General features: G+C 47.5%; 1 protein-coding gene across 1 annotated transcript; it reads left to right on the top strand.

Annotated features, from left to right (window-relative positions):
* The first annotated feature begins 38,816 nt into the window (after positions 1–38,816).
* LCMT1 (leucine carboxyl methyltransferase 1) lies at positions 38,817–66,394 on the top strand. The gene is made up of 11 exons (XM_066576545.1): positions 38,817–38,957; positions 41,852–41,943; positions 44,124–44,245; positions 46,735–46,811; positions 48,534–48,595; positions 53,972–54,074; positions 55,159–55,279; positions 56,019–56,120; positions 63,120–63,211; positions 64,702–64,799; positions 65,945–66,394. The coding sequence occupies exons 1-11, from the start codon at positions 38,875–38,877 to the stop codon at positions 65,965–65,967; spliced, it is 975 nt and encodes a 324-aa protein (XP_066432642.1). The 5' UTR covers positions 38,817–38,874; the 3' UTR covers positions 65,968–66,394.
* Positions 66,395–72,089: the final 5,695 nt, after the last annotated feature.

The following is a 72,089-nucleotide window of genomic DNA, read 5'->3' as shown; positions in this document are numbered from 1 at the left end:
AGAGCACGCCGGGCAGCAATCCTCCTAGGAGGATGGCGGTATGCCTTCAGCTGTCACTCTACCCCCCAGCAAGCTGGGTACTCATTGCACCGACCTCGGAAGGACAGAAGGCTGAGTCGACCCTGAGCCACTGACGTACACGGAGATTGAACCCGCACATCTCAGGTTGTGAAGCGAGAGCTTAGCACTGCGTACTGCTGCCCTAATGCTCTGCGCCACACGAGGCCCACGATGTAACAAGGTGCCGGTTTACATCTATAATCCTGGTCCAGTGTCTAGCTTGGAAACGAGATGCCATATAGACAGGCGTGGAGGCTCTGGTAGCCTGCTGTACCGCCTCTAGCTTGGATACAAGATGTGCTACGGTGTGGTGGGGCATGGATGCTGTAGTGCTAAGTTGGGCCACCTCTTGCTTGGATTCAGGATGTGATACGGGCGGGCATGGAATCCCTAGTGCCCTGCTGGGACACCTCCAGCTTTCGTATAAGATGTGATACGGGGGTGGGAGAAGGGGAAGGGAGCTGCAGCAGCCTGTTTCACCGCTGCTTCAGCTTGGATACGAGATGTGATACCGGGGGGGCATGGATGCTCTAGTGCTAAGCGGGGCCACCTTTTGCTTGGATGCAAGATGTCATACGGGCTGGCATGGACTCTCTAGTGCCCTGTTGCTCCAGCTTTCATAAAAGATGTGATACGGTTGGGCACGGAGGCTCCAGTTCACTGCTGTACCACCTCTGACAGATGAGCCGTCATCAGCTCCCTTCCGACAATGCTTTCAGTTTTCAGGCCCCTGGGGTTCAGCTGCAGCGCCACCCCCCGCACTGTCTTCTAATGCCAATTTGGAGCCGTTACCCTGGGCCCGGGCCTATGGCTGCTTTGAGATGCCCATAATGAATCGCCTTGCGGGTGGTGCTACACTAACCGTAAAGCTACAGTGTCAGTCAATCACAGCGCTTGCTTAGTGACGCACGCTAAGGAGCTGGTGGAATAAGCAGATAGGCAGGTGACAAAGCCACTGTTTTTCCAATGGCAATCTCCTAATGGTTAATTTCGGTTGGCTCTTTCGGGGTTTTCAGCACGCGGAGCTAACATTTCAGCACGAATTTTGCGTTCTGTTGTGGTAAGTAAAATGCGCGCGTCTCCCTGAGGGCAAAGACTCTGCGGTTGGCGGCATAGAGATAGTGCTCAGGTTTACAGTCACGATTGGGCGGTACTACGGGTCGACCGCCACAACGGCAAGGGGGTGCGGCAGTGGAGCTGTGAGGCCCGGCGAGCCAAGCCAGGTGAGGGTCAGCGTCACCCATAGCCACCTACATTTTTGGTGGTAACAGCGTGGTGGGCAGTGCAACGTTCGGGGTTCTTGGTAAAAACGCGCCTTGGCGACATGTGCTGCAGAATGTAAGAGGCCTGTAATGATTTTCTGCGGTCTTCTGTATGTGCAAACTGTTTGGGTTAAATGTACGTCCACGGGAGTGCGGTAGGGAAATTGCAGTGTGTAACGGAACTATGTTGTGCGGTGATGATTTGAGTTTTGTCGCTTTTGAATTCTTCTCTAATTAGAGTAAAAGGCTGTGAAATGAGCGGTTAATTTATTACAGAGCCCAGAGAGGGGTGGGTGTAGTAGGAAGCCTAGGCCACTAAGGTAAAAGTAGAGCACGCCGGGCAGCAATCCTCCTAGGAGGATGGCGGTATGCCTTCAGCTGTCACTCTACCCCCCAGCAAGCTGGGTACTCATTGCACCGACCTCGGAAGGACAGAAGGCTGAGTCGACCCTGAGCCACTGACGTACACGGGGATTGAATCCGCACATCTCAGGTCGTGAAGCGAGAGCTTAGCACTGCGTACTGCTGCCCTAATGCTCTGCGCCACACGAGGCCCACGATGTAACAAGGTGCCGGTTTACATCTATAATCCTGGTCCAGTGTCTAGCTTGGAAACGAGATGCCATATAGACAGGCGTGGAGGCTCTGGTAGCCTGCTGTACCGCCTCTAGCTTGGATACAAGATGTGCTACGGTGTGGTGGGGCATGGATGCTGTAGTGCTAAGTTGGGCCACCTCTTGCTTGGATTCAGGATGTGATACGGGCGGGCATGGAATCCCTAGTGCCCTGCTGGGACACCTCCAGCTTTCGTATAAGATGTGATACGGGGGTGGGAGAAGGGAAAGGGAGCTGCAGCAGCCTGTTTCACCGCTGCTTCAGCTTGGATACGAGATGTGATACCGGGGGGGCATGGATGCTCTAGTGCTAAGCGGGGCCACCTTTTGCTTGGATGCAAGATGTCATACGGGCTGGCATGGACTCTCTAGTGCCCTGTTGCTCCAGCTTTCATAAAAGATGTGATACGGTTGGGCACGGAGGCTCCAGTTCACTGCTGTACCACCTCTGACAGATGAGCCGTCATCAGCTCCCTTCCGACAATGCTTTCAGTTTTCAGGCCCCTGGGGTTCAGCTGCAGCGCCACCCCCCGCACTGTCTTCTAATGCCAATTTGGAGCCGTTACCCTGGGCCCGGGCCTATGGCTGCTTTGAGATGCCCATAATGAATCGCCTTGCGGGTGGTGCTACACTAACCGTAAAGCTACAGTGTCAGTCAATCACAGCGCTTGCTTAGTGACGCACGCTAAGGAGCCGGTGGAATAAGCAGATAGGCAGGTGACAAAGCCACTGTTTTTCCAATGGCAATCTCCTAATGGTTAATTTCGGTTGGCTCTTTCGGGGTTTTCAGCACGCGAAGCTAACATTTCGGCACGAATTTTGCGTTCTGTTGTGGTAAGTAAAATGCGCGCGTCTCCCTGAGGGCAAAGACTCTGCGGTTGGCGGCATAGAGATAGTGCTCAGGTTTACAGTCACGATTGGGCGGTACTACGGGTCGACCGCCACAACGGCAAGGGGGTGCGGCAGTGGAGCTGTGAGGCCCGGCGAGCCAAGCCAGGTGATATTCAGCGTCACCCATAGCCACCTACATTTTTGGTGGTAACAGCGTGGTGGGCAGTGCAACGTTCGGGGTTCTTGGTAAAAACGCGCCTTGGCGACATGTGCTGCAGAATGTAAGAGGCCTGTAATGATTTTCTGCGGTCTTCTGTATGTGCAAACTGTTTGGGTTAAATGTACGTCCACGGGAGTGCGGTAGGGAAATTGCAGTGTGTAACGGAACTATGTTGTGCGGTGATGATTTGAGTTTTGTCGCTTTTGAATTCTTCTCTAATTAGAGTAAAAGGCTGTGAAATGAGCGGTTAATTTATTACAGAGCCCAGAGAGGGGTGGGTGTAGTAGGAAGCCTAGGCCACTAAGGTAAAAGTAGAGCACGCCGGGCAGCAATCCTCCTAGGAGGATGGCGGTATGCCTTCAGCTGTCACTCTACCCCCCAGCAAGCTGGGTACTCATTGCACCGACCTCGGAAGGACAGAAGGCTGAGTCGACCCTGAGCCACTGACGTACACGGAGATTGAACCCGCACATCTCAGGTCGTGAAGCGAGAGCTTAGCACTGCGTACTGCTGCCCTAATGCTCTGCGCCACACGAGGCCCACGATGTAACAAGGTGCCGGTTTACATCTATAATCCTGGTCCAGTGTCTAGCTTGGAAACGAGATGCCATATAGACAGGCGTGGAGGCTCTGGTAGCCTGCTGTACCGCCTCTAGCTTGGATACAAGATGTGCTACGGTGTGGTGGGGCATGGATGCTGTAGTGCTAAGTTGGGCCACCTCTTGCTTGGATTCAGGATGTGATACGGGCGGGCATGGAATCCCTAGTGTCCTGCTGGGACACCTCCAGCTTTCGTATAAGATGTGATACGGGGGTGGGAGAAGGGGAAGGGAGCTGCAGCAGCCTGTTTCACCGCTGCTTCAGCTTGGATACGAGATGTGATACCGGGGGGGCATGGATGCTCTAGTGCTAAGCGGGGCCACCTTTTGCTTGGATGCAAGATGTCATACGGGCTGGCATGGACTCTCTAGTGCCCTGTTGCTCCAGCTTTCATAAAAGATGTGATACGGTTGGGCACGGAGGCTCCAGTTCACTGCTGTACCACCTCTGACAGATGAGCCGTCATCAGCTCCCTTCCGACAATGCTTTCAGTTTTCAGGCCCCTGGGGTTCAGCTGCAGCGCCACCGGCCGCACTGTCTTCTAATGCCAATTTGGAGCCGTTACCCTGGGCCCGGGCCTATGGCTGCTTTGAGATGCCCATAATGAATCGCCTTGCGGGTGGTGCTACACTAACCGTAAAGCTACAGTGTCAGTCAATCACAGCGCTTGCTTAGTGACGCACGCTAAGGAGCCGGTGGAATAAGCAGATAGGCAGGTGACAAAGCCACTGTTTTTCCAATGGCAATCTCCTAATGGTTAATTTCGGTTGGCTCTTTCGGGGTTTTCAGCACGCGGAGCTAACATTTCAGCACGAATTTTGCGATCTGTTGTGGTAAGTAAAATGCGCGCGTCTCCCTGAGGGCAAAGACTCTGCGGTTGGCGGCATAGAGATAGTGCTCAGGTTTACAGTCACGATTGGGCGGTACTACGGGTCGACCGCCACAACGGCAAGGGGGTGCGGCAGTGGAGCTGTGAGGCCCGGCGAGCCAAGCCAGGTGAGGGTCAGCGTCACCCATAGCCACCTACATTTTTGGTGGCTAACAGCGTGGTGGGCAGTGCAACGTTCGGGGTTCCGGGTAAAAACGCGCCTTGGCGACATGTGCTGCAGAATGTAAGAGGCCTGTAATGATTTTCTGCGGTCTTCTGTATGTGCAAACTGTTTGGGTTAAATGTACGTCCACGGGAGTGCGGTAGGGAAATTGCAGTGTGTAACGGAACTATGTTGTGCGGTGATGATTTGAGTTTTGTCGCTTTTGAATTCTTCTCTAATTAGAGTAAAAGGCTGTGAAATGAGCGGTTAATTTATTACAGAGCCCAGAGAGGGGTGGGTGTAGTAGGAAGCCTAGGCCACTAAGGTAAAAGTAGAGCACGCCGGGCAGCAATCCTCCTAGGAGGATGGCGGTATGCCTTCAGCTGTCACTCTACCCCCCAGCAAGCTGGGTACTCATTGCACCGACCTCGGAAGGACAGAAGGCTGAGTCGACCCTGAGCCACTGACGTACACGGGGATTGAACCCGCACATCTCAGGTCGTGAAGCGAGAGCTTAGCACTGCGTACTGCTGCCCTAATGCTCTGCGCCACACGAGGCCCACGATGTAACAAGGTGCCGGTTTACATCTATAATCCTGGTCCAGTGTCTAGCTTGGAAACGAGATGCCATATAGACAGGCGTGGAGGCTCTGGTAGCCTGCTGTACCGCCTCTAGCTTGGATACAAGATGTGCTACGGTGTGGTGGGGCATGGATGCTGTAGTGCTAAGTTGGGCCACCTCTTGCTTGGATTCAGGATGTGATACGGGCGGGCATGGAATCCCTAGTGCCCTGCTGGGACACCTCCAGCTTTCGTATAAGATGTGATACGGGGGTGGGAGAAGGGGAAGGGAGCTGCAGCAGCCTGTTTCACCGCTGCTTTAGCTTGGATACGAGATGTGATACCGGGGGGGGCATGGATGCTCTAGTGCTAAGCGGGGCCACCTTTTGCTTGGATGCAAGATGTCATACGGGCTGGCATGGACTCTCTAGTGCCCTGTTGCTCCAGCTTTCATAAAAGATGTGATACGGTTGGGCACGGAGGCTCCAGTTCACTGCTGTACCACCTCTGACAGATGAGCCGTCATCAGCTCCCTTCCGACAATGCTTTCAGTTTTCAGGCCCCTGGGGTTCAGCTGCAGCGCCACCCCCCGCACTGTCTTCTAATGCCAATTTGGAGCCGTTACCCTGGGCCCGGGCCTATGGCTGCTTTGAGATGCCCATAATGAATCGCCTTGCGGGTGGTGCTACACTAACCGTAAAGCTACAGTGTCAGTCAATCACAGCGCTTGCTTAGTGACGCACGCTAAGGAGCTGGTGGAATAAGCAGATAGGCAGGTGACAAAGCCACTGTTTTTCCAATGGCAATCTCCTAATGGTTAATTTCGGTTGGCTCTTTCGGGGTTTTCAGCACGCGGAGCTAACATTTCAGCACGAATTTTGCGTTCTGTTGTGGTAAGTAAAATGCGCGCGTCTCCCTGAGGGCAAAGACTCTGCGGTTGGCGGCATAGAGATAGTGCTCAGGTTTACAGTCACGATTGGGCGGTACTACGGGTCGACCGCCACAACGGCAAGGGGGTGCGGCAGTGGAGCTGTGAGGCCCGGCGAGCCAAGCCAGGTGAGGGTCAGCGTCACCCATAGCCACCTACATTTTTGGTGGCTAACAGCGTGGTGGGCAGTGCAACGTTCGGGGTTCCGGGTAAAAATGCGCCTTGGCGACATGTGCTGCAGAATGTAAGAGGCCTGTAATGATTTTCTGCGGTCTTCTGTATGTGCAAACTGTTTGGGTTAAATGTACGTCCACGGGAGTGCGGTAGGGAAATTGCAGTGTGTAACGGAACTATGTTGTGCGGTGATGATTTGAGTTTTGTCGCTTTTGAATTCTTCTCTAATTAGAGTAAAAGGCTGTGAAATGAGCGGTTAATTTATTACAGAGCCCAGAGAGGGGTGGGTGTAGTAGGAAGCCTAGGCCACTAAGGTAAAAGTAGAGCACGCCGGGCAGCAATCCTCCTAGGAGGATGGCGGTATGCCTTCAGCTGTCACTCTACCCCCCAGCAAGCTGGGTACTCATTGCACCGACCTCAGAAGGACAGAAGGCTGAGTCGACCCTGAGCCACTGACGTACACGGGGATTGAACCCGCACATCTCAGGTCGTGAAGCGAGAGCTTAGCACTGCGTACTGCTGCCCTAATGCTCTGCGCCACACGAGGCCCACGATGTAACAAGGTGCCGGTTTACATCTATAATCCTGGTCCAGTGTCTAGCTTGGAAACGAGATGCCATATAGACAGGCGTGGAGGCTCTGGTAGCCTGCTGTACCGCCTCTAGCTTGGATACAAGATGTGCTACGGTGTGGTGAGGCATGGATGCTGTAGTGCTAAGTTGGGCCACCTCTTGCTTGGATTCAGGATGTGATACGGGCGGGCATGGAATCCCTAGTGCCCTGCTGGGACACCTCCAGCTTTCGTATAAGATGTGATACGGGGGTGGGAGAAGGGGAAGGGAGCTGCAGCAGCCTGTTTCACCGCTGCTTTAGCTTGGATACGAGATGTGATACCGGGGGGGCATGGATGCTCTAGTGCTAAGCGGGGCCACCTTTTGCTTGGATGCAAGATGTCATACGGGCTGGCATGGACTCTCTAGTGCCCTGTTGCTCCAGCTTTCATAAAAGATGTGATACGGTTGGGCACGGAGGCTCCAGTTCACTGCTGTACCACCTCTGACAGATGAGCCGTCATCAGCTCCCTTCCGACAATGCTTTCAGTTTTCAGGCCCCTGGGGTTCAGCTGCAGCGCCACCCCCCGCACTGTCTTCTAATGCCAATTTGGAGCCGTTACCCTGGGCCCGGGCCTATGGCTGCTTTGAGATGCCCATAATGAATCGCCTTGCGGGTGGTGCTACACTAACCGTAAAGCTACAGTGTCAGTCAATCACAGCGCTTGCTTAGTGACGCACGCTAAGGAGCCGGTGGAATAAGCAGATAGGCAGGTGACAAAGCCACTGTTTTTCCAATGGCAATCTCCTAATGGTTAATTTCGGTTGGCTCTTTCGGGGTTTTCAGCACGCGGAGCTAACATTTCGGCACGAATTTTGCGTTCTGTTGTGGTAAGTAAAATGCGCGCGTCTCCCTGAGGGCAAAGACTCTGCGGTTGGCGGCATAGAGATAGTGCTCAGGTTTACAGTCACGATTGGGCGGTACTACGGGTCGACCGCCACAACGGCAAGGGGGTGCGGCAGTGGAGCTGTGAGGCCCGGCGAGCCAAGCCAGGTGAGGGTCAGCGTCACCCATAGCCACCTACATTTTTGGTGGTAACAGCGTGGTGGGCAGTGCAACGTTTGGGGTTCTTGGTAAAAACGCGCCTTGGCGACATGTGCTGCAGAATGTAAGAGGCCTGTAATGATTTTCTGCGGTCTTCTGTATGTGCAAACTGTTTGGGTTAAATGTACGTCCACGGGAGTGTGGCAGGGAAATTGCAGTGTGTAACGGAACTATGTTGTGCGGTGATGATTTGAGTTTTGTCGCTTTTGAATTCTTCTCTAATTAGAGTAAAAGGCTGTGAAATGAGCGGTTAATTTATTACAGAGCCCAGAGAGGGGTGGGTGTAGTAGGAAGCCTAGGCCACTAAGGTAAAAGTAGAGCACGCCGGGCAGCAATCCTCCTAGGAGGATGGCGGTATGCCTTCAGCTGTCACTCTACCCCCCAGCAAGCTGGGTACTCATTGCACCGACCTCGGAAGGACAGAAGGCTGAGTCGACCCTGAGCCACTGACGTACACGGGGATTGAACCCGCACATCTCAGGTCGTGAAGCGAGAGCTTAGCACTGCGTACTGCTGCCCTAATGCTCTGCGCCACACGAGGCCCACGATGTAACAAGGTGCCGGTTTACATCTATAATCCTGGTCCAGTGTCTAGCTTGGAAACGAGATGCCATATAGACAGGCGTGGAGGCTCTGGTAGCCTGCTGTACCGCCTCTAGCTTGGATACAAGATGTGCTACGGTGTGGTGGGGCATGGATGCTGTAGTGCTAAGTTGGGCCACCTCTTGCTTGGATTCAGGATGTGATACGGGCGGGCATGGAATCCCTAGTGCCCTGCTGGGACACCTCCAGCTTTCGTATAAGATGTGATACGGGGGTGGGAGAAGGGGAAGGGAGCTGCAGCAGCCTGTTTCACCGCTGCTTTAGCTTGGATACGAGATGTGATACCGGGGGGGCATGGATGCTCTAGTGCTAAGCGGGGCCACCTTTTGCTTGGATGCAAGATGTCATACGGGCTGGCATGGACTCTCTAGTGCCCTGTTGCTCCAGCTTTCATAAAAGATGTGATACGGTTGGGCACGGAGGCTCCAGTTCACTGCTGTACCACCTCTGACAGATGAGCCGTCATCAGCTCCCTTCCGACAATGCTTTCAGTTTTCAGGCCCCTGGGGTTCAGCTGCAGCGCCACCCCCCGCACTGTCTTCTAATGCCAATTTGGAGCCGTTACCCTGGGCCCGGGCCTATGGCTGCTTTGAGATGCCCATAATGAATCGCCTTGCGGGTGGTGCTACACTAACCGTAAAGCTACAGTGTCAGTCAATCACAGCGCTTGCTTAGTGACGCACGCTAAGGAGCTGGTGGAATAAGCAGATAGGCAGGTGACAAAGCCACTGTTTTTCCAATGGCAATCTCCTAATGGTTAATTTCGGTTGGCTCTTTCGGGGTTTTCAGCACGCGGAGCTAACATTTCAGCACGAATTTTGCGTTCTGTTGTGGTAAGTAAAATGCGCGCGTCTCCCTGAGGGCAAAGACTCTGCGGTTGGCGGCATAGAGATAGTGCTCAGGTTTACAGTCACGATTGGGCGGTACTACGGGTCGACCGCCACAACGGCAAGGGGGTGCGGCAGTGGAGCTGTGAGGCCCGGCGAGCCAAGCCAGGTGAGGGTCAGCGTCACCCATAGCCACCTACATTTTTGGTGGCTAACAGCGTGGTGGGCAGTGCAACGTTCGGGGTTCCGGGTAAAAACGCGCCTTGGCGACATGTGCTGCAGAATGTAAGAGGCCTGTAATGATTTTCTGCGGTCTTCTGTATGTGCAAACTGTTTGGGTTAAATGTACGTCCACGGGAGTGCGGTAGGGAAATTGCAGTGTGTAACGGAACTATGTTGTGCGGTGATGATTTGAGTTTTGTCGCTTTTGAATTCTTCTCTAATTAGAGTAAAAGGCTGTGAAATGAGCGGTTAATTTATTACAGAGCCCAGAGAGGGGTGGGTGTAGTAGGAAGCCTAGGCCACTAAGGTAAAAGTAGAGCACGCCGGGCAGCAATCCTCCTAGGAGGATGGCGGTATGCCTTCAGCTGTCACTCTACCCCCCAGCAAGCTGGGTACTCATTGCACCGACCTCGGAAGGACAGAAGGCTGAGTCGACCCTGAGCCACTGACGTACACGGGGATTGAACCCGCACATCTCAGGTCGTGAAGCGAGAGCTTAGCACTGCGTACTGCTGCCCTAATGCTCTGCGCCACACGAGGCCCACGATGTAACAAGGTGCCGGTTTACATCTATAATCCTGGTCCAGTGTCTAGCTTGGAAACGAGATGCCATATAGACAGGCGTGGAGGCTCTGGTAGCCTGCTGTACCGCCTCTAGCTTGGATACAAGATGTGCTACGGTGTGGTGGGGCATGGATGCTGTAGTGCTAAGTTGGGCCACCTCTTGCTTGGATTCAGGATGTGATACGGGCGGGCATGGAATCCCTAGTGCCCTGCTGGGACACCTCCAGCTTTCGTATAAGATGTGATACGGGGGTGGGAGAAGGGGAAGGGAGCTGCAGCAGCCTGTTTCACCGCTGCTTTAGCTTGGATACGAGATGTGATACCGGGGGGGCATGGATGCTCTAGTGCTAAGCGGGGCCACCTTTTGCTTGTATGCAAGATGTCATACGGGCTGGCATGGACTCTCTAGTGCCCTGTTGCTCCAGCTTTCATAAAAGATGTGATACGGGTGGGCACGGAGGCTCCAGTTCACTGCTGTACCACCTCTGACAGATGAGCCGTCATCAGCTCCCTTCCGACAATGCTTTCAGTTTTCAGGCCCCTGGGGTTCAGCTGCAGCGCCACCCCCCGCACTGTCTTCTAATGCCAATTTGGAGCCGTTACCCTGGGCCCGGGCCTATGGCTGCTTTGAGATGCCCATAATGAATCGCCTTGCGGGTGGTGCTACACTAACCGTAAAGCTACAGTGTCAGTCAATCACAGCGCTTGCTTAGTGACGCACGCTAAGGAGCTGGTGGAATAAGCAGATAGGCAGGTGACAAAGCCACTGTTTTTCCAATGGCAATCTCCTAATGGTTAATTTCGGTTGGCTCTTTCGGGGTTTTCAGCACGCGGAGCTAACATTTCAGCACGAATTTTGCGTTCTGTTGTGGTAAGTAAAATGCGCGCGTCTCCCTGAGGGCAAAGACTCTGCGGTTGGCGGCATAGAGATAGTGCTCAGGTTTACAGTCACGATTGGGCGGTACTACGGGTCGACCGCCACAACGGCAAGGGGGTGCGGCAGTGGAGCTGTGAGGCCCGGCGAGCCAAGCCAGGTGAGGGTCAGCGTCACCCATAGCCACCTACATTTTTGGTGGCTAACAGCGTGGTGGGCAGTGCAACGTTCGGGGTTCCGGGTAAAAACGCGCCTTGGCGACATGTGCTGCAGAATGTAAGAGGCCTGTAATGATTTTCTGCGGTCTTCTGTATGTGCAAACTGTTTGGGTTAAATGTACGTCCACGGGAGTGCGGTAGGGAAATTGCAGTGTGTAACGGAACTATGTTGTGCGGTGATGATTTGAGTTTTGTCGCTTTTGAATTCTTCTCTAATTAGAGTAAAAGGCTGTGAAATGAGCGGTTAATTTATTACAGAGCCCAGAGAGGGGTGGGTGTAGTAGGAAGCCTAGGCCACTAAGGTAAAAGTAGAGCACGCCGGGCAGCAATCCTCCTAGGAGGATGGCGGTATGCCTTCAGCTGTCACTCTACCCCCCAGCAAGCTGGGTACTCATTGCACCGACCTCGGAAGGACAGAAGGCTGAGTCGACCCTGAGCCACTGACGTACACGGGGATTGAACCCGCACATCTCAGGTCGTGAAGCGAGAGCTTAGCACTGCGTACTGCTGCCCTAATGCTCTGCGCCACACGAGGCCCACGATGTAACAAGGTGCCGGTTTACATCTATAATCCTGGTCCAGTGTCTAGCTTGGAAACGAGATGCCATATAGACAGGCGTGGAGGCTCTGGTAGCCTGCTGTACCGCCTCTAGCTTGGATACAAGATGTGCTACGGTGTGGTGGGGCATGGATGCTGTAGTGCTAAGTTGGGCCACCTCTTGCTTGGATTCAGGATGTGATACGGGCGGGCATGGAATCCCTAGTGCCCTGCTGGGACACCTCCAGCTTTCGTATAAGATGTGATACGGGGGTGGGAGAAGGGGAAGGGAGCTGCAGCAGCCTGTTTCACCGCTGCTTTAGCTTGGATACGAGATGTGATACCGGGGGGGCATGGATGCTCTAGTGCTAAGCGGGGCCACCTTTTGCTTGGATGCAAGATGTCATACGGGCTGGCATGGACTCTCTAGTGCCCTGTTGCTCCAGCTTTCATAAAAGATGTGATACGGGTGGGCACGGAGGCTCCAGTTCACTGCTGTACCACCTCTGACAGATGAGCCGTCATCAGCTCCCTTCCGACAATGCTTTCAGTTTTCAGGCCCCTGGGGTTCAGCTGCAGCGCCACCCCCCGCACTGTCTTCTAATGCCAATTTGGAGCCGTTACCCTGGGCCCGGGCCTATGGCTGCTTTGAGATGCCCATAATGAATCGCCTTGCGGGTGGTGCTACACTAACCGTAAAGCTACAGTGTCAGTCAATCACAGCGCTTGCTTAGTGACGCACGCTAAGGAGCTGGTGGAATAAGCAGATAGGCAGGTGACAAAGCCACTGTTTTTCCAATGGCAATCTCCTAATGGTTAATTTCGGTTGGCTCTTTCGGGGTTTTCAGCACGCGGAGCTAACATTTCAGCACGAATTTTGCGTTCTGTTGTGGTAAGTAAAATGCGCGCGTCTCCCTGAGGGCAAAGACTCTGCGGTTGGCGGCATAGAGATAGTGCTCAGGTTTACAGTCACGATTGGGCGGTACTACGGGTCGACCGCCACAACGGCAAGGGGGTGCGGCAGTGGAGCTGTGAGGCCCGGCGAGCCAAGCCAGGTGAGGGTCAGCGTCACCCATAGCCACCTACATTTTTGGTGGCTAACAGCGTGGTGGGCAGTGCAACGTTCGGGGTTCCGGGTAAAAACGCGCCTTGGCGACATGTGCTGCAGAATGTAAGAGGCCTGTAATGATTTTCTGCGGTCTTCTGTATGTGCAAACTGTTTGGGTTAAATGTACGTCCACGGGAGTGCGGTAGGGAAATTGCAGTGTGTAACGGAACTATGTTGTGCGGTGATGATTTGAGTTTTGTCGCTTTTGAATTCTTCTCTAATTAGAGTAAAAGGCTGTGAAATGAGCGGTTAATTTATTACAGAGCCCAGAGAGGGGTGGGTGTAGTAGGAAGCCTAGGCCACTAAGGTAAAAGTAGAGCACGCCGGGCAGCAATCCTCCTAGGAGGATGGCGGTATGCCTTCAGCTGTCACTCTACCCCCCAGCAAGCTGGGTACTCATTGCACCGACCTCAGAAGGACAGAAGGCTGAGTCGACCCTGAGCCACTGACGTACACGGGGATTGAACCCGCACATCTCAGGTCGTGAAGCGAGAGCTTAGCACTGCGTACTGCTGCCCTAATGCTCTGCGCCACATGAGGCCCACGATGTAACAAGGTGCCGGTTTACATCTATAATCCTGGTCCAGTGTCTAGCTTGGAAACGAGATGCCATATAGACAGGCGTGGAGGCTCTGGTAGCCTGCTGTACCGCCTCTAGCTTGGATACAAGATGTGCTACGGTGTGGTGGGGCATGGATGCTGTAGTGCTAAGTTGGGCCACCTCTTGCTTGGATTCAGGATGTGATACGGGCGGGCATGGAATCCCTAGTGCCCTGCTGGGACACCTCCAGCTTTCGTATAAGATGTGATACGGGGATGGGAGAAGGGGAAGGGAGCTGCAGCAGCCTGTTTCACCGCTGCTTTAGCTTGGATACGAGATGTGATACCGGGGGGGCATGGATGCTCTAGTGCTAAGCGGGGCCACCTTTTGCTTGTATGCAAGATGTCATACGGGCTGGCATGGACTCTCTAGTGCCCTGTTGCTCCAGCTTTCATAAAAGATGTGATACGGTTGGGCACGGAGGCTCCAGTTCACTGCTGTACCACCTCTGACAGATGAGCCGTCATCAGCTCCCTTCCGACAATGCTTTCAGTTTTCAGGCCCCTGGGGTTCAGCTGCAGCGCCACCCCCCGCACTGTCTTCTAATGCCAATTTGGAGCCGTTACCCTGGGCCCGGGCCTATGGCTGCTTTGAGATGCCCATAATGAATCGCCTTGCGGGTGGTGCTACACTAACCGTAAAGCTACAGTGTCAGTCAATCACAGCGCTTGCTTAGTGACGCACGCTAAGGAGCTGGTGGAATAAGCAGATAGGCAGGTGACAAAGCCACTGTTTTTCCAATGGCAATCTCCTAATGGTTAATTTCGGTTGGCTCTTTCGGGGTTTTCAGCACGCGGAGCTAACATTTCAGCACGAATTTTGCGTTCTGTTGTGGTAAGTAAAATGCGCGCGTCTCCCTGAGGGCAAAGACTCTGCGGTTGGCGGCATAGAGATAGTGCTCAGGTTTACAGTCACGATTGGGCGGTACTACGGGTCGACCGCCACAACGGCAAGGGGGTGCGGCAGTGGAGCTGTGAGGCCCGGCGAGCCAAGCCAGGTGAGGGTCAGCGTCACCCATAGCCACCTACATTTTTGGTGGCTAACAGCGTGGTGGGCAGTGCAACGTTCGGGGTTCCGGGTAAAAACGCGCCTTGGCGACATGTGCTGCAGAATGTAAGAGGCCTGTAATGATTTTCTGCGGTCTTCTGTATGTGCAAACTGTTTGGGTTAAATGTACGTCCACGGGAGTGCGGTAGGGAAATTGCAGTGTGTAACGGAACTATGTTGTGCGGTGATGATTTGAGTTTTGTCGCTTTTGAATTCTTCTCTAATTAGAGTAAAAGGCTGTGAAATGAGCGGTTAATTTATTACAGAGCCCAGAGAGGGGTGGGTGTAGTAGGAAGCCTAGGCCACTAAGGTAAAAGTAGAGCACGCCGGGCAGCAATCCTCCTAGGAGGATGGCGGTATGCCTTCAGCTGTCACTCTACCCCCCAGCAAGCTGGGTACTCATTGCACTGACCTCGGAAGGACAGAAGGCTGAGTCGACCCTGAGCCACTGACGTACACGGGGATTGAACCCGCACATCTCAGGTCGTGAAGCGAGAGCTTAGCACTGCGTACTGCTGCCCTAATGCTCTGCGCCACACGAGGCCCACGATGTAACAAGGTGCCGGTTTACATCTATAATCCTGGTCCAGTGTCTAGCTTGGAAACGAGATGCCATATAGACAGGCGTGGAGGCTCTGGTAGCCTGCTGTACCGCCTCTAGCTTGGATACAAGATGTGCTACGGTGTGGTGGGGCATGGATGCTGTAGTGCTAAGTTGGGCCACCTCTTGCTTGGATTCAGGATGTGATACGGGCGGGCATGGAATCCCTAGTGCCCTGCTGGGACACCTCCAGCTTTCGTATAAGATGTGATACGGGGGTGGGAGAAGGGGAAGGGAGCTGCAGCAGCCTGTTTCACCGCTGCTTTAGCTTGGATACGAGATGTGATACCGGGGGGGCATGGATGCTCTAGTGCTAAGCGGGGCCACCTTTTGCTTGTATGCAAGATGTCATACGGGCTGGCATGGACTCTCTAGTGCCCTGTTGCTCCAGCTTTCATAAAAGATGTGATACGGTTGGGCACGGAGGCTCCAGTTCACTGCTGTACCACCTCTGACAGATGAGCCGTCATCAGCTCCCTTCCGACAATGCTTTCAGTTTTCAGGCCCCTGGGGTTCAGCTGCAGCGCCACCCCCCGCACTGTCTTCTAATGCCAATTTGGAGCCGTTACCCTGGGCCCGGGCCTATGGCTGCTTTGAGATGCCCATAATGAATCGCCTTGCGGGTGGTGCTACACTAACCGTAAAGCTACAGTGTCAGTCAATCACAGCGCTTGCTTAGTGACGCACGCTAAGGAGCCAGTGGAATAAGCAGATAGGCAGGTGACAAAGCCACTGTTTTTCCAATGGCAATCTCCTAATGGTTAATTTCGGTTGGCTCTTTCGGGGTTTTCAGCATGCGGAGCTAACATTTCGGCACGAATTTTGCGTTCTGTTGTGGTAAGTAAAATGCGCGCGTCTCCCTGAGGGCAAAGACTCTGCGGTTGGCGGCATAGAGATAGTGCTCAGGTTTACAGTCACGATTGGGCGGTACTACGGGTCGACCGCCACAACGGCAAGGGGGTGCGGCAGTGGAGCTGTGAGGCCCGGCGAGCCAAGCCAGGTGATATTCAGCGTCACCCATAGCCACCTACATTTTTGGTGGTAACAGCGTGGTGGGCAGTGCAACGTTCGGGGTTCTTGGTAAAAACGCGCCTTGGCGACATGTGCTGCAGAATGTAAGAGGCCTGTAATGATTTTCTGCGGTCTTCTGTATGTGCAAACTGTTTGGGTTAAATGTACGTCCACGGGAGTGCGGTAGGGAAATTGCAGTGTGTAACGGAACTATGTTGTGCGGTGATGATTTGAGTTTTGTCGCTTTTGAATTCTTCTCTAATTAGAGTAAAAGGCTATGAAATGAGCGGTTAATTTATTACAGAGCCCAGAGAGGGGTGGGTGTAGTAGGAAGCCTAGGCCACTAAGGTAAAAGTAGAGCACGCCGGGCAGCAATCCTCCTAGGATGATGGCGGTATGCCTTCAGCTGTCACTCTACCCCCCAGCAAGCTGGGTACTCATTGCACCGACCTCGGAAGGACAGAAGGCTGAGTCGACCCTGAGCCACTGACGTACACGGGGATTGAACCCACACATCTCAGGTCGTGAAGCGAGAGCTTAGCACTGCGTACTGCTGCCCTAATGCTCTGCGCCACACGAGGCCCACGATGTAACAAGGTGCCGGTTTACATCTATAATCCTGGTCCAGTGTCTAGCTTGGAAACGAGATGCCATATAGACAGGCGTGGAGGCTCTGGTAGCCTGCTGTACCGCCTCTAGCTTGGATACAAGATGTGCTACGGTGTGGTGGGGCATGGATGCTGTAGTGCTAAGTTGGGCCACCTCTTGCTTGGATTCAGGATGTGATACGGGCGGGCATGGAATCCCTAGTGCCCTGCTGGGACACCTCCAGCTTTCGTATAAGATGTGATACGGGGGTGGGAGAAGGGGAAGGGAGCTGCAGCAGCCTGTTTCACCGCTGCTTTAGCTTGGATACGAGATGTGATACCGGGGGGGCATGGATGCTCTAGTGCTAAGCGGGGCCACCTTTTGCTTGGATGCAAGATGTCATACGGGCTGGCATGGACTCTCTAGTGCCCTGTTGCTCCAGCTTTCATAAAAGATGTGATACGGGTGGGCACGGAGGCTCCAGTTCACTGCTGTACCACCTCTGACAGATGAGCCGTCATCAGCTCCCTTCCGACAATGCTTTCAGTTTTCAGGCCCCTGGGGTTCAGCTGCAGCGCCACCCCCCGCACTGTCTTCTAATGCCAATTTGGAGCCGTTACCCTGGGCCCGGGCCTATGGCTGCTTTGAGATGCCCATAATGAATCGCCTTGCGGGTGGTGCTACACTAACCGTAAAGCTACAGTGTCAGTCAATCACAGCGCTTGCTTAGTGACGCACGCTAAGGAGCTGGTGGAATAAGCAGATAGGCAGGTGACAAAGCCACTGTTTTTCCAATGGCAATCTCCTAGTGGTTAATTTCGGTTGGCTCTTTCGGGGTTTTCAGCACGCGGAGCTAACATTTCAGCACGAATTTTGCGTTCTGTTGTGGTAAGTAAAATGCGCGCGTCTCCCTGAGGGCAAAGACTCTGCGGTTGGCGGCATAGAGATAGTGCTCAGGTTTACAGTCACGATTGGGCGGTACTACGGGTCGACCGCCACAACGGCAAGGGGGTGCGGCAGTGGAGCTGTGAGGCCCGGCGAGCCAAGCCAGGTGAGGGTCAGCGTCACCCATAGCCACCTACATTTTTGGTGGCTAACAGCGTGGTGGGCAGTGCAACGTTCGGGGTTCCGGGTAAAAACGCGCCTTGGCGACATGTGCTGCAGAATGTAAGAGGCCTGTAATGATTTTCTGCGGTCTTCTGTATGTGCAAACTGTTTGGGTTAAATGTACGTCCACGGGAGTGCGGTAGGGAAATTGCAGTGTGTAACGGAACTATGTTGTGCGGTGATGATTTGAGTTTTGTCGCTTTTGAATTCTTCTCTAATTAGAGTAAAAGGCTGTGAAATGAGCGGTTAATTTATTACAGAGCCCAGAGAGGGGTGGGTGTAGTAGGAAGCCTAGGCCACTAAGGTAAAAGTAGAGCACGCCGGGCAGCAATCCTCCTAGGAGGATGGCGGTATGCCTTCAGCTGTCACTCTACCCCCAAGCAAGCTGGGTACTCATTGCACCGACCTCGGAAGGACAGAAGGCTGAGTCGACCCTGAGCCACTGACGTACACGGGGATTGAACCCGCACATCTCAGGTCGTGAAGCGAGAGCTTAGCACTGCGTACTGCTGCCCTAATGCTCTGCGCCACACGAGGCCCACGATGTAACAAGGTGCCGGTTTACATCTATAATCCTGGTCCAGTGTCTAGCTTGGAAACGAGATGCCATATAGACAGGCGTGGAGGCTCTGGTAGCCTGCTGTACCGCCTCTAGCTTGGATACAAGATGTGCTACGGTGTGGTGGGGCATGGATGCTGTAGTGCTAAGTTGGGCCACCTCTTGCTTGGATTCAGGATGTGATACGGGCGGGCATGGAATCCCTAGTGCCCTGCTGGGACACCTCCAGCTTTCGTATAAGATGTGATACGGGGGTGGGAGAAGGGGAAGGGAGCTGCAGCAGCCTGTTTCACCGCTGCTTTAGCTTGGATACGAGATGTGATACCGGGGGGGCATGGATGCTCTAGTGCTAAGCGGGGCCACCTTTTGCTTGTATGCAAGATGTCATACGGGCTGGCATGGACTCTCTAGTGCCCTGTTGCTCCAGCTTTCATAAAAGATGTGATACGGTTGGGCACGGAGGCTCCAGTTCACTGCTGTACCACCTCTGACAGATGAGCCGTCATCAGCTCCCTTCCGACAATGCTTTCAGTTTTCAGGCCCCTGGGGTTCAGCTGCAGCGCCACCCCCCGCACTGTCTTCTAATGCCAATTTGGAGCCGTTACCCTGGGCCCGGGCCTATGGCTGCTTTGAGATGCCCATAATGAATCGCCTTGCGGGTGGTGCTACACTAACCGTAAAGCTACAGTGTCAGTCAATCACAGCGCTTGCTTAGTGACGCACGCTAAGGAGCCAGTGGAATAAGCAGATAGGCAGGTGACAAAGCCACTGTTTTTCCAATGGCAATCTCCTAATGGTTAATTTCGGTTGGCTCTTTCGGGGTTTTCAGCATGCGGAGCTAACATTTCGGCACGAATTTTGCGTTCTGTTGTGGTAAGTAAAATGCGCGCGTCTCCCTGAGGGCAAAGACTCTGCGGTTGGCGGCATAGAGATAGTGCTCAGGTTTACAGTCACGATTGGGCGGTACTACGGGTCGACCGCCACAACGGCAAGGGGGTGCGGCAGTGGAGCTGTGAGGCCCGGCGAGCCAAGCCAGGTGATATTCAGCGTCACCCATAGCCACCTACATTTTTGGTGGTAACAGCGTGGTGGGCAGTGCAACGTTCGGGGTTCTTGGTAAAAACGCGCCTTGGCGACATGTGCTGCAGAATGTAAGAGGCCTGTAATGATTTTCTGCGGTCTTCTGTATGTGCAAACTGTTTGGGTTAAATGTACGTCCACGGGAGTGCGGTAGGGAAATTGCAGTGTGTAACGGAACTATGTTGTGCGGTGATGATTTGAGTTTTGTCGCTTTTGAATTCTTCTCTAATTAGAGTAAAAGGCTGTGAAATGAGCGGTTAATTTATTACAGAGCCCAGAGAGGGGTGGGTGTAGTAGGAAGCCTAGGCCACTAAGGTAAAAGTAGAGCACGCCGGGCAGCAATCCTCCTAGGAGGATGGCGGTATGCCTTCAGCTGTCACTCTACCCCCCAGCAAGCTGGGTACTCATTGCACCGACCTCGGAAGGACAGAAGGCTGAGTCGACCCTGAGCCACTGACGTACACGGGGATTGAACCCGCACATCTCAGGTCGTGAAGCGAGAGCTTAGCACTGCGTACTGCTGCCCTAATGCTCTGCGCCACACGAGGCCCACGATGTAACAAGGTGCCGGTTTACATCTATAATCCTGGTCCAGTGTCTAGCTTGGAAACGAGATGCCATATAGACAGGCGTGGAGGCTCTGGTAGCCTGCTGTACCGCCTCTAGCTTGGATACAAGATGTGCTACGGTGTGGTGGGGCATGGATGCTGTAGTGCTAAGTTGGGCCACCTCTTGCTTGGATTCAGGATGTGATACGGGCGGGCATGGAATCCCTAGTGCCCTGCTGGGACACCTCCAGCTTTCGTATAAGATGTGATACGGGGGTGGGAGAAGGGGAAGGGAGCTGCAGCAGCCTGTTTCACCGCTGCTTCAGCTTGGATACGAGATGTGATACCGGGGGGGCATGGATGCTCTAGTGCTAAGCGGGGCCACCTTTTGCTTGGATGCAAGATGTCATACGGGCTGGCATGGACTCTCTAGTGCCCTGTTGCTCCAGCTTTCATAAAAGATGTGATACGGTTGGGCACGGAGGCTCCAGTTCACTGCTGTACCACCTCTGACAGATGAGCCGTCATCAGCTCCCTTCCGACAATGCTTTCAGTTTTCAGGCCCCTGGGGTTCAGCTGCAGCGCCACCCCCCGCACTGTCTTCTAATGCCAATTTGGAGCCGTTACCCTGGGCCCGGGCCTATGGCTGCTTTGAGATGCCCATAATGAATCGCCTTGCAGGTGGTGCTACACTAACCGTAAAGCTACAGTGTCAGTCAATCACAGCGCTTGCTTAGTGACGCACGCTAAGGAGCTGGTGGAATAAGCAGATAGGCAGGTGACAAAGCCACTGTTTTTCCAATGGCAATCTCCTCATGGTTAATTTCGGTTGGCTCTTTCGGGGTTTTCAGCACGCGGAGCTAACATTTCGGCACGAATTTTGCGTTCTGTTGTGGTAAGTAAAATGCGCGCGTCTCCCTGAGGGCAAAGACTCTGCGGTTGGCGGCATAGAGATAGTGCTCAGGTTTACAGTCACGATTGGGCGGTACTACGGGTCGACCGCCACAACGGCAAGGGGGTGCGGCAGTGGAGCTGTGAGGCCCGGCGAGCCAAGCCAGGTGAGGGTCAGCGTCACCCATAGCCACCTACGTTTTTGGTGGCTAACAGCGTGGTGGGCAGTGCAACGTTCGGTGTTCCGGGTAGAAATGGCGCCTTGGCGACATGTGCAGAATGTAGGAGGCCTTCATCTGAATGTTTCTAGAACCATTGCTTCTAATAGACGCAATTTTTTCACGTGCCTATTCTGAGTGAAAATGACGCCCGTGTGAAAGAGCCCTAAGGATGAGTACAGGGGGGTAATTACCTCACGTGAGCTAGCCTCTATGCTTCTCCTAATACATCCCAGAATTGTGTTTACCTTTTTGGCTGCTGCATCACATCCTTGACTCATGTTCAGTCTATGATCTATTAGTATACCAAAATCTTTTTCACATGTGCTGCTGCTTAGCCCATTTCCTCCCGCTCTGTATGTGCGTTTTCATTTTTCTTGCCCAGATGTAGTACTTTGCATTTCTCCTTGTTAAATACCTTTTTGTTAGTCGCCGGCCACTGCTCAGGCTTTTCTAGATCATTTTGAATACTTTCCCTCTCTTTCCTAGTGTTAGCCATTTCTCCTAGCTTTGTGTTGTTGGCATATTTAATCAGTTTCCTTCCAATTTCCTCCTTCATATCATTTCTAAAAATGTTGAACAACACTGGACCTTGGCCAGAGCCTTGTGGTTCCCTTTTTGATACATTCTTCCACTTGGATGTGCAGCCATTTATGACCCTTCTTTGAGTATGATCACTCAGCCAGTTGTGAATCCACCTAACAGTTGCCTTGTCATTCCCATATTCGGTCAGTTTTTCAATAGGGATGGTACAAGATATTTTTTCAAATGCTTTAGTAAAGTCAAGATATACTATATGGGGTGGACATAGATTTGATTTTAATAGGATTTTGGTGGTGCTAACTTATTAATCTCCACATAGGCTCCCAGTAAAGAAGTCAGGCTCACAGGCCTGACTTTTCATAATACTAATTGCAACTGCAGTGGCACCAATGGTAAGGGGATGATAAATTGCTCAATTTGCCTCCTATCTTCTCGTTCCTAAATAGTTCTCCCTCCTTCACTGAAACTGGAACAGTAACAAAAACAGGAAGGAACTTGCATGAGGGTTACGCTCCCTGAAAGAGTTAGTAAAGAAAAGCACTGGGCCTCCCTGTCCTGGGATGGGACTGCTGTGACACCTACAAGGCTAGGGGAACATACTGATTTCTGCTAATATATTACTGATATTGGTGTTACATATTAGCAAATGTTTCTATTGTAGAGTGTGGCAGAATGTGGCAATGCAACATAAATAGTTAATAATAATTAATGGATTATGCTGGGCAGGATTTACAGGTGGAAAGGGGGTGAGGCATGTCAGTCAGTCTCCCACGGCACTGTAGTGTCCCCGCAGTGAGAGGCAGCAGTCTAGGGGCCGGCGGCTGTCCCATGTGGGGATGGGGGTGAGACACTTGTCGGCTGGCACCGCCGGCAAAGCCGCTTCATAGCCGATGTGGCTTCCCTGTTGCCGAACCCGTTCCGCACGTACACACAGAGGGGGGTTCCGGCTTGTGCGGCAGCGGTGAACAGACCGCTTGCAGCGCCAGATGGCTTGCTACAAGTGCAGCTGCACCCATGACATTCATACTGCTGTATGGTGTATAGTACTAGGCTGCCAGGACCTGCAGGCCAGGAAACTATTTGGCCAATCACGTACAGGGGGCGTCACCCCCCTGTCTTTCTTGACTCTACCAGGACTTCCTGGTGGCGTCAAGATGCACTAATACTGCTGAACTGTAGTATATACTAGCACATAAGTCCTTGACCTTAGTCTCTCTTGCTGTTGCAGAACTACAGTTTTCAGCATGCCCTGATAGCCTCCATATTACTGAGAGTTGTAGTTTTGCAAGAGCTGGAGATAGCACCCCATGATGGGGATGTGAGGGGTTAATTCACGTTTATGCCTTTAAATTCATAAGTGTATTTCACAGAATACTTACAGTATGTGTTTATAATTTGCGTCTTCTTCTGCTAAAGGTTTAAGCTTATACGTGTAAGGGCCGACGCTTTAATAATAGACTACAGCGACTCCATTTTGTATCTCTTTGCTTGTTTTGCTTTAATACATGTATCTGTATTAATTTCAACTTTTACCTAGAAAGATGTTAGATTCCAATTATAATGACCCTGAACATGTTCCCGTATGTCTTATCAGCTCTCTCTCTATCTCATGTTTTCTTTCCTTGAGAAAGCTCACTCCCTTCTAGTAAGAAATCTTACCAAGGACATGTTCTTTGATACAGTTGTCACCGGGCGTTGATATATTGTATATGTAGGAGACGTTTTTGAAAGACATATTGTTCATTAAAAACACCAGATGTCCAGCAGGTTCGGACATGCGCAGTGATTAGATCTTACGCAAGCATTTTCTGTTTCTATAAAGTTCTGTACTTTGCAAATAAACTTCACTTCTTCTTTGGCTAACCGCATACCCGTGTGGTCATCCATCTAAGTTGTCTTTGAGTACTCAAACCTGAAAATAATTGGGAGGCAGACAGCATCAGCCGAACGGTCTGCTTAAAAACCCCTAACATTACTTGGCGCATCCAACCTGGGGCAGAATTTAACTCCTTACCTGCAGCCGATATCTGACAACCCTGCCTGCCGACCACCTGGACCAGAGGCCACGGGACCCCAGATCTACAAAACACCGGTGTAAGGTAAGCCATTGACTTACCGCCCTAGATCTGAGCTCCCCTGTCTTCAAAGTCATGTGTCGACAGAACGGGTTTGTTGCTGCATGTTTATAGGATACTTCTGCCTGTTATTTACGGTGTTCTTGGTAACCGTGCTAGACGGAAGAACCCATATGTGTATATTGCCATGCTGTCTGCTGCAAGCATTGAACTGATAGCTTTTCGTTGTACTTTAACTGCCGCGCTCATTTTCCTAGCTGTAATTTGTTATAAGATTACAAAAGCCGCGTATAGAGGTGAGCCGTGGTCTCCTCTCTCTCCATAAAAAGGTCTTCTAATAAGTGAACATACGTGTCCTGCCAGCTGCGTGCCTGGCAGAAGGGACTGTCCTGATCTACCCGAAGGACTGAGGTAGAAACAGCGGACATCAAGTCCATAGTAAACATTCGTGTCCTGCCAGCCGCGACCTGGCAGAAGGGACTAAAAGGTCATTGCGACCGCCAGATTTACCGGTAAATCAAAAATGGCAAGTCCAATTATTAGTATGGGGTCCGGACAGTCTAAGACTTTCTTGACCCCTATTGAAATAATCAGGGAGAGAGAGGGGGAGGATATTTATGGGCAAGCCCGTAAAGTCTACAAGCTGATAGGGCTTAAAAGAGCAGGAACTTTTAACTATGAGTTCTGGCGGCAGTACGGAACAAAACACATGAAAGCTATCAAAGACGCCGGTCTAGATAAAGGAATAGAGGCCATAATCAAATATAGTAGAAAGGTAAACGTAGAACGGTGGGATTGTGAGCCGAGGATTGAGGGCATACTTGTGTATGCATCCCCGGTGCCTGATCCAGCCAGAATGCACCCGATCTTACCAACCGCAAACAGCTCTGGAATTCTTCCTGAGTATCAGAGTTGTATCGCTGCAACTCCGCCACAAGAGCCCCAAAGAGAAAAACCTTATTGGCATTGTCCCAGGTGCGGACAACAAAACCCTTTACAAAAACAAACAGCTTTAACTATGTGTAGACGGGAAAAGAATGAAACCGTTGAATGCTATTTTGGCAGACTAGAAACAAAGGCTAGAGACATGGGTCTCACCCTCTGTGCAGATGAAGTGTACTACCCAATGATGTGTGAAGCGTTCATGCAAGGCATTGGCCCATCATTGGCAGATAAAATAAAAGCATGCACCCCTGATTGGCAACAAGCCAAGCCCAGAGACTTGTATAAAAAGGCAGTAGGGTTTGCTATGGATGAGGAGCGCCCCGCAGTGGCAGTTAAATACTATAGCAACCAGGAGGGGAAGGTCCAGCTCCGGGACAGACCCCATAGAGGAACACACAAGTGTTATAATTGTGGCAAGGTAGGCCACCTGGCCAAGAATTGCCCTTATCCCAAAGGATCCCGTGACCAGGAGACGGATCAGGACGCCACTCCCAGTGACAACGCCGCGTCGCCCGAATCTGTCCCAATGAAGTCCCGGCGATCCAGCCCCAGTATCCCTACCGTGGAAACAGAGGATAGAGGTACACAGACTTTTGAGCCTGCTTCCATATGAAGTGAGGAAGCGCCCTTCCTTATAGACACTGGGGCTACAAATCCTGTCTCAAAAATTCATGTGAAATAGTAGAAATGTTTAAGGCAAGGAGTATGCCTATATGGAAACAGTTAGAGAAATAACAAAGGACAGACAAAGCAAGTTAGCCGTGAGGAGAGGATCTAGCAAGTTGTTGAGAAAAGCAAGTTAGAATTTTGGGAATCTGAGACCCACAAGTCTCAAAAAGATTCGGAGATAAGCCAAAGTTGGGTAACGTATGTTAGATAGATGGAGTAAGGTACGTGTAGATACGGTAGTTATCAGAAAAAGGGAATTCTTTTATAATTTGTGTTCCTTTGGGACATAAAGCAAGTTCATGCAGAATCTGTGGATAATTATGTGTCAAATAACCAATATTGTCTGTATGTCTTCATGTTATGTAATCTATACGTTCTTCTTTGTCCTTTCTTTTATGTGTTTAACTATTCCTCTGCCGTCTGGGTTTGATGGTCTGTGCAGAGAAATATTAGTTTTTTCTTGTTGCTGAAAATGAAGAATCTGTGGTTTGGAGCCTGGATATTCTGGCTGTTTTCCAAAAATTTTAGTAATTGTTCTGTTCCAGAGAGAGATGAAAATTCAAAGTCAGAGAAGAAAGACAGACGTTGAATGTATTGTGTGAATTGTATGGTTTTGAAAATGGAAGAATACAAGAGAGATAGAGGGTTAATGTGTGCTTCTTGTGAAAGGCCGCAGCTGCAAGTCGCCCCCACCCCTTGTCTCCGAAAGGGGGGTATAGTGAGATTTACAGAGAAAGAATGTGTGCTTCTCAAGGCCAAAGATTAGAGCGGAAAACACTGGACAAGTAGCCCTGCTTGCTTGAACAGAATAAAACCCGTAATGAATCCAGTGAATCTTACTGTTTTTGCTGTTCTTTGAGTAAATGTCAGTTCTGTAACTGGTCGGACGTGTGCATAATTGCTAAATGTGTGTTCCTTTCATGAGTCTTACAAAGTGGTTGTTGTGGAATCTGGTATACTTCTCTGGTATTACAGACAGTTAAAGTTTGACTGATTCCAGGGAGGGGTGGGAATGATTGAATGCATTTGTTTGCAAGATGAGGACAGTTGCATCATACGCGTTACGTCCTGTGTGAACTCTTACTAATATTTGAATGAGACTTGACTGCATGAACGGATGAGAGTTAATGTGTGATGTAGGCGCTGTGTGCTGATAATTTGGAAGCCTGCCAACAAGTCACAATTATACTGTTTCTGAGAATGCTCTATAGAAGAAACGTACGGACGGCCATACCTGTACTTACAACTGTTGCCAAACTCCGCACCTTTCTGGGCCTTGTTTTCATACTGCCACCCATGGGCCCACTGTGTTCTCGCTCTTATACAACTACTCTATGACTGCCTTTCAATCATTCTTCTCTCTCTCTCCCCTGAAGCTCATTTCTCACCCTTTTATACTTTATCATTTATTCTTTTCTGTAGTGAATTTTCTGGCCAGGTGACAGTATTGACACAAAAGCACAGGGGACACCCACGGCCACCTGGATGCTACTCCATGAAGCAGAATCCAGTGGCTCGAGGAGCTCCCTCATGTGTTTGTGCGGTGGCAGCAGTACAGGCAATGGTTAACAAATCTTCGGAGTTGGTCTTGAGCCAACTCCCCCTAGTGGTCCTCACCCCCCCTGACACCCGGAGCATATACACGCAAGTGCAACCCAAGCACTTATTTCTGGCCCATCAAATCCAGCTACAATGTGCTCTTGTCATTCTTCTACTACCTTGAACTCGGTTACCCTTCCAATTAAGTACCCTAGTTCAAAAGGGGGGGGGAAGAAGATATAGGTGATCTAGGTATTGCAGGTCAGCTATTTTTAAATTTGTAAAAAAATTTTTTCTTTTCCTTCTTACAACAAGGTTATGATCTATTTGAAATAGAATACCAGCCTGATTGTCTAGCAGTAATCGGTGCAAGGGGTTTCAGAAGTGCCAATTCAGCTGGCAGAAACTGAACCGCTTGAGGTAATGTTTAAAGGGTCACGATACCTCACGCGCTTCCTTATGCTGGAAGGTCCTGAAAGCATATTGAGAACTGACGTGATGAGACCCTTGGGAGGTTGTATCAAACTTCACCTGTCCGGTGAGGCTCGTATACACCCCGGGTCTGAAAGTCACCCGACCTTATGTCGGATGGCAGCAGACCAAGCGACACCTCTACCCGTCCTCACTCTTACGTACGCAGAGGAACAAGCTCTTAGCCCCCTTGGTCCGTCAGTACCCCCTGGCACATGTCCAGGAAGATGCAATTGCAGACACTGTCTCTTCTTTATGGTAACTGAAAGTTTTTGTTAATAATGCACATTCTGAGTTGTTTTTGTAGATGGTACCAGGGGTGATTGACGACTCCACACTGGATATGCAGTGGTCACGCAACAAGATGTCCTAAAAGCAGAATGCCTCCGCATGTCCCAGGACAGGAAGCGGAGTTACAGGCCCTCACTGAGGCGTGTAGAGTGGTAGAAGGTAAGACGGCAAACATTTACACTGACTCCCGGTATGCATTTGGCATAGCTCATGACTACGGCCTAACATGGAAGGCCAGACAGCTTGTTACCTCAGCAGGACAGCCACTTAAGAATGGTGCAGCGGTGACAAAGTGGAAAGCTCACACCAATTCCTACATCAGAGAAACAAGAGGCAACGCCATCACAGACCACACAGCAAAGACAGCGGCCCTCAAGCCGTGGAAGAAAAGAAGAAAAGAAGAATTTAACAATAACTTTGGACTCTGATACAAACTTTGGACTTTGACTAAACCTTGAACTTTGATATGAACTTGGACTTTGATATGCTAAAGACTTTACAGTTACAAGCCAGCAAGGAAGAAAAAGACAAATGGACTAAATATGGGAACAGCAGAAATGGGAGGGTGAACAGTCAACAGAACTTGCCCACCACGGTCCCTGTGCCCCATGATGGCCCAGCGAATGCACGGAAAGACACACCTACCGGGGGTCCAGATGTCCGCCTTGAGGTCGTGTCCTCTGGCCTGCTCCGTCGCCTCCGGTGCCGTCCGGCATGACGTGCCCACAAGGGTCTTTCTGACTTTATTCCTGGTGATGTCGCCTCCTGTGGCTAGAAACGCGCTGACGCCGAAATCTGCAATCTGCACGGAGCCGTCTCCACCCAGGGGAATGTTTCCAGCCTTAACATCCCTGTGGATCTGGCCGTTCTTATGCAGGTACTTCAGGCCTTCTAGAACCTCCTTCAGCATGGTGGCGATGCTTGCCTCATCCAGCACCCCGTTCAAAGCAGCAATGATGTCGACGCTTGAACAAGGACGGGTGGCTCCTGGGTTTTCTGTAGTTGCTGCATCATCACTTGTCCAATTTTGCATGATCTTTGCCGTAAGCAACAGAGCAGAAGTAAATTTGCCACATAACACTTGCCTAGACCACTCTACCCATTTCAGGGATTGCAAATTGACTACACTCAGCTCCCACTTGTTGGGAAGTATGAATACGTGCTTGTTGTTGTTGATGTCTTTTCAGGTCGGAGACCTACCCTGTTACCAAAGTAAATAAGCAGGTAATCGCACAGGAGCTGATGAATGAGGTAACCTGCAGAGATGGGGTACCGGAAGTGATTGACTCAAACAAAGGTACACACCTCACACCTGCAGAGTTTAGACAAAGTTAAAAGACTAAATGGTACGCTTAAGTTAAAAGAAGTGTTGTTTGGCTTTATGCCAAGATTAGGGCTGTATCATCCACAGGCCCTACAGCAGGGCTATGACATAGTAGCCGGATATGTAAAGCACCTGTGTGACCAACTACTGGTAACCCAGAATCTAGTCTTTTTCTCCCATTCCAGGCCCAGACAACCTAGAGGGATCTTATTCCCTACTTGAAACTGGGTGGTCGTAAAGAGGCGTGTCCGGAAACCCTATCGAGTCCTGCTGATCGCATCTACTTTGGTAAAGGTTGAAGGAATTGTTGTTTGTTTTGGGACTAATGGACTTTTCACGCCCTACCTTTGCCCCCCCCATGAGAAGGAAAAATGAAGGACATTTTGTTTATTGATGGACTCTTGGACTCCTCACTCCATGCTTCGCCCTTGTGAGAGGGTGCAAAGGGACAATGCCCAGAACCACCTTGTTAGACACCACCAAGTACTGTTGGACTTGTACACACACCTGGTGCCACTGGTTTTCCTTTCTTGGCTGTTCCTGTTCCGTCAAAAGAACTGTTTGCATGGACAAATGAAAACTCAGAAACCAGAGATAGCTGGTGGGGTAATACATTTAGTTCTTTGAACCCTGCCAATTGGTTTTCTGGTTTAGGAGGTTGGTTTATGGGGATTCTACAAAGTATATTACAAGTTGTGATGATTTTATTATGCATTTATAGAGCAATTAAGGTTATAATTTCATGTATTTCTAAATGTACTGAAAAGTTTTCTCTTCGCCGATATGAATCACGTGTTTATGGACTAGGAGTCATACTTGTCTTGACCCCATGTCCAAAACGGGGGAATGTGAGGGGTTAATTCACGTTTATGCCTTTAAATTGATAAGTGTATTTCACAGAATACTTATGTGTTTATAATTTGCGTCTTCTTCTGCTAAAGGTTTAAGCTTATACGTGTAAGGGCTGACGCTTTAATAATAGACTACAGCGACTCCATTTTGTATCTCTTTGCTTGTTTTGCTTTAATACATGTATCTGTATTAATTTCAACTTTTACCTAGAAAGATGTTAGATTCCAATTATAATGACCCTGAACATGTTCCCGTATGTCTTATCAGCTCTCTCTCTATCTCATGTTTTCTTTCCTTGAGAAAGCTCACTCCCTTCTAGTAAGAAATCTTACCAAGGACATGTTCTTTGATACAGTTGTCACCGGGCGTTGATATATTGTATATGTAGGAGACGTTTTTGAAAGACATATTGTTCATTAAAAACACCAGATGTCCAGCAGGTTCGGACATGCGCAGTGATTAGATCTTACGCAAGCATTTTCTGTTTCTATAAAGTTCTGTACTTTGCAAATAAACTTCACTTCTTCTTTGGCTAACCGCATACCCGTGTGGTCATCCATCTAAGTTGTCTTTGAGTACTCAAACCTGAAAATAATTGGGAGGCAGACAGCATCAGCCGAACGGTCTGCTTAAAGACCCCTAACAGGGACCACCATGTTATTACAATGTGCTAGATTCCAGGAGAGTTCAGCGCTTAGACTGTGCTAGCAATAAGCAAGATTCCACCCTGGGGAATAAGAAGAGACATGTGGTGTCCAACTTCCTTGAGATCCTTCCTCATAAGACATGTGACAGTATGGGGAAAAGGAAACTGGACTTAAAGGAGATGTCTCGAGGAAGCAGTTAATTTTTTTTTTTGCCCAGTCCCCCCCATTAAGCATACATTACTAAGCCCCCCTGTAAATGACATTTCTAGCTGGTTCGTACTTACCGTTCCAGCGTTTCAGCAACTTATAAAAGTTTCCTCAAGATGGCCGCCGGCTCTTTCCCCGTCGCTCGCTGCAGCCCGACGTGCGCGCTCCCGAGACGCCGCCAGCTGTGTCTCCATGGCAACCGGACGCCCCGCAGCCGCCGACCAGACGCCCCGCAGCCGCCGACCAGACGCCCACCGCCAGGCAGCAGGTAACCGGCGCTAGCCCCCGGCTCCCCAGCGCTAGACCCTCAGCCCAGGTGAAGGCCCCGGAGCCCAGCGCTAGGTTCCGGAGCCCAGCGCTAGTTCCCCCGGCCTAGCGGCAGCCCCCCCCGGCCTAGCGACAGCCCCCCCCGGCCTAGCGTCAGCCCCCCCGGCCTAGCGACAGCCCCCCCATCGCAGCGGCAGCCCCCCCCGGCCTAGCGACAGCCCCCCCATCGCAGCGGCAGCCCCCCCCCGGCCTAGCGACAGCCCCCCCATCGCAGCGACAGCCCCCCCGGCCTAGCGACAGCCCCCCCATTGCAGCGACAGCCCCCCCGGCCTAGCGACAGCCCCCCCGGCGCAGCCCGGCGCAGCGGCAGCCCCCCCCGGCGCAGCGACAGCCCCCCCGGCGCAGCGGCAGCCCCCCCCGACCCATCACTTACCTGGGAGGCTTCTCGGGGCTGCTGGGCTGGGCTTCTCCGCTGGGCAGCTCCAGTTTCTGCACCTTCCTCTAACAGAGGATGGTGCAGAATGGCCGCTCCAGCACGCTCCCGAGCAGTGACAGCTCGTCTGCGCATGCGCAGAAGAGCTGTAGCGGGGAGCACACTGAAGCGGCTCGTGCTGAATGGAGAAGACCGGACTGCGCAAGCGCGTCTAAAAAAGCAAGCTGCCAGCGAATTTAGACGGAACCATGGAGACGAGGACGCTAGCAACGGAGCAGGTAAGTGGAATAACTTCTGTATGGCTCATATTTAATGCACAATGTACATTACAAAGTGCATTAATATGGCCATACGAAAGTGTATACCCCCACTTGGTTTCGCGAGACCACCCCTTTAAGTACAACAGATGTTCTCTTATGGTCTGGGGATGTGTTATGTGGCATGGTCTTGGTCCGTTGGCTGTAGTGACAAGAACCATGAACACGGAGGTGTACCCTGACATTCTGGACACTAATGTGCTGCTGACAATATGGTAATACTTTGGGAATGGTCGGCCATACTTCTAACAAGACAACGCGCCTTGTCACACATCCAATGCTGTTTTATGTTGGTTTGAGGATATGGAAGCTCCACAATTGGACTGGTCTGCACAAAGTTCCCACCTGGACCCTATGGAAATCTTTTGGATGAACTGGAACGCCAGGTCAAGAAATATGAACAGCGGCCATCTACATTGAGAGAAATCGCCAGACCTTTTCCAGATGAATGGAGGGAAATACCAGCTGAAGTGTATCAGACGTTAGTAGAAAGTATACCGCACAGAGTATCTGATGGCATTGGGGTCACATGAGCCCCACTAAGTAGTGACATGTGCAACCCCAATTGCAGAATAGTTGGGATGCTGTGTAAAATATAAAGAAATGTAAAAAAAGAAGAATGCAATGATTTGGAAATCTCACATGCAGAAAGATAGAACATGCTTTGGTTTTTGTTTTTTTTTCACTCCACATCGCATCAGTGAAAACATTGCAAATGGGAATGAAACTGTTGAAAATCTTTGGTTTCTTAATTCTGCGTTTTCACTCAGGGTGGTTTCACATGGGTGAAAAAATCTGTGTGATTTTTGCGCGATGCAAGAGTAAGTCAAAACGCAGGATTATAAAACCAGCTATTTTCAATGCGATGTTTTCACTCATGCGATGTTGCGATTTTTAAAAAATTGCAGCATGTTCTATTTTTCTGCATGTTGTCATTTTTACGGCTTAATGCCTGAGCATTGTCTATGTGTATAGCATCCCACACTCTCCACCTCACCATACTGTGCACATCTCCAGCCCCTTTACCTTTTGTATCACCCCATTATTTGTAGTATGTAAGCTCGTTGGAGCAGGACCCTTACCCCTACTGTTTCCATCAACTGTTTACTACATGTAACCGTGGTTTTCATACGTTTGTCTTTCTGTATCCCCCTGTTTTTGTAAGCGCTGCGGAATATGTTGGCGCTATATAAATAAAGATTATTATTATTTTTTACCGCCCATGTTTTCCTATGGAGCTTTCTTTTTATCGCATCGCAATGCACAAACCTGTGATTTTCGTGCGATGCGTTTTTACAAATTAGGAAGTCCTATTAACTTTCGTGGGAAAAAAGCCACAATTTTGACCCAATTTTCTCTCGGCAATATCGTGATCAACCTCGCGATCCTACCCTCACTCTTGCATCGCATGAAAATCACACAGTTTTATTGCAGGTGGGAGGGAACCAGGCCGCTGTCAGCCATCCGTTTTTACCGCAATTAATCATGGTGTAACGCTCCCACTGATCTTAATGGGATCTCACAGACATGCACTCTAACGCACCTTGATTTACGAGTGCTGTCTGCTCTATTTTACCGCGTTTAGTGCCTCTAATCCCCCGTCACAATCACGGTGTACGCTAAAACCCGCTGTTGGAGGCAGGAACCTGCGTACAAAAACGGCGTGAAAAATGCTGCAATCGAAATAGCGGCTTTTGCCGACAGCATCTGTGAGAGTGGCCTTAGGCTTTAACCCCTTAACGATTGCCCCATCGGGAAACTACGTCCTCAGAAAGTGGGCTTTAATCCTAGAGGACGTAGTTTTATGCATCCTCTTTGGATTAATGCCCACTTGCCTGAGGACGTGACAGCTCCATGCTGTCGGTGCCCGCAGGTAGCCAACAGCATGGAGCTGTCATCCCAGGATGCGGGCAGTCCCCCCCGGCATTGCGATCGGTGCTATCCAATGGATAGCGCCAATCGCAAAAAAATAAAGAAAACTGTGTAAAAAGTTAGATATTCAGCTGCCCTGCTGGATCGGATCCATCAGGGCAGCTGAAAATACTCACCCGCCTTCTCCCTGCTGCCGGCTGAAGATGTGGTCCTCCCAGACCCGCCGCTGGCCTTCTGCGCATGCGCGCCAGATGATGACGCCACGCGCAGAAGCCCAGGTGTCCACGGCAAATTTAAAAACTCCTGGCTCCCGGCTCCTGAAGGTAGCCGGGAACCAGGAGGTGTTGCCGGGGACTGCTGTGAGTGGTCCCCGGGCACGCGATCGCCGCTATCCATTGGATAGCGACGATCGCGAAAAAAGTTCAAAAAAAGTAAAGTTTCACCTCCCCTCATGGATCAGATCCAAGAGGGGAGGTGAAAATACTCACCTCGGGTCCTCTGCGATGTCCCGGGACCCGAAGTGCCCGTCTGCGCATGCGCGCCCGATGATTGACATCGGGCGCGTGCACAGAGGGGCTCGAGCCCCGGGAAATTTAAAATCCCTCTGCTCTGGGCTGCCATGTGTAGCCCAAAGCAGAGGGATGTCACAAGGGATATGATCACTGTCATCCAATGGATGACAGTGATCATGTAAAGTAAAAAAAAGGGTAAAAAAAAGGGTAAAAAGTAAAAAAAAAAAGTTTAAAAAAGTTTAAAAAGCTTGCATTTCATCTCCCCCCACGGATTATATCTGTGAGGGAGAATGAAATGACGTACCTAAGGCCCGCGGATTTATCCGTGGACCTTACCCCAGCTTCTGCGCACGCCGCGGTCGCCACAATGGCAGGCGCATGCGCAAAAGCTGTGATAATTTAAAATCTCCCTGCTCCTGGCTACAAAACTTAGCCGAGAGCCTGGAGATTTCACGGGGGGCCGCGGTGAGCGGTTCCTGGTCAGGTGTTCGCCATTATCCAATGGATAATGTCGATCACGTAAAAGTAAAAAAAAGGTGAAGGTTCATCTCCCCTCACCGATGCGATCGGTGAGAGGAGATGAAACTTTTTACCGGAGGCCTCCGTATTTGCACCCCGACGCAATCTTCCTCCGTGAACTTTCCCGGATTCTGCACATGCGACCGACGGCAAAACACCGGACACATGCGCAGGAGTCGGGGAGCCCAGGAAACTTAAAATCCCCTTACTCCCAGCGACCAACGGCCGCCGAGAGCCTGGAGCAGTGACGGGTGGCCTCGTTGAGCGGTTGCCGGTCACGTGAAAAAAAGGTAGCGATCTACCTTTGGCCAGTCTCACATGACCGGATAGGAATTACGGATTCCGCATGCTTCTGATCCGCGGTAATACGCAGATCAATCGCATTGGATTACACAATTTCACTCACATTAGTGGGTCGGAATTACGTAATCCACTCGCAGAACAGAGAACGCAGCAGGTTCTATTTTACCGCGGATAGCCGCAACATAGAGCCCATTGTGCTCCATGGTCGTGGATATACCCGCTGCCCATACGCAACTACGTTGTAAACGGTCTGCGGGTACCCGCGTCATCGCTAAGCGACGGTGCGGGAAATGCAAACAAAAAAAAAGTACTGCACATGACCGCCTGTGTGAGTAGGAAGTTATGCGCAGTACATTACGCGGCCGTACGCTGGGTCACAGCCGGGCTCACAGCTGGGATCCGCTGCAGGCCCCCGCAAGCAGATCCCGCTTACGGCTGCGTGAGCCCGGCGTTATTCAGACTGCTACCTGTAATACGTAATTTACAAGAAGCCCCGGGAACGCTCGCCTTCATGCAGTTCCAGGAGCACTTTGTTGAGCGCCTTCTGTGTGAGACCGCCGCACCTCATCAAGCTTACGGAGACTCACGGAACGCCACTTTTTACACCCCATACCCGTCACTGAGGTCAAGAAATGACCCCCAAAAAGCATGAGAGATGGGGGGATACCGATTTTATTGCCCCATGTACCCATCCCAACCAGCCTCCGTAATTACCCCTGTCTTTGGAAATACTACACAGTTCACATTATTATTTTTATCTAAGATTTAGGGAACGCCGAAAAGGGCGCGGAGGGGTAGGGGGGGGATATTTTTTAAGGTGTCAATTTTTATTCCGTACAAGTGGGCAATGGGGCCTGTAATTTATTCAGTTGTGCCCTGCAATCCAACGGGTGTTCCCTGCATTATAGACCTAGCCATGTGTCCTGTAAGTAGATTAGGGCCACAATGGGTATGTTTTTGAACACGGGACAAACGGGGGTATCCATTTTGGGGTGAACGTCTTCATTCCTATGTACGCTGTACAAAAAAAACTGTTTTTAAATTGACGAAATTGCCAAAAAAATGAAAATCGTAATTTTTTCCTTCTGCTTTGCTTAGATTTATTCAAATACTGTGGGGTCAAAATATGCAGTACACCCCTAGATGAACACGTTAAGGGGTCTAGTTTTTAAAATGGGGTCATTTGTGGGGGTTCTTTATCGTTTTGGCCGCTCAATGGCTCTATAAGTGGGCAATGGGGCCTGGAATTTATTCCGTTGTACCCTGAAATCCAACGGGTGCTCCTTCTATTATAGGCCTAGCCATGTGTCCTTTAAGTAGATTAGGGCCACAAGGGTTATGGTTCTGAACACCGGACAAACGGGGGTATCCATTTTGGGGTGAACGTCTTCATTCCTATGTGTGCTGTACAAAAAAAACAGTTTTTAAATTGATACAACTGCCAAAAAAATGAAAATTGTAATTTTTGTCCTACTGCTTTGCTTAGATTTATTCCAAAATTGTAGTGTAAAAATACACAGTACACCGCTAGATAAATTCGTTAGGGGGTCTATTTTTCAAAATGGGGTCATTTGTTGGGGTTCTCTGTCGTTTTGGCCGCTCAAGGGCTCTACAAGTGGGCAATGGGGCCTAAATCAGCTTCATGCTAAATTTCTGTTCTGAAAGCCACCGACTACTCCTTTTGTTTTGGGTCCCGTTGTGCATCCAGACATAAGATTAGGGCCACAATGGGTATGTCTCTGAACACGGGAGAAACAGGGGTATCCATTTTGGGGTGCAAGGCTTCATTCATGTGTGTGCTGTACAAAAAAAGCTGTTTTTAAAATGACAGAATTGACAAAAAAACGAAAATCACAATTTTTTCCTTTTGCTTTGCTTGAATTCATTCAAAAACTGTGGGGTCAAAATGGGCAGTACACCCCTAGATAAATTCGGTAAGGGGTCTAGTTTTCAAAATGGGGTCATTTGTGGGGGTTCTCTTTGGTTTTGGCCGCTCAAGAGCTCTACAAAGGTGCTATGGGGCCTAAAACGCCTTCAAGCAAAATTTATGTTCTGAAAGACACCGACTACTCCTTTCATTTTGGGTCCTGTTGTGCATCCAGACATAAGATTAGGGCCACAATGGGTATGTCTCTGAACACGGGAGAAACGGGGGTATGCATTTTGGTGTGTAAATCCTCATTTTCATGGGCACTATAGGAAAAAAATATGTCTTTAAAATGACATATTTGCAAAAATATGAAATTTTATTTTTTCTCCTCTAAATTGAATTAATTCCTGATAAAAAACTGTGGGGTCAAAATACTCATGACACCACTCAGTGGATACATTAAGGGGTGTAGTTTTTAAAATGGGGTCATTTGGGGGGGTATCTATTATTCTGACACTAATGAGCCTTTGCAAACTTGGCTTGGTGCAGGAAAACAAAGTGTTCCTCAAAATGCTGAAAAGTAATGTTAAATTTGTATGTCCTCTAAATGGTTAAAAAAACACAAAGGTTTTTCAAATGTGCATTCAGAATAAAGTAAACAGATGGAAATATATATCTTATCAAAAAGTTGTACAGTATGTTTGGACATATTTGAGATATTACAGTTGAAAATGTGAAAAAATGACAATTTTTTCAAAATGTTTCCAATATTGGTACTTTTAATAAATATACACAAATTACATCGGTCTCTTTTTACAACCAAAATGAAGTACAACATGTGGCGAAAAAACAATGTCAGAATCACTTGGATATGTAAAGCCTTTACGGAGTTATGCTACGTTGAACGACGCATGTCAGATTTCCAAAATTTGGCTCCGTCACTAAGGCGCAAACAGGCTTCGTCACTAAGGGGTTAAAGGGAGCATATCTAGTCCCTCCTAAGTTATAGTGCTACTATAGAGGACATGACACGGAGCCGAGCGATGTATTTTTATACTCACCCCTGATCCAGTGCTGTCACCCGCTCAACAAAAATTTGACTATTTTCAGAGTCCCATGCGCGTGTTCTGCCATACTAGTCTATGAAAAGAGTCAGATTTTCGTGCACGGCACGCACTTCTTCAGGTGACAGTACTGGATCACAAGAGCGGGCGAGTATAAAAAAAAAATCCATCCCCCGACTCCGTCAGGTCGCCTCGCAGCACCATAACTTAGTTGATGCTGCTGTAGGGAGGTGACAGGTTCCCTTTAAGGGTTCATCCACACCAGACTTCCCCTGCAGTAAAATCTGCAACACAATCTACATATGGATTCACCGTGGATTTAGTTGCTGACATTTCACGCCATCATTTGAAAGGGCAAACCCAGCACAAATTCACACGTTGCGGGTTTCTAATCTACATTTCCACCGCTTTTATCCAGGACGTATCAATGCGATCGCCTGAAATCTTATCCGCTCGGCTTCTATGGCACTACACTGCATATTTCCTGCAGCAGAAGATACACAGCATATACGCCACATGGGGATCGGACGACGTCCTATAACTGCACGGATATGACGGCGCTGTTTACATGTTGGCAAAAGTATTTACAGGGTATAAACGGATATGGAGTAATGTGCCCTTAACTGTCCTTATAATTAACCCTTAAAGCAGTACCTATATATTGCATTTATTGATTATTCACCAGCCCTAAAACAAAGAGCAGATAAAGAGACAGAGACTTAATTTTATTTCCTTTTAAGACTCTTAATTGAGAACATGTAGTAAATACTGGGTGATATGGGCAGCCATTGTGCACTTTCCCAAATCAAAAATGTCCTCTGCCTTCTCCTGACAACAGTGCGAATACTTCCGGGTTACCGCACTGCTTTAAGCCAATAGGATTACGCTTCCGGGGCGGCATTTACCTATTGGCCAATGGTAGCGGGCCGTGTTAGAATCAGATAGCCAATAGCCTTGTAGCTAGGAAACATCAACAAACAGCTGGAGCTGCAGTGACAGGCGGCGGAGAGAGATGTCCAGAACTAGCGGGCAGGACTCAGACACGGCGGACGAGGCCGTGCGGGGAACCTGCGATGACGCTTCTGTCTGTAAGAGGTGAGGAAGGGTCGGACGCGTCTTAAAGGGGACGTGTTGTTCTTGTCATACGTCCTTAGGGACAGAATGCCCTAGAAGAGCGCTAGTTGTTCCACCCATGATGCAAATGACTTCCCTTTCGTGCTCGGTCAGCACAATTCTAGAACCTTCTCCCCGAGAGGGAAAAACATTGCAGACTTTTTTATTTTTCTAATTCCTCTGAGACCTAAAATGAGAAAATAAAGCAGATCGTCTTGATTTGCTGTTTTGCATCCACAGCTCCTGTGAACACTTGTCTCCATGGTTACAGCGCCAAACTAACCACGTGCGGGAATTGATTTAGAGCCGTGTGTCAGAATTCTGGTGTAAACAAAGTTGCGTATTTTTGTCCATTTTTTTTTTTTTTTTATGCATTTTTTTCTCGCATGGTCCCCGCTACTTTTTTTTTTTTTTTTAAATGAGGCACGGCCTAACGGAAGAGAGAAGCGTTACACGGGGGACAAAGTCGGCTGTAGTTTACACCACGTGTACATTATGGCGCACTTGTCCACCTCCGCATGGCTGTCGTCGATTGGATTTTGCTGCGTACGGGACGACAAATATCAACCAACTATATAAAAGGGGTTGTACCCGGATTGGTGGAGGGTCCCCCGCAGATCTCAAGAATGGGGGTCCCATGTCTCCTGTCGTCCTCTCTGCGGTGAGGATGCTGGTTGCAGAAGCGTGCTGACACTGCAGTCACTGTCTGTGGGGTGCTGAGACGGCCGAGTGGCTCCGGCTCGGGTATTCCCGTCAGCCCCATTGCAATGAGTGAAGCATCAACCGTGCATGCTCGGCCATTCTGACATCACTGCAGGAGAAGAGACCCCTGCAGTGACAGGCAGAGGGGGACATGTGACCCCTGTTCTTGAGATCCGTGCGGGTCTAAGCTGTGAAATGCCCACCAATCAGCAAGCCCTTTGGATAGGGTATAACTTGTGATCCCGGTACAACCCGTTTAATTAGGACAAAATGAGGTGGGGGAGTTATATCACCTGCGGCTGTTCCCTTGCACTCTCGACCCTCCGATCCGCCAGTAGTACTGACCCCTGCCAGCGCTGGCCAGTTGGGGAGCAGGCATTGTGCGTCAGTCTAGCACAGTGCAGATGAGATGGTCAGAGGAGTGAAATAGCCATCTTGGACGACCGGAAGCGACAGAGTGGCAGGAGAGTGGCAGGTAACCTTGCGCCCTCCTCTGATCCCTGGACGGAACTTTGTCCGATAGCTGAAGAGTTGCATTAAGAATCATGCGCCTCTTAAATGGTGCATCTAAAGCATCGTGTCCACGGGCGGATTTGATTCGCAGAATCCGCATAGAAGATCCATAGTTCCAGCCACCCACAGGGGAGCACGGGCGTCCGCACTTGAATTTACACGTGGATTTGTTCTCCGGGTTCCGCATGCGGATAACAAATCGCAGCGCGCTCCTTTTTAGTGCGGATTTCATGCAGACGGCTTCCTTTGAAGTCAATGGAAGCCGTCCTATCCGCGGCCCGTCTGCAATTAACACTGCGGACGGGCCGTGGATTCTGCAGGAAAGCAGGAGTTTAAAAAAAAAACTGTACTGGTTCCGCACACGTCCGCAGTACAGAAAAGACCAGGACAGGAATGCACGGTCCTCGGCTGCGGGCAGGGTCAGGTACCGCTGCGGGCTCCCGCAGAATCCAACCCACCCGTGGACATGAGGCCTTAGACTAGCAAACCTTTAGTAAATTCCCCTTGTGTGGCTGATCCTGCAGCCGTGTGTTACTTCCTCACCATCACAGGATGCAGATGGAAGAGTGGACGTGTGGCCACGGCCATGTTACAGCGGTGAGCTCGTGTCCACGGCCATGTTTTCACCATATATCATGCATATATTACACAGCCGCGTGACATGCGGTGAATGGAGTCAATGAAAGTCGGTGGACTCTCATTGATCCATGCACACCAACATGTAGGCGCTGCGTATCCATGTGCAGGAGAAATAGATGGCAGCATGCTCCATGTCTCTGCAGACCACGCTGCGTGAGCCCTGTACATTTGTATGGCCTGCATATGATACCCTGTCCATACACAATACATTGCGTACGGGCGGCGTTTACATGCACATCCCCGCTCTGAATCTTCAAAAAGTAGAATAAAAAAGCCACCCTGCGCATGTCCATGAGCGTGTGATAAATAAAATATTTTATTAATTGCCAATCAGAGGTTCCCCTCTTCCAGCCCAGAAAACAGTCACATGACCGCTCAGCCAATCACTATTCTCAGTGTTGATTCTGCCTTAAAAAAAAAATGTGGCCGCTGAGGCCTGTGATTGGCTATGTTTTATTTGTAAGGATGTAATACGGAAAGCATAAACCCCATTGATTTCCCTTGGGGTATGCAGATGAGCTTTTTTTTGTTTAAAATATTGCAGCGTGTCCTATCTTGGTCTGTAGTCGCTGACTTCACTGGCTGATTTTGGTCCATCTGATCGCGTACGCAGTTGCACACGTATTGACTGTGTTTCTATGCATGTTGCCAGAAGATGGTGGGTTGCGGTCTTGGAAAAAAAAGTATACACACTAAAAATGCACTAAATGTGATTCCCATGCAGTGAAAGTGCTATCGAAAGAACAGCAGGGGGCGCCATAACAGCTATGAACAGCAATATCTAGAAGCGGGAGCATTTATTTGAGGATCCCTTTAATCATAAACTCTTGCAATCGTCCGTTTTTCTGAATGGTGACTCTGCCTTCCGATTATATTTGCACTGACATAAGTGCTGCAATAAAATACTCAGATCATAAAACTGATGAAAGAACGGATTGTCCTAAACTGGGTAAAATCTGATCGTTTTTTCTTCTTGCTTCACCCTCACCTCATTAGCTCTCTCCCCCACTTCTTCTTTCCAGGTTTGCAGTCAGCGTCGGCTACTGGAAGGATCCTTACATTCAGTATTTCGTGAGACAAGCCAAGGAGCGCAAAGCGCCGGAGATAAATAGAGGCGAGTATGTGGGGAGCGTAAACCTCAGGAAGAATTGGGAACATTTCTAAAGCCTTTTATGGCATAAAAGAAATTGCGCATATTTGAAGAAGGTGTTTAAAAAAATTTTTGAGCCAATCTCGCCATTTTTGTGATAAAAAGGGGCCGGCCTTGTTGGCGCATGGCCACCCCAGACTCGCAGATATATGTATAATTTACCCCAGAAACTGGCATAAATTATGCCATAACATACACTGGGTCAGACCTGCTTTACATTTCCTTGTAGGTGCATGGATGTGCTTAATACACAAAGAGACGTGCTCCTCTCCTTGTGTTACCTGCACGGGGGAATTTATACTAAGACTGGCTTGGGAAATGATGGGCTTTGTAAATTTCCCCCTAAGGCTGGGGTCATATGGGACATATTCCTGGCGGAAATCTTGCTGTTTGGCCGCAGCGAAAAACCGCGACATTTCCACCGGGAAAGCGCTGCATCAAAACCCGTAGTACTCCTCTATGGGAGCACCGGCCACAGCGGAAAAGAAAAAAGAATGGACATGCTGCGGCCGTCGAATCCGCGCCGCAACGGATTCGCCATTCCGTGTGGATGAGATTTCTGAGAAATCTCGTCCACATGACTGGCTAATCCCGGGATTAGCGGCAGCAGGTGGACATGCCGCGGCAAAATTCCGAACGGAATTTCCACGGTAAATCTGCCCTGTGTGAACCCAGCCTATGTGTTCTTTTATGGCTGGCTTTCATTATATGTGTGATTGCCAAGAGATGCTGCTGTAGAGTTAATTTGGAGTTGACTACTTACTGCAGTTGCTGGGTTCATAATAATGCTGCCATCATTCTCTGGAATTGAAAGGTTTGGTGGTGCACAAGAGTAAGGCTGGGTTCACACAGGGCGGATTTGCCATGGAAATTCCGTACAGTATTTTGCCGCGGCAAATCTGCCTGTGGCCGCCAATCCCGGGTTGGCCAGCCATGTGGGCGAGATTTCTCAGAAATCTCGTCCACTCGGGATGGCGAATCTGTCGCGGCAAAGCTGGCGCTGTGGCGCGGATTTGCTGCCTGCAGCATGTCCTTTTTTTTTCCGTTGCGGCCGCGCTCTCCTCTATGGGAGCGCCGTCAGCCACGGGTTTTGGAGTGGCTCGGCCGCAAGCTTTTCCGTTGTGAAGTGCCGCGGGTTTTGAAGTAATGCTTTACCGGCGGAAATCTCGCGGTTTTTCGCTGCGGCCAAACCGCGGGATTTCCACCAGGAATACGTCCTGTGAGAAGCCATCCTAAAGTCTGTGCCATGCCTTGTCCTGATAAAGATGGTACTATCCATGCTGCCCTGCTAGTATCGTTTAGTATTGCTACACTCCATGTCAGCGTCATTTCAAACAGCAACTCTTAGGGCTTCTACCCACTAGCATTCCTGTTTACGCTGCAGTATCGCTGCGTTTTTTTCAATTAGACTTATTAATCTCAAAATCGCATCGCACAAAAATTGCAAGATCCCCACCAATCCTGAGAACGGCGCACCATTGTGCCCCTCCTCACTGCGCTGTGATGTCAGCTTGAATGAAGCACTTAACGCACATGCGTGGTGCGCGCTCTATTCATTTCAATGAGGATGATAGAAATGGCCGAGCGCTAGTACTACGCTATCTTTGTCAGTCCCATTGAAAATGAACAGTGCGCCACTGCATATGCATTAGTGCTGCACCGTTAAATCTCCTTCTCACTGTGTGTGGGAGAAGTAACTCCGCAGTGAGAATAAGGAGGGCACGGGTCTCATGGTTTTGGGATCGGTGGAGGTCTCAGCAGCCAGACCCCCACTAATCAGATTTCACCTATCCAGTGGATGGGTGATAACTTGGAAAATAATGTTGCCATGACTGGAATACCCCTTTATGGTTTAAAGAGGTAGTCTTAGGCACACCTCTGTAAGATACTGGACTTTAAGAGGGGTCCTACTGCCTCTGTAAAACCACGTAGGTGCTATTGACTGCTGTACCTAAGGGATTAAATGGCCAGGATCAGATTTATTGGTTTTGGCATCTACAATTGATGGCCCGGGCCATCACTATGACATACTTTTATGGTGGTTCACATTAAGTGCTTTGCTGCCGTGACATAATTATGCTTTGCAGCGCAGGAAGAGGTTATATTTGCGGAGTAATATCATTGTCTCTCTTCTCATTTATCAGGTTACTATGCTCGGGTACAAGGGGTTAATTATCTGCTTAACGCCTTCCTCAAAAAGACAGAATGCAAATGTCAGATCATCAATCTCGGGGCGGGGCTGGACACAACCTTCTGGAGATTAAAGGTGAGATCCAAGATATCAAGGCCTAGAGTGCCTTATTGACTTCTCTCATTACTCATCCATTCTGTGATGGTCTGGACATTGCTTTCTTAAAGCCCTTTTACACGGTACGATTATCGTTAAGAGTTGTTCAAAACCCTTTGCTCTGCGAGAGTTTGATTGATAGTCGTCCCTTGTAAATGCGTGCAGAAACCTGAACGACTGCTGCTCATTGTGAATGGAGGTGAGCGAGGGAAGAACGCTCCCCAGCTGCCCCGCCACCATGCTGGCCGCGCTGTGAGCGATACTTGTTCCTGTGTAACAGCACACGAGCGAGCATCACTGGGGCGCACTGTCGGGCATAGTTTGTCCGACACTTCGTCCCGTGTAAATTGGGCTTTAGAATAAAGCCTCCCTGATGGTCAGCTGCAGGGGGAGTGTAGTATTACATGATTCGTATTCTAATTAATGTTGGACCATCTAATACGTGGTCACATTGAGTCAGCCGGAGCATTAGCTGCTCTTTACAGCAGCTCTCTGCTTTGGCTCACGGGGTGTGTGGGGGTTTCATGAGAGTGGAAATCCTTGTGTATAATGTTCACATGCCACAGTAGGACATATGGAATGGGATTGTCCTGATATGGGAACTCCTTTAAGCATGCAGCAGGATTGGGAGCCAAGTCCACGCCATAAACAGTTGGTGTCAGTTAACACCACGCTGAAAAAAATAAAAGTAGTACAGCTAAAAGAAAAACTATACAAGTTTGGTATCCTAGTAATCGTACTGACCCGTAGAATAAGGTTATCATGTAATTTTTTTTTTTGCTGCGGTTTGTGCGCCATAGAAACACGACACAGCGAAAGATGACGGAATTTCGGGGGGGTTTTCATTTTACGACACTTAGAATGGTTTTAAGTACATTATATGGTACATTAAATAGCACCATTGAAAAATACAACTCTTTCCGCAAAAAACAAGCCCTCATACAGCGACGTCGATGGATAAATAAAGGAGTTACGATTTTTTAAAAGGAGGGAGGAAAAACGAAAATGAAAAAAGAAAAGGGCCGCGTCATTAAGGGGTTGAACAATCTTTAAAACAGTGATTGGGAATTGAAAACCAAGCCAGAAAACCATACACCGACAGCTGTTTGGGGGGTTTTACCCCTCATCAGTGTGCAGTAGGTTTTTGGCTTGGTTTACAATTCCCAATTATTGTTTTACAGAATTTTTTAAAGGGTCTGACATTGATTTGAAGGAATGCTGCCATCCTGTAGGGGGCGCTGCAGAGGTATTGTTCCGTCTTTCTTAGGTTGCTTTCACACGGGCGACAAAATCGCACATTTTTCACATGATGCAATAGTGCTGCCAATCGCATGTACGTGAGGCCCATGCTTTCCAGTGGGTTCCTTCACATTAATGATGTTTTGTAGGCTGCTACATTGCAAGAAAAAAATTACGGCATGCTGAATATTACTGCGATTTGCTATGTTTTGTAGCCCATGTTTCCCTATGGAGCCTTCCTTTGTGTTGCATTGCACAAAAATGCGGTTTTTGTGCGGTGCAATGCAACTTTTATGGTAGGAAATCCTACTGTTTATAAGCTCTAAATTAATCCCTGGCTGCATTAAAAAAAATGCAATACATCACCTAACAGGCGCTGTCAGTTACTCTTTTCCGTAGTCTTCAGCCAGTGCCTTCTCGTCAGAGTTTCAAAAACCCCTCCTCCAGGAAGCACTGGCTCTCATTGGCTGAGCTGTAGCATTTGGAAACGAATCCCTGCAGTGCTCGATGAGCCAATCTCAGCCATTCAATGCGATGGCTGTGATTGGCTGAGCCGCAGCATTAAAGAACCAATCGCTGCAGCGCTCGATGAACCAATCAGAGCCAGTGCTTCCTGGAGGCGGGGTTTTTGAACCCCTGACTAGGAAACACTGGGGGGAAACTACAAGCAATGTGCTGGGGACCTGCGAGAAGTGCGGTTGAGCAGACAGTGCCTGTTAGGTGATGTATTGTGTGTGGTTTTTGTTTGTCTTTTTTTAATGCAGCCAGAGCTTATTTTTGAGGTAGGGCTTATATTTCAACTCCCCCCCCCCCCCCCCCGAAAATCCCAGATAAAGAACACTACAAAGTCGCGTGACTTTGTAGCAACACAAAATCGCCATATCGTCGCGAGAAAATGCGGCGATATCGCTGTCGTTCGTGTGCATGCATTGATGACAGAGTAACATGCACAAGATTCCACACTGCCACCTGATGGTCATATTTGGGAAAATCCTACAAGCCATCAAGTGCAAATGTAGGATATGTGGATCAGTGATCTGTTGTGGTCCTTTACTTAAGTCTGTATTAAGGCCTGTACTTAGGTCTGTACTTTACTGTATTAGGGCCTGAGACTACTTTAGTGCACCCGCATGATAGTCATAGCATTTCTAATATACTTTATAATGGCTGAAAAGTTTTTTACCATTACAGTTTGTTTCACAATTTTAGCGTTTGTTTGTTTGATGAAGGATGAAGATTTTCTCCCAAAGAAGTATTTTGAAGTGGATTTCCCCTCAATAGTTGCCAGAAAACTATATAACATAAAGTAAGTCCGCCAATGTATGTCTATGTATTTTATGAAAGCTCATGGTGGGGTTGCAGAGAGCATATCCACTTAATCATATTGCATGCTGTGAATTACATGATTCATACCATGCAGTATGTATGTATGTATTCCTTGCGTAGGTAATAATTCTCCAGGAACATAAAGGCTGTCAGATGTGGTTATTGCTTTATACCCCCCATGCAGTAGTAAAAGGGTAATGCTTATAAACCCAGCTTGCAAAACACCACGGGACTATAAAATAAGGCATTAAAGGGTCATTTATTTTTTTTCATCTCTTCATGTTTTAGTTAAACCGATTGCCTCTATATACAAATATTTGCAGGGAGGGAGTATTACTTTTTAACCTATATTGTTATCTACAGTGTCAGGTGCTGCCTGCACATATAGCACAGCTACAACAAGCACTTCTGCATCTGAAGGGGTGATGAGTTCAGTATACAATGCCAATTTAGGTACTTTTTCATACTTGTGACAGAGGAGCATGTTCTGGACACATTTATACGTCCATAATAAGGAGGGGTGAACTTGCCAGTTCACGATTCTCCTAACTCAAACTACAAGCATCATAGGATGCTTGTGGTTCGGGTCAAGAGACCCAGTCAAGCCGGGACACCCCTCCTTATTACGGACGTATAAATGTGACCAGAACATGCCCATCTGTCACTTTGCCTAACTATGGACATTTTTTACTCTTGGCATCAGTAGAGGGGCTTCATTTGAATGGGAATTGGGACGGTAAAAAAAGTTAAATGTCACTTCTTGACGCGGATTGCACACCGTGTTTTCTCTGCACACATTAGACCCATTGAATGGGTTTTATATGTGGCTGCAGTAATACAAATCAGTGGCAGAAAGCTACACTAAGGCTGGTCTTATATGGGCGACCATGTGAACATAGTCTGACACAACGCTACCTGTTCTGGGGGTCCTGAGCAGCGGACCTCTATATGGCATCCATATACCCTAACAGGATGTGGAAAGTTGCTCTTGAATCACAAATTCCTTATAAAATCATGTTAGCAGAGACATTTCATGTTAATTGTGAAAGTTTTTCATAGATGTCTCACGTAATTGATGACTGCTTGGGCACAATGTTTTATTTGTTGCTGTGTTCCTGTACGATCCATTCTAGATATTCTGTAATGGGCAGTATGATAAAAAGACATGAGCCTAAAGGCGCTTTTACATTGCCCGATAATTGGGCACAAACTTTTGATCGGGCTGTGTGAATGTGCCACCGATCAGCTGACAAGCAAGCAAACTCTCATTCATCTGATCAACTCGGACAAGTATAAGAACACTCGCTGGTCGGCAGAACATCTTCGGTAAACGTGGAGATATGCAGCCAACAGATGCGGTGTGTAAGGAGATGATCTTGCATTTGGCCCATACTGTAAATCGTCTTCCCTTGAACACATTATGAGTGCTGACTGACTTGTTCATAGTCGGTTGGCGTGCTTTACTTTGGCCAGATGATCCACCTTTGTAAAACCACCCTAACTCAGATTAATGTGACATTTTCAGGATGATTCTCATACAGACTTGCTCTATTTTACGTTTTCTGGCACAGTTCAGTCGTATTTCACCACAACCGTGCTGTCGTCTGCCAATTGTAACGCTGAACAATAAAATTTATATCAGAGTTGTAAATCTGGGGGTTCCCTCTTTTTTTTAAGTTTAAAACTTTTTTGTTTTTAATAGGTCGAAACCTCCACTCTCCAAGCCAATAATGGAGTCACATTCTGGGGAGTCACTGCTCATAGGTGAGTCTGTTCCCTTCGAGGGGCTTTGTGGTGCCCACATTGTCTTCTAGTGGGTGACGTCTGTGGATATCAGGCCTTTTAAATACTGGCACTGTCCTTGTTGCTAATACATCTGTGCTTGCCATGCTGAACATACATATACCTGGTTGCCAGTGACATCCATATATGGCAATGAAGCCCGGCTGTTTAGCGACTATTCCTAGCCAGCGCAGACAGCTTTCTTTCCTGTGTGGACACCAAAGTAGCTGTCTGGTAGCTACCATTGCCAAACATATTCTCTTTTACTGGGCCCAATCCCTGTGTCAGCTTTAACAGCAGTTGATAGTATTGAGGGAGGTAGTAGTAGTTTGGGACATAACTTCTGGGGTTCCACGGTGCCCACTCGCAGCACATGAAACAAGAACCACTAAAGCGTTCCTCTCATTTTGTATAGTGATGACCTATTCTTGGGGCTTCATCCTCTGAGAGCTTGACTTGTCCTGAGAATGAAGGTGACATAGTGCTGCAGAATAAAATTACCTAGGAGCCTATGGCCCCTAAGCTGAAAAATGTAGGAACCATAACAGTGTATTGTCTCCAGATTTGAAAAAAAAAAACCCAAAAACAACAAAAACCTTAAATTTATACATGCATACATATATATATCCATCTCTGACCACAATAAGACCTAAGGCGGCAGTCACACAGCTGATTTACTGAGGATTTGTTGCAGCAAATCTCCAGTATTTGGATCCGCAGCAGATTTCACCTTTTCAATTTAAATTCGGTTGAAGAGGCGAGTTCTGCAAACAATCTGCAACAAAATGCACATCAAATAGTGCTGATCTTGACAAAATCTGCAGCAAATCGGTTACATATGAACTTGCCCATTATTGCCTCCTCTCAGTATCCGCCCCCATAGCAATAGTGCCTCCACTAATTGAACAACTGCCCTGTGACCCCTCTTAGTAATAGTGTCAGTAATACTAGCAGAGACAAATGGCAACAGCGCTTTATCAGAAAATACAGAACTATAATACATCTTAGAATTAATTTTAGCTTTTAGCAGACCCCTCTCTTGGGGCTAAACCTACAAATAATCCCAAAGAAAGTAGGGTACCAATTTATATGGCCCAATGAAAGGAACTGGAGGTAGATGGGCAGGAGTGCACAACTAGGTGGAGGCAGCCACGACTCCACCGCCGTACATTCCACACAAACAAAAAAGTCTGCATGTCCCAAATAGAGATGTACATGTGCACGTTAAACCGTGGCTGCGACTAAACCGCACAAGCAGAGACACGTGGCAACCGCACTCAAATACAATATTTACTAAAAGGTAGGTACTAGAGTTGAGCAAACGTACTCTGTCAAGCTTGATGCTCGTTCGAGTATTAGCGTACTCGATGGTGCTCGTTACGCCCTGTTGGACCCCACCCCAGTTTTTGGCTCCTCCCCGCTGTGACGTGCCTGTTTTGGTCCCTCCCCGCCGTGACGCAGCGCGCGCGTCAATGGCAAATTTTTGGAGAGAGAGAGGGGGAGAGGGAAACGGAGACACGGACCAAGGGGGAAAAAAAAGCTCGGGACCCGGCGTGTCGCATACAAAAATGCTCGAGTCTCCCATTGTAGCCAATGGGGTTCGTTACTCGAGTAGAGCTTTCGAATTTTATGAAAAGCTCGACTCTAATAATGCGGACCCGAGCATTTGGGTGCTCGCTCATCTCTAGTAGGTACCTATTTTAACCTGGGAAAGATTAAACCAGGTATTAGTGATAGGACCCATCTGAAAGCTCGGTCACCTGGACCTTGGTGGATAGCCCAATATACTTTGATCAAACTATATACTAAGAACTTACATTTTTTTTAGTCCCACACAACATCCATTAAACACGGAGAGCAGCACATAGGGAAATACCCCAAATTTCTTCCCAAGAAATGGAGAACGTAAATCAAAATTACTGAAAAAACAAAAACCTGTTGTGCTTTTAATGTGGTGAAAGATAATGCAATGCTGGGGATTGGTTTGATCTCAAGTTAGAACCCCACGGGGCACCAGGTGAGTTCCTCTTTCCTGTATTCACCATATGTATTGCTGTAATTATCAAGGCACTGCCCGATTTACACCATTATTTTTTTAATGTAGCTAGTATGTGTATTATAGTAATGTATTCTTGGGATTAAGAATGTATTTGAGTGCGGTTGCTTCGTGTCTCTGCCGGTACGGTTTAGTTGCAGCCGCAGTGTAACATGCACCTATACATTTCTATTTGGGAAGTGCTGACTTATTCTTTTTTTGTTTGTGCGGCCGGCTCAGTAATACTGTCTGTCATTTTCTGGTACTGCCGCACTACTTGCCCAGTCTGGCCACCAGGGGCGGGTCTAGCAGGTTGGGTACATCTGCTAGAATCTCTTCTATAGTCAGGTGTAGTACAGCCGTGGATAGGCTAGATGCCAACTGCAATTTATAGGTCACTATTGGGACGTCTGAGGGGAACTACAACACAACTCCAATCAAGGGAATGGGACCGGCTGCAGTCTATCATAGCTGGGGGTCCGGAACGGCACAGTGGAGGGAAACCAGAAGAGATGCAGCGCTAAATCAGCACTGCCTGTCATTAATTCTCAGAATTGGTGGGGATCCCAGAGGTTGAACCCTCACTAATCATAAAATTACAGCATCTCTTAGCAATTTGTTATCATCTTAGAAGTAATTCCCTTTGAACGTTTCCATAGAGCAGATAGGACTGTGATGCCAAAGTGTCACCTTTATGGTTCCTGAAATCTTCTACTAATTACCTGTTGGTAAGTTACACCTTTGATATTCCGCCTTACTGTCCTTTGCGTGCTATATGGGCAGCTGTCCAATCAGATACATTTTGTCAGCGAGATAAAGGGAAATTTTGGTAATGTTTGATGTTAATACAAGTGGTTCATCAACAATCCCTATGTTAACCCAATAACTACCAAACACCATAAATATAGGGTGCTTGGTTCTGGGCTTTAACATTGTAAATATATAGCTCAGGTTTAAAGCTACTGCAATCTAGCAGCAGTTGGTCGGGTACTTGGCTGTCAGACAGCCGAGCACCCAGAGGAGAAGACAAGTAGTTTATGGGTACACAGCAAAAAAAAAATCAGTGTCAAAAACTGCACCTTTCAATAAAAGGGATTAAGTCTGCTGCAGATCCACACCAAATCCGCTACATGTGAACGTACCCTTAAACTCCTTCTGCCTTTTCTCTTCAAGCTTTCATAGCACTTAATGAGCCCATTTAAAGAAAAGAGGAGGCAGCAGTGCCATTTCCTGTATTGGACTATGTGATCACCATTGACCCCTTACGTGGCAGAGCTGCTGGGTATTAGCAGACATAGATGAGCTCTCTCATTGACTACTGTCACACTGGGGGAATATTTTGCCCTGTAACTGGTGCTCCTATGGATGCCCCAGCTACAGTGGAAAACTGTCAAATAAGAAAGAAATGACAGTGTGAATGTCCCACAGAGGTCTTGTATGACATCATGGAGAACATAAATATGAAAAAAAAAAGTTAGAAGAAAAAAAAGTTTGAAAAAAATTACTAAATAAAATACAAGTAAGTAAAAAAAAAAAACCCAATGCCAACCTAAAGCGTCGCCATATGCACCCTGTAATCCAACACCATATAAATTACATTACCTAAATCTCCTAAACAAAATAGGGAACCCATTCCTGCACTTTATTTTAGCGTAAATAAATTCTTATTTTAAAAATAAATAAAGTTCTATAATTTATAACCATTTCAGTGAAAAAAGGGTCTTCAAAGTAACCCTATATGGCACGAAAAGAAAAGAGCTGCAGCCATAAAACTACCACATACATAAAATTGCTACGGAGTGGTCGTTTAGCACTGAAAGACTCTGGTCTCTAAAGGGGTAAGGTATCGGGAAACAGGTGGGTATCTGAGACCCTCACTGGTTACATGACTGGATATAGCTTGTGCCGTATACTACACTCCATAACGGTGGAGACCATCTCTCCTCTACCCTTGTCTACCATCCCTTGGTACCCAGTACATTATGAAATAGACTCAAGGAACTACAGGTTGTTGTGAATGGGGCCTTTAATACTTCTTCCTTTTTTAGAGGGGGTATCATAGTAACAAGCAAATAGGACGTTAGTTGTGATAACAGCCTCTTTAAGGCTCATGTGAGAAGCGGGGTCCAGCGCGGCGTGTTTGGGACGGCTCCAGCCTCGCTGTTAATTTCCATGTCTGATAGATGTTTTCACTCTTACCATTTCATAACCAGGATGATTATTACGACTCGTAAAACTACAAGCTTTACTATTCATTTATCTCCCTACATTGACACATCATAAAAAAGTTACTATCAAGGGGAAAGGTGCAAATCGTTGCACAGAGCATGCACTTTGCCCGCACCGCTCACCCCCCTTATTTTCACCTTGGGGGTGAACAGTGCGGAAAGCCTGGACTCTGGTCTTTGCTGCCTCATGCTATTCCTCTAAAGAGCCAGAAGCAAACAAAAGGGATGGCAAACCCCTCTTCCAATGGAAAAGGAACTAATTACATATGGTTTCTGCTTGATCAGACCCTTAAGAACCTTGCTGGTGGGGTCGTGAAGCTCCGCTATCTCCGCAGTCCAATTGAAAGCAAATGGAGCCGCAGCATGCTTGCAAAACTAGCACTCCATTTTGATTCCTTCTCCTTGCTGGGGTTGCAGTAAGCCCCCAGTGAGGATCATGGGGGGGGGGGGGGGATAACTTCTAATATCGGTACAACCCCTTGTTAATACTAATAAACAGATTGCAAAAATCGATATGGATGAAAAGTTTTTATTCCATTATTAACAATGCACAGAAGGTAGAGAATGACTTAAAAAAAAAAAAGTTCCCTCACCTATCCATCAACAAAGACCAGACATGAGGTCAGGAGCTGCAGCGTTTGACCGCCGGGGGAATGCAGCTGTCCATATACCTTATTTAAATAAATAAAATAAAAAAATTGAACTGTTCTTTACATTTTTTTTGTATAACTCAGAAAACCCCTTTTAAATAATAGGGCGGGTTCTTTACTGTAAAAGCTGTAGAATGCCGGGAACCAATATGTGGTTATGGTAAATATGGTATATTGTAATGTAGAAGCATTTTAGACCGTTATCTTGTATGTCGCAGTATTGAGGGTTACAATTAAAGAGAGGAAAATATTGGGGCAATTATCCAGCTGCCCGTGTCGTGTCTGTAAGGAGGAGAGCTTCTCCAGACCAATGAGATCTGAGAGAGGTTGAACTTGCTGAACATTTGTTTCTATCCCCCGCTGAGCGCCATATGATACTGTGTGCCCAGGCTGTATCTGTTTCTCAGGCGCTTGAAAAAATCTATTTGTCTGCTTTTTCCCACAGATTCTCACAGCCTGGACTCCTTGCACTATTCCATAGTCGGCACAGACCTGAGAAACCTAAAGGACATGGAGGAGAAGCTGAAGAAATTTGGCATGGACCCACAGTAAGGTGTCTGTTTGACTTAAATACATTGCCTTTAACACAACAGAGTGTTTGGCTGGTTTTTACATGTCGGCCATATATGTAAATCCATGTAGTAAATGAGAAGGTTTGTGGGCGTCCTCATCTACCGTATATACCGGCGTATAAGACGACTTTTGAACCCCGAAAAATCTGCTCTGAAGTCGGGGGTCGTCTTATACGCCGGTAATACAAAAAAAAGAAAGTGTCAAAAAAAAAAAAAAAAATCATTGCTCACCTCCCCCGGCGTTCTGCGGCGCTGCTGCAGGCTGTCGCTCCCTCCTGGTCCCCGGCAGAGCATTGCTTTCTGGACGCAGGGCTTGAAATCCCCGCCTCCAGAAAGCTAATACTGTGATTGGCTAACACACGCTGTGAGCCAATCACAGCCATTCAATGGTGTCATTGAATGGCTGTGATTGGCTGACGGCCCTGCGTCCAGAAAGCAATTCTCTGCCGGGGACCAGGAGGGAGCGACAGCCTGCAGCAGCGCCGCAGAACGCCAGGGAAGGTGAGTAATGATTTTTTTTTTTTTTCCTCCACTGTATTCCTGGCGTATAAGGTGAAAGTTGGGGGGTCACCTTATACGCCGGAATATACGGTACATATCCTTCAGGCCGGGGCGTACATGGCAGAGAAGGGGTCTGCAGCAAAGACCTAAAAGGAGTTCCTTTCTGGTGCTGGTTTTTGAGTTGTCTATGGAGAAGGGGGCTTATTTTCCCATCAAGTACACCAAAACTTTATGCACTCCCCTGTCTCCAAGTCCTCATTTTCGGGCCCTGGCTCCGCTTCAGTTCCCTTGCGATTGGACATCAGATGTGTATGGGTGCTGAAGCATGCGTTTCTGTTAATGCAACTTTGCTTGCCGTCACATTCGGCCACATGCTTTGTCTGATGGGTTGCAGTAACCACACATAACCCAGGCCTAACGACTTCAGACAATGTTGAGGCATAAAGGAATCGTACCTTACTAAATTGTTGCACTTGGGGTACAGGGACGCACTGCATCATGGCTCTGTACACTCAGGATGCTTGGAGGAAACCAATCTGACATTCTCTCCTATCTCCAGATTGCCGACTCTTCTCGTGGCTGAGTGTGTGTTGGTTTATATGACTCCTGAGCAGTCTGGAAGTTTGCTGAAATGGGCTGCAGATACCTTCTCCACCGCCATGTTTATAAACTATGAACAGGTAAGTTGTATTGACACTTTATTATATTAGTGATGGTATTGACAGCTTTTTGGGGGTTAAAGGGGCTGTTCCAGTTTAAAAATGAAAAAGTTGTCAGTGCCTTTAAAAGAAACTATACTGGCCTCCTACATTGGGAAAATGGCGAACCAACTCCTTTAGTGATCATAGTTTCTGTCGACAGTGTAAGTCAGGTGACAGCTACAGCCAATCAGAGGCTGTAGTGTCAACATTTCAAATCCTGGGCATGATGGCACCAGGATGTGAGTGCCAATGCCAGAAGAATGGATGGTGGCGCAGATTCTGACTGACTGTAGTCTCCACCTGGCTTACGCTGTCAGCAGAGACTGAGATTGCAGGTGGACTAATATGGGGGGCTCTCAAAAAAAAAAAAAAAAAAAAGTCGGATTTTCATGCTGTGCACCTAAGTCAGTGCGGGACAGAGCTGGATCGTGGGGGTGGGCGAGTAGAAAAAAAAAAAAACATCCCCTGGCTCCCTGTTACAACCCCTATTAGCATGGTAACTTAGTTCATGGTGCTGAGGGGATGTGACCGGTTCCCTTTAAATATGAAACCACTCATAGATGTTATGTTACCAGCTTTTCTTTGAAACTCCAACCTGGCCAGGATCAGATTAGTCTGTGTTCTCTTTTAAAAGCGCTGAACACTCTCCAATTATTTGTTAGGCTTCAGAGGAAGGTGATAAGGACTTGTCCCTCAGCCGGTGCTCTGACTTTTACAGGTGAACATGGCGGATCGCTTTGGACAGATTATGGTGGAGAACCTGCAGAGAAGACAGTGCAACCTAGCAGGAGTAGAGGCCTGTCGATCACTCCAGTCTCAGGTCAGGAGCGTTCATTATACAATGTGAGGTGTTTTCTACCTACTGTAAATAAACCTTGAAAGTATTGATCGGTATTAATATATTGCGGTGACTCTATAAGCTAGTCCTTATCTACTGTAGATCGTGCTTACATAACGGGAAATACACATTCCTACAGTGTTGACATTCCATCCGTACACTGTCATACTCACCTAGAGGTTGCTAGTGCTTTTTAGTGTCTTTTTAATGGTACGATCATTTAACGCATACCAGAATTTTTAGGTGACTGTTCACTATGAGCTGCCGTGTGTGTACATGAGGAATAAAACTACTTATGGGCATTTTGTGACTTGCATTCTGCACTTATTGCCCCCTATGTACAAGAATATAACTACTATAATACTGCTCCTATGTACAAGAATATAACTACTATAATACTGCCCTCTAAGTACAAGAATATACAATAATACTGACCCCTATGTACAGGAATATAACTACTATAATACTGCCCCCTATGTACAAGAATATACTATAATATTGCCCCCTATGTACAGGAATATAACTACTATAATACTGCCCCCTATGTACAAGAATATACTATAATATTGCCCCCTATGTACAGGAATATAACTACTATAATACTGCCCCCTATGTACAAGAATATAACTACTATAATACTGCCCCCTATGTACAAGAATATAATTACTATAATACTGCCCCCTATGTACAAGAATATAACTACTATAATACTGCCCCCTATGTACAAGAATATAACTACTATAATACTGCTCCCTGTGTACAAGAATATAACTACTATAATACTGCTCCCTGTGTACAAGAATATAACTGCTATAATACTACCTCATATGTACAAGAATATAACTACTATAATACTGCTCCTATGTACAAGAATATAACTACTGTAATACTGCCCCCTATGTACAAGAATATAACTACTATAATACTGCACTCTATGTACAAGAATATAACTACTATAATACTGCCCACTATGTACAAGAATATAACTACTATAATACTGCTCCCTATGTACAAGAATATAACTGCTATTATACTGCCCCCTGTGTACAAGAATATAACTACTATAATACTGCTCCTATGTACAGGAATATACAATAATACTGACCCCTATGTACAGGAATATAACTACTATAATACTGCCCCCTATGTACAAGAATATACTATAATATTGCCCCCTATGTACAGGAATATAACTACTATAATACTGCCCCCTATGTACAAGAATATACTATAATATTGCCCCCTATGTACAGGAATATAACTACTATAATACTGCCCCCTATGTACAAGAATATAACTACTATAATACTGCCCCCTATGTACAAGAATATAATTACTATAATACTGCCCCCTATGTACAAGAATATAACTGCTATAATACTGCCTCCTATGTACAAGAATATAACTACTATAATACTGCTCCCTGTATACAAGAATATAACTACTATAATACTGCCCCCTATGTACAAGAATATAACTACTATAATACTGCCCCCTATGTACAAGAATATAATTACTATAATACTGCCCCCTATGTACAAGAATATAACTACTATAATACTGCTCCCTGTGTACAAGAATATAACTGCTATAATACTACCTCATATGTACAAGAATATAACTACTATAATACTGCTCCTATGTACAAGAATATAACTACTGTAATACTGCCCCCTATGTACAAGAATATAACTACTATAATACTGCCCTCTAAGTACAAGAATATACAATAATACTGACCCCTATGTACAGGAATATAACTACTATAATACTGCCCCCTATGTACAAGAATATACTATAATATTGCCCCCTATGTACAGGAATATAACTACTATAATACTGCCCCCTATGTACAAGAATATACTATAATATTGCCCCCTATGTACAGGAATATAACTACTATAATACTGCCCCCTATGTACAAGAATATAACTACTATAATACTGCCCCCTATGTACAAGAATATAATTACTATAATACTGCCCCCTATGTACAAGAATATAACTACTATAATACTGCCCCCTATGTACAAGAATATAACTACTATAATACTGCTCCCTGTGTACAAGAATATAACTGCTATAATACTACCTCATATGTACAAGAATATAACTACTATAATACTGCTCCTATGTACAAGAATATAACTACTGTAATACTGCCCCCTATGTACAAGAATATAACTACTATAATACTGCACTCTATGTACAAGAATATAACTACTATAATACTGCCCACTATGTACAAGAATATAACTACTATAATACTGCTCCCTATGTACAAGAATATAACTGCTATTATACTGCCCCCTGTGTACAAGAATATAACTACTATAATACTGCTCCTATGTACAGGAATATAACTACTATAATACTGCCCCCTATGTACAAGAATATAACAACTATAATACTGCTCCTATGTACAAGAATATAACTACTATAATACTGCCCTCTATGTACAAGAATATAACTACTATAATACTGCCCCCTATGTACAGGAATATAACTACTATAATAATGCTACTATTTACAAGGATATAACTACTATAATACTGCACCCTATGTACAAGAATATAACCACTATAATACTGCCCCCTATGTACAAGAATATAACTACTATAATGCTGCCCCCTATGTACAAGAATATAACTATTATAATACTGCTCCCTATGTACAAGAATATAACTACTATAATACTGCCCCCTATGTACAAGAATATAACTACTATAATACTGCCCTCTATGTACAAGAATATAACTACTATAATACTGCTCCTATGTACAAGAATATAACTACTATAATACTGCCCCCTATGTACAAGAATATAACTACTATAATACTGCCCACTATGTACAAGAATATAACTACTATAATAATGCTACTATGTACAAGGATATAACTACTATAATACTGCACCCTATGTACAAGAATATAACCACTATAATACTGCCCCCTATGTACAAGAATATAACTACTATAATGCCCTGACGATATAATGCTATATTCTTGTTAAAATGAAAAATGAATAAATACATTTTGAACCATAACTACTATAATACTGCCCCCTATGTACAAGAATATAACTACTATAATACTGCCCACTATGTACAAGAATATAACTACTATAATAATGCTACTATGTACAAGGATATAACTACTATAATACTGCCCCTATGTACAAGAATATAACCACTATAATACTGCCCCTATGTACAAGAATATAACTACTATAATACTGCCCTCTATGTACAAGAATATAACTACTATAATACTGCCCCTATGTACAAGAATATAACTACTACAATACTGCCCGAAATTTGGCCAGGTAGGATTAGTAGCTGATTTTGAGGAACGGATGAATATTGCTCTGACTTCTACATTGTTAGCTGGTCAGTTTGGATACAAAAGTAATTGGGGCAAAGAAGTCTCAGCAAAATGAAGTAGAGGTGGCAGCATCAATAGGCGCAAATAATCCAAAAAGAAGTTTATTCTCCCATAGTAAACAAGCTTGCTTACTATGGGAGAATAAACTTCTTTTTGGATTATTTGCACCTATTGATGCTGCCACCTCTACTTCATTTTGCTGGAACTTTGGGACTTTGCCCACGTCCTGGTGGCTGCTGCATCACACGTATGTCCTGCCCCTGTGGGGATTTGTAATAGCGCCCTTTGTGAACCCAGCCCTTAGGGCTGACAGCTATACCGTTTGTTATTTTTCTATTTCTCTTGTCAGTCCACTATCAGGGCTGACATTTGCTTCATTGACCAATACATTAGGGCTGCCATCTCCACTGTTGTCTTTATAGTTTCTGCATGATCATTGGTACTGCTATTTTTATATTAGTAATCTAGGTAGGGCTTTCTGTTCCTCTGTAGCCCTGTGACTACCTCGTATTGGGGCCTGTACTCTGATCTACAGTTACAATTGCTAGTGAACTTGGCCATTTCACATAGCCGCCTGCTCTTTTGGTTCAAAAGGTTTTTATTCCATATTTTTTAACACCGTTATACATGCATATTTGTGAGCTCATTTCTATAGCAAATTAACCATCCTTAAATTCTGTGAGCTCGATAATGGCCTTTCGGCTTTACACTCGAACAAAAAGAAAACAAGAAATAAAAAGGAAAATGGGCAAAATTAGCCGCCTGCTCTTTTGTACAGGCTGTGGCTTTCTACTGCAGTCGCAATTGATTTGAGTTGGATGATTTCCTTCGATATCTATTGGGTTCCTGATGAATCGGGGTCCTCTCGATGAAACGCATTGAACCATATCTTTTTTCGTATGTACTTTCAAGCTCTGATTTCTTAGTTGAGCTTTGAACCAAACTTAATCTATCTTTTATTGTACTTATTATCAAGCTATGAATTCTTAGTCGAGCTTTGAACCCAACCTCAAGGTATCTTTAATAATTGCATCTCTGATCAGGCTCTAAATCCTCAGTTGAGCTCTGTATCTATAATCGTACACATTATTACCAATAGTGACTTTTAGACATCTGACACTGCACACTTCCTATTGAGCATAGTGGACTGTTGTGTACCCTTGTTCAGCGCACGCAATAATCCTCGTGAAGTGCATCCTTTAGGGGAGATCTGTTATCTGGGTGTGGATGCTGATCTGGATCCGCTGTGCTCCCCTAGGCGTCATACTTGCTGAGTGTGTATGGCCCTGGGGGACTGGCTGACCTGACCTTATACCCCATCCCTAGGGTTTCATGTGCACAGGCAGGTCGGATTCCATATGCCGGCGCCCTGCGTACCTGTGCCTATCTTCTTTTTTTCTGTACTGCGTATGTGTGCGGAAGTCCCGGCCGGTGCACATGTGCAGTACAGTTTGCGGATCGGACGGCTTCCATTGACTTCAATGGCATGGAATCAGCACTAAAATGGAGCATGCTGTGATTTGTTTTCTGAATGCAGATAACAAGTTTGCATGTGTAAATTTAAGAGCGCACACCCATGCTTTCCTATAGGCGGTTTGAACTGTGGATTCCACAAATGAATACTGCCCGTGGACACTGGGCCTTGTATCTGTGTTTGGGTTGCTCCTCCAACAGTTCGTTCTGCTTGTTGCTGCTTTGGCCCCATCAGTGTTAATGCAGTCCAGGATGTGCAGCAAGTCCTCTAAACCAGTGTTCCCCAACTCCAGTCCTCAGGGACCGCCAACAGGTCATGTTTTCAGGATTTCCTCAGTATTGCACAGGTGATGTAATTATTGTCAGTGCCTCAGACATTGCCACAGGTGTCCTTACTATAGGATATCCTGAAAACATGACCTGTTGGGGGTCCGTGAGGACTGGAGTTGGGGACCCCTGCTCTAAATGAGTATAAACTGTAATAAGCCCAACTGTTGGTGAAGTAGTTGTTCCGTCTCGAGTTAATCATCCTAGCCGGGTAGTGAAGCGGTCTTGCACCGGTTACGTCACTGGGTATTGCGGTTTGTCCCCTTGTATGTTTTTGTGTTTTCAGTCATGTAGCCCCATATTTTAATTTCTACATGGATTTAAAGATGGTTTTTAGAAGTTGTACTGTCTGTAAAGGGCTTTTCAGTTTGGATATAAGATCCATTACATGGTCATTAATCATTGATAATGACTACCACTGTGACCTCTATTCATACATCAGTTTGTTTTTCTGCGTCCAAAGTGTGGATCAATTAGTCGATGCACAACGTTCCACTAATGTATGATTAGATACCAATAAACCTTTGAAACCAGCTGGGAATGTACAAGTGCATTTGGATATATGTGACCTTGTATGAGGCTGTACCTCCTGTTTCGGCTCCTTATCTAGTCCTGATCTTTATAGTGAGACCCATTTCGTTGGGCATGAGAATGTGAGTGTAGGGAGACCAACTCCAGCCAGAAGGTCTGGCCTGAAGTTAAAGGGGTTGTTCAGTGTTAGAAAAATATGGCTGATTTCTTCCAAACACAGCACCACCCTTGTTCATGGGTTGTGTCTGGTATTGCAGCTCAGCTCCCGTTTAGTGGAGATGAGCTGCAATACCACACACAACCTATGGCCAGGAGTGGTGCTGTTTTTGGGAGAGAGCAGCCATGTGATTCTAATCCTGGACAGACCCTTTAAAGGGAACCTGTCATCAGTTTTTTTTCTGCTCTCAAACCATCTACACCATTAAAGCAGTGGTGCAATGTACCCTTCCACAGTTACTTTCTTAGACAGCCTAGGCAAAGCATACCTGTACAAATATTTTTCTTTTTCCCATGTCGCATGCAAACTACCAGAGAGTGGTCCAGTGGGTGGCTGGACCGCCTTTGCTGACCTACTTATCTCCCCAAACATGCAGATGCTCTCTCCGTCACCATCGTGGCAATACAACTCTCATTCAAGTTTGGGGAAGTGAGCCCCAGGACTGGCGCATGCGCCAAACATCTGTCCCGGGTAAATTCATCAGGCTGCAATGCTCCCAGTCCCAGAGCTCACACGAGGTTCTCTGCCGCAATGGTGACCTGAAGGACATCTGCACACCACTGCAGCAGAGAGCTGCTTTTTGGGAGATGTGCAGGCCAGCAAAGGCGGTCCGGCCCACCCATCGGACCGCTCTCTGGTAATTTGCATGCGACATAGGAAAAATAAAAACCTTCATTGTACAAGTATGCTTTGTCTAGGATGTCTAGAAGTAACTAGATATAGAGCAGAAAAACCGATGACGGGTTCCCTTTAATGGTAAAGCTAACCATAGGTTTGATATTTCTGGGGTGAGATAAGGGGCTGCCTGACTTATGTGATGATGCTTATCCCGGGGTAACCCCGGAAAAAGTCTTTTAAGTTATCATCATGAAGTCAGTCATCGCTGCTTGCACCACAAAGAGGATGCAACATGTCAACGGGGTCTTGATGAAAGTGTATCTTTATAAACCTATAGAGTTTTGCTCCTTTGTATGACTGTAGATCTTGATGAACGCTGAATCCAGCAATCCCCGGGTTATCTTATGCACTTACCCAAGCTTTCCTTTGCAGACCGAGAGATTACTGTGTAATGGCTGGGAGGCAGCCGATGCCTGGGACATGATTAAAGTGTACGGTAATCTTCCCCGAGCCGATGTGATGCGGTGAGTAACGCTCAGATTGTTCTAGAAACATACAAGGTCCTGCATTCACGTAAAATTGGGTTGCTAGTTTTCAGCGCTGTATTTTTCTAAAAAACTTCAGGTTTCCGTTTTTCTCCTTTTGCAGTATCTCTGCTTGCTGTCGGTTAATATGAACTTTTTTAGTGCAGTAGATGAAAATTCCGTATTGTTCATAATGCACCATTGAAGGCTCACACAGCGTTTAACTGGTCTATTACAAGGATGGGAGCCTCAGGTTGTTTAAAGTGGGTTAACCATTTATTCCCTTAGGGTGCGACCATTCAAAACAAAACAAAAAAACTTATTTTTCCACCAACGTAGCTGTTTGGGGGATTTTTTTCCTACAGGACATGTTGTAGTTTTTAGTGCCTCTATTTAATGCATTGTGCTATATAATGTGCTGAAAACATTTCCAAGTTAAGTGAAATAGAAAAAAAACATGCAGTCTTGCCATCTTTAGGGGGGTCTTGTTTTAACAGTGAACACACTATGGCAAAAATGACATAACATTATTATGGGGGTCAGTAGGATTAAAACGTAAAATATTATATAGGTTTTTTTTTCTGCACTACTTAAAAAAAAAAAAAAAGTTGGCTGCGATCTTCTGGATGCCATAACTTTATTTATCTTTCCATCGATTATAGCTGTCTGATGGCTCGTCTTTTGGTATTGTGGGTGGCCGGTGTCCGTGACGTGGGGATTAAAATTTCTTACCGGCACTTTGGAGACTGACCAGCCACCTCTGGTGTGGGCGCCAGTGACGGCGATGTCATAGGTGGGGGACTGGCTGTCGGCTCATTATACTAATTAAGCAACCCCCTGATTCTATCACGACCGATGCAGTGATAGAAGGGCTTGCTTAATTATAATGAGTCCACAGCCCTCCCTCGCCTATTAAGTCACCAACTACGGATTCCCGCACTACCGCATGATGCCTTGTCAGAACGCAGCCGGAGGTGGTTGGTCCGTCTCCAAGGTGCCGATAAGAAATTTAAATCCCCGGTTAACCCCTTTTAAAACTCCCCTTTTTAAGTAATATACTGTAGAATGGGGTTATTATTAGGGCACTTGGACTGATACTTCAGCGTATACACGAGCTGAACTGTTATAACATCTGATAAAAATAAGGTGCGTGTTGTCTTCTAAGAGCACCAGAGATGCACTCACTTGCCTGTGCTCGGTGTCTGTAAAAAGAAACCAGTGTTAAAATAGCGCATATAAAAGAGGACATAACATCTAAATAAACAAAACCCACATTTAATTATCAGTATCACATAGGTCATAAACACCTAAAATGTGATAAAATAAAACTGCAAGACACAATGAAATGGTGGAGGGAAAATAAACCTATATCCAATCAAGGGAAAAGGATGCTGCATGCGAAAAGCTTGACTGATCTATTCGTATCTGTGATGGGGGGGCAGCGAGAAGGTGATATCTGTGGGATTATAACTGTAGTTCATTGTCCACAGGATCGAGAAACTGGAATTCTTAGATGAGAAGGAATTATTGGAGCAGCTTCTCCTTCATTACTGCATCAGCTGGGCCACTAAAGATTCCCTAAACTTAAGTACGATCATTTCTCTGCGCCGCCATTGCTTCTCTAATTGAATTTGTCGTCCTTTAACATTGTTAGTAGATTGCATAAAGCGGTGTTCCCCAACTCCAGTCCTCAGGGACCGCCAACAGGTCATGTTTTCAGGATTTCCTCAGTGTTACACAGGTGATGTAATTATTGTCGGTGCCTCAGACATTGCCACAGGTGTTCTTACCATAGGCTATCCTAAAACCATGACCTGTTGGTGGTCCCTGAGGACTGGAGTTGGGGACCCCTGGCATAAATAGTTGGGCAGAATAAACTGCTGTGTGTGCATGAGACCATATGACCATATCTGGCCATTATCTGACTTTTATCCTGTATTTATCACCAGTTTTCCCTCTGCAGGATGTATATGTAATTCTCAATATTCTCTGAGATGAGTGGTGTAAAGCAGCTGCTTTGATGCCTCCATACACTGCTCACATAGGAGAGCAAGATCTCTCCTTTATTCCTGAGCTGGTAGGTGTAGACTGCTGCTGTGATGCCTCCATACTCTGTACACAAAGGAGAGCAGGATCTCTTCTTTCCTGAGCTGGTTGGTATAGACTAGCTGCTATGTCTATATACACTGTGCACATGGGAGAGTAGGATCTCTTCTAATCTGTCCGTGACCAGGTGGATGTAGACTGTTATTATGTCTCCCTACACATAGGAGAGCAGGATCTGTTCTCTAGCTCTCTTTAGCACTCTTATAAATAACAGCATCATGAAGGACATTGTACAGCAGTACTGAGAAGTGTAGATGTGATTTCTGTAGCTATAGGACAGTAAATATTTACTATTTGCTGCAGCAGCATATCTGTGTGTGTTTCCTTGTCTCCTCCCCCTCTACAGAGCATCTATAGGCAGCATGAGACAACATCCATCTTTTCTCTATCCTCTCTCTCTCTCTTCTCCCCCCGAGCACGCTCGGAGGAGAAGGCAGTCACTCAAGATGAGCAAGGCTCATCTCTAACGGTCCTACATCTTCCCAGTCCAAAAAAGCTGTTGAGGGTAAAACTCAAAGGGAAGGAAAGAGACCCCAAATTTACAGGTTACGCATATCTACAGCTGCTATGTTCAGGAATTGCCATTTATGCATGACAATGTAATCATTCTCACTTTTATTTTCCTAGATCTTGCAGAAATCACATTTTGATCCCACACAAGACACGAATGGATCCTGCCCGCTCCAACATCTGCAACATCAAGCACCAAGGAGACATTCTTGTTTTTTTTTTCTTTCCTCCAAGAAGGAGCCCCGACCATCTGATTTCATTGACTCACCTGAGTCTGAACTGATTGCACTCATGTTTGTGGAGTTTTAAATAAACTATGATGCTCTTTGAGTAGTTTGCACATTAAACAGATCTATGATTGTCTAGCGCCCACGGCCAATGCCTGCACGGTGCAAACTTCACTCACTGCTTGCTTGTTTGTGTGTCTTGATGACTTTTTATGATGAGGGAACGTTGCACACTACACTGTCTTATGTGCTGTAATTGCTGAAGTGTTACTTTTACACCTGGTTGGTGAAACATCAGCATAAAAGATTTCTAAGACATTGAATGAAATCATGAATAAGGTCTGGATTTTCATTGTTCTACAGAAACCCCGTCACTCTCGCTGCTCTCTTTGGGCAGTGACCGGTATTGCAGCTTAGCCACATTCACATGAGTAGGTAACACGGTGTCTGGACAAAACAAACCCTTCTTACCTAACTTCAAAATCCACAGCACTTCAATTGTCGATTGCAAGCCACACCCGACTTTGCCATTGAAGGCAACAACCAGAGCTTGGCAATTAATTTGATTAAGCGCTGCAGAATAAGTTGGCGTTCTACAAATAAAGATTATTAACTTGCCAATTTAGTGTCACACAATGTTGAATTTAGTAAAAATCGATTTTAGCCCTGCCCTGCGCACCAGGCTGAAATTGTGAGTGATTGTGGGCCCCGTAGGCAGAAGAGGTCAGCTGTTAATCTGCAGAAAAGTGAGTTTAGCAGGCTCCTTGCACTAATCTAAAGGCTGCTGAGAATTCTTTAAGTGGCGGTGCAGAAGGACATGATGCTACTTTTCTAGTGGGCCCTGGGCAGTGGTGTGTCCACAACAGCAGCAGGCCGTGTATTTGGGTCGTGATCACACATGCTGCTGGCCCTCTGGGTCCCTGCTCTCAAAACTATGTCTTAAAGAAATAGAAGCTATCAGCTCATCACTCATACTATAGTAGGGGGTGATGCTATGCTGCTCTCTATATAACTTCTCCCTGTCTCCTGTACTTGGAGTGTTTACAGCATTAGAAGATGGTCAGGTTCTGTATATAGCAGCACAACCTCAGAGTGTCGCTAGAAACTTGTACCAAAATGCGGTCTGTCACTTAATATTGCCTTGCAGTCTAACAGCTCTTTTACACATAGATTTATCATTCAGTTTATCACTACCTAGTGCAATAATCATTCAGTGTAAATGCTGCCGTTGACTGAATGATAAATTAGTACCTGGGAGAGCCTGCTCTAGCTTGGCTACAAGATGTGCTAGGGCTGGGCATGGATTCTCTAGTACCCTGTTGTACCACCTCTAGCTTGGATACAAGAGGTAATATGGGTGGGCGTGGAGGCTCTAGTACCCTGTTGTACTGCTTCGAGCTTGGATACAAGATGTGATACAGGTAGGCATGGAGGCTCTAGTACCCTGTTGTGCCACCTCTAGCTTGGATACAAGATGTGATACAGGTAGGCATGGAGGCATATAGGTTCCAGATGGCATCATGCAGCATATTGTTCCACATTTGCTGTAACTGAGCCTCTAGACCATGTAAACTTATTGGCTGTAGAAGTTGGCATCCCAGATAGTCCCATACATGTTTATCTGTTGATGAATCTTGCGACAAGGCAGGCCACGGAAGTGTGACAATGTTGTGAAGACATTTCTGCGGCCTCCTTGTGTCTGCGGACGAGAATTATCCTGGTGGAAAATGGCTCTTGGAAGCTCTGCCATGAGAGACAACATGTGGTATGTTCGAGCAAGCGATGGTAATAGTGACCTACACAAATGCAACCTAAGTAAGGGCTATGGGAAATGGAAAGGATATAGTCTCACAGCAAAACATAAATGAAATGTGCAAACAACAAAGACAACACCCATAGGCGGTCACCTCAACACATAACGTGGCCAAATACTTAGCAAAAACTAATACATAAAGACAGAGTGGAATATAAGTAAGTACAAGGTATTAGTATTCTGGCTAAGTACTTAAGCTCGCAAGCCCACATCAAGGGTCCTCGTCTTGTGCGTCCCTACTCTAACAATGTTAAGCAACTAAACCACACCTAGGGAACCCTGCCTACAAGTGGGATGATTGTTCCGATAAGGATGGCCTACACTGGAAGTTAGGGACTGCCTGTTTTGCTCTAGGTGATAGCAGGCACAAACACCAGACTGTTACCATGAGACCAATCAGGGACCCCGGGTAGCATGTGGCGCAGGCATGCCTGCTAGAAGAGATGTGCATGCTCAATCTCTGTGAGTTATAGTGGCTGGCTGGGAGCTCCGGTCAGCCGGCTTGATTGGTCTCTGCCCTTGGGGCGGAGACTCTTGAATAAAGTCTGGCAGCTGCTGATAGCAGTTGCCAGTTATTGGTTCCGTTCCCTGTGTGCTTGACTTCTGTCCTGCTCCAGTGGAAGTTACCTGGTCTCGATCCAGCTCTACCTGTGTTCTGTGGTTTTCCTGTCGTGTTGGTTTATTCCATCTGCCTAAGCTGTAAGTACTAGTAAGTTGTCATCTGCATAGGGACGGCGGTTCCTCTCTGTCCTGCCACTAGGCAGAGAAGGGTCAGTATTGGCGGCCTGGACCTGTCCACCGTTGGGGCTACCTCCAGGAAGGGATATTGGCATGGGTGATGGTCAGGGAGTCCCGTGCCATGCGTACCAGTGCACACTACTAGTACTGAAACATAATAACTGGCCCAAAAAATATTTTCCTGTGGTTTCTTGTGGTGGGATTCACGGTGTGAATGGAGTCTTACAATACGATTACCGGTCAGATTTGTGACCTGGCCGGGATGGTTCAGGACCTGTCAGGGTGTCTCGGCCATCATGAGCAGCTGTTGGTTGTACCCGCTGACCCAGTACCTGAACCTAAATGCCCATTACCCAAGGTGTTTTTGGGGGACCGGAAAAAATTCTTTATCTTCCGGGAGGCTTGTAAGTTGGTTTTTCGCTTGCGGCCTCGTTCCTCTGGGTCTGAGCCCCAACGGGTGGGGATTGTTATGTCTTTGCTCAGAAAAGGACCTCAGTCATGGGCCTATTCTTTACCGGCTGACTCCGCTTGTCTGCAGTCGGTAGATTCTTTTTTCATTGAGCTCGGGAATATTTTTGATGAACCCGATCATGCAGGTTACGCAGTCAGTAAGTAGTTGGCCTTTCGCCAGTCGGCAGAAGAGTATTGTTCTAGTTTCAGGCAGTATTCAGGTGAATTTGCATGGAATGACTGTGCGCTCAAAGATTTATTTTTGGTAGGCCTGTCTGACGCAGTAAAAGATCTATTGCTGTCCCATCCGTCACTCTCTACTTTGAATCAAGCTATAGAATTGGCAGTCAGAGCTGATTGTAGACTCACGTCTAGAAGAGAAGCTAAGCTAGAGTACCGTCAAGAACATGATGCTAAGTCTCTGGCGACTGCTACAGCCTGTACAACATTGTCAACCTTCACAGCTGATGGTATGGAAGTGGAGCGGTTGAGCCCTGGAGAGCGGAAGTGGTTCCGGGCTTCAACCCAACTGTTTCTACTGCGGCAAGGCTAGTCATCGCATCACGTCTTGCCAGGAGAGGCAGCCACGGAAGCAGCAGGAAAACTTCAGTTCCTAGGTGACTGTCGGGAGGGTCATTTAGGAAGTCAGGTACTCTCTAAATTACTGGTGCCTTGTAGTGTGTCTTACAAGGCTTTTCACAGGGTTGGACAGGCATTTATTGATTCTGGGTTGGCCGTGAACCTTATCCATTTGCAGTTTGTAAGACCACTGTTATCTAGTTTTACCGTGTTAGGTTTGCTGATCCCCTTTACCAGTATCGATGCAACCCCTCTGTCATCTGGGGTAGTGCGTTGGAGGACACCAGAACTTCGGTTCATGGTGGGTGCATTACATTCGGAGGTTATTTTTTTTCTGGTCATGGAGAAGATGTCTGTGGATATTGTTCTGGGATTGCCGTGGCTAAGGACGCACAATCCTCAGTACGATTGGACTACTCTGGAGCTAGTTCGGTGGTGAGGGTTCTGTCAGGATCATCTAGTGCCTGTTACATTGTGTTCCACCGATACTATTAGTATTTCTGACTATTTACGGGATTGTAGGATTGATCTTGTCCCGGATAGTCCCATCCCTAAGGGGGCCATATTTAATAGGTCGGGTCGAGAGCATGAGGCTCTTTAATCCTATGTTTCAGAGGCCTTAGCCAAGGAACATATCAGACCATCAAAGTCACCAGCTGGAACAGGCCTATTTTTCGTTGAAGAGAAAGATGGGTCTTTGCGGCCTTGTGTTGACTATCGGGTTTTAAACAAGATCACCATAAAGAGTCAGTGCTCGCTCCCTCTGATCCCGGATCTGTTGAATCAGGTGGTGGAAGCACGCTGGTTCTCGAAGCTTGACCTTTGGGGGGGCTTATATAGTCTGGTGACGAGTGGAAGACCGTGTTCAACACCCCGTTGGGGCACTTTGAGTGTCTGGTTATGCCCTTCCGGTTATGCAACGCCCCTGCGGTTTTTCAGGGGTTTATGAATGCAGTCTTCCATGATTAGGGGTCTTTATGGTTGTCCATTTGGACGCAATTTTGGTGTACTCATCGGATTAGGATACTCATGTTAGACATCTCCATTTAGTGTTAGAGCGGCTACGGGAGTACCAATTGTATGTTAAATTGGAGAAGTGCTCCTTTGGGGTCAAATGCGTGTCATTCCTTGGGTATATCGTTACTCCAACTGAGGTGTGTATGGAGTCAAACAAGGTTGCGCCAATCACACAATGGGCTAAACCAGATAATTTGAAGGCTCTTCAGCGCTTTTTTTAGGTTTGCCAACTTTTACAGAAATTTTATCAGACATTTTTCAGTGATTGCACAACCGCTGACTGATCTCACTAAAAAAGGAGCTGACATGACGTCGTGGTCGCCGGAAGCTTCAGAGGCGTTTGAGCAACTTAAGAGGGCTTTTTCCACCAAGTCGTTGCTTGCTCAGCCGGAACCTCAGAGGCCCTTTTTCATGGAGGTAGACGCTTCTGAGGTTGAGGTGGGTGCAGTCCTCTCCCAGGTATTGGTGGGCCGTTCAGGGTATAGTCCGTGTGCCTTTTCCCGTAAATTCAGTAGCGCTGAGCGCAACTACGATGTTGGGAACAGGGAACTACTGGCAATAAAATGGGCAGTTGAGGAATGGTGTCATCTTCTGGAGGGGGCTCGACACCAGGTGACAGTCTTTACCGATCACAAGAACATAGTGTATCTTGAGAATGCTAAGCATCTCAATGCGCGGCAAGCCAGGTGGGCGCTTTTCTTCTCAAGATTCCATTTTACAGTCACGTAACTGCCAGGTGATAAAAGATGTGAAAGCTGACGCCCTCTCCCGCATTTTTGGGACTCCGGAGGTTAAGGACTCTTCTCCGGAAGGCATCCTCCCGCCCAATGTCGTGGTGGCAGCCCTGACACGGAACCTTCCGGCTCCGCTTCAGGAATATCAACAAGAAGCTCCGGAGGGGGTTTCGGCAGGGAAGTTATTTCTACTGATGTCCCTGCGGTTGTTGGTTCTGGATGAGTCTCATTCCTCTGTTTTTTCAGGGCATCCAGGGGTCCAGGGGATTCTTGAGCTATGTTCCCGTTTCTACTGGTGGACCGGCATGGCACGGGAGGTCCGGGAATTCGAAAATCGGTGTTCAGCTTGTGCACGTGGTAAGAGTCGCCGTAAGAGCCCTGAGGGACCGTTAATGCCGTTGTCTATACCTGGTAGGCCATGGCTGCGTGTGTCCATGGATTTTGTCACTGACCTGCCTCTGTCACAAGGTTGTTCCACCATTTTGGTGGTAGTTGACAGATTCTCAAAAATGGCCCATTTTGTTTCTTTGGAAAAATTACCGTCTGCCACTGAATTAGTGAAGATTTTCATTAGAGAGATTATAAGATTGCACGGAATACTGGTCAATATACTTTCAGAGGGGGGGTGCAATTCGTGGCCCAATTCTGGAGGGCCTTCTGTAAAAACTTGGGAACATCTCTGTCTTTCTCATCAGCGTTTCATC

Source organism: Eleutherodactylus coqui, chromosome 8, assembly GCF_035609145.1.
Source record: "Eleutherodactylus coqui strain aEleCoq1 chromosome 8, aEleCoq1.hap1, whole genome shotgun sequence".
NCBI lineage: Eukaryota > Metazoa > Chordata > Amphibia > Anura > Eleutherodactylidae > Eleutherodactylus > Eleutherodactylus coqui.
Note: the sequence above shows the minus strand (reverse complement) of the source record. Positions and strands in the feature narration are given on the sequence as shown.

Coding starts and splice junctions, on each gene's coding strand:
- LCMT1 (XM_066576545.1), top strand. CDS start 38,875: ATGTCCAGAACTAGCGGGCAGGACTCAGACACGGCGGACGAGGCCGTG. Junction 41,944..44,123: donor AGCGCCGGAGATAAATAGAG/GCGAGTATGTGG, acceptor CTCATTTATCAG/GTTACTATGCTCGGGTACAA. Junction 64,800..65,944: donor TAAAGATTCCCTAAACTTAA/GTACGATCATTT, acceptor TTATTTTCCTAG/ATCTTGCAGAAATCACATTT.